The 72089-nt window shown below is 41.9% G+C and overlaps 2 protein-coding genes across 2 annotated transcripts; both read right to left on the bottom strand.

Annotated features, from left to right (window-relative positions):
- Positions 1–940: 940 nt before the first annotated feature.
- TMC1 (transmembrane channel like 1) lies at positions 941–58051 on the bottom strand. Its single transcript, XM_033164640.1, is given in 21 exon segments — positions 941–1573; positions 3024–3138; positions 3248–3326; positions 4486–4611; positions 8782–9021; positions 11080–11147; positions 14260–14388; positions 16075–16227; positions 17887–18066; positions 28202–28396; positions 29369–29513; positions 33016–33158; positions 41978–42076; positions 42694–42800; positions 43190–43271; positions 45286–45376; positions 52734–52871; positions 55613–55646; positions 55649–55831; positions 55834–55917; positions 57900–58051. Coding segments are annotated over 21 exon segments (2736 nt in total). The 5' UTR covers positions 58000–58051; the 3' UTR covers positions 941–1328.
- On the bottom strand, positions 24290–25429 carry LOC117055222. Its single transcript, XM_033164639.1, has 2 exons — positions 25053–25429; positions 24290–25016 (listed from the first exon to the last, which is right to left on the bottom strand). The coding sequence occupies exons 1-2, from the start codon at positions 25408–25410 to the stop codon at positions 24685–24687; spliced, it is 690 nt and encodes a 229-aa protein (XP_033020530.1). The 5' UTR covers positions 25411–25429; the 3' UTR covers positions 24290–24684.
- Positions 58052–72089: the final 14038 nt, after the last annotated feature.

Genomic DNA, 72089 nt, shown 5'->3' on the forward strand with positions numbered 1-72089 from the left:
AATAAAATTATTGTTATTATTATTATTATTATTATTATTATTATTAGTTCGACCATGTCAACAAGGTATCAACGAATAAAAATGGAGCAGTGAGCTTAGCCAAGCCAAGTTGAGATCTGCCCTCTGGTGGTTCTGTGGTTTCACTACATACAGAAATGAAGGCACATTTAAAAAAACAACAACCAGTGGGCTGTTCATAACAAGTCATTTTTGTATAAAGCAGTGTTTCCTCCAAAGGTTTTTGGACTACAACTCCCATCGTTCCTAGCTAGCAGGACCAGTGGTCACACTGGTATCAAGGGAACTTTTTCTACCCACTCCTTTTCATCTCTAAAACTTACGATCTAAATAAAAAAAAAAATTAAAATTAAAAACCATTGAAGTACACATAAAAATATATTTGTATTTTTTAAAAAGAAAACATACTGCAGCCTTCAATATTTACAGAGAGTACAGTTTGTAATATTCTCCAAATTACATCCCAATTCAGTTAACAAAACTTGGAAACTTAATTCGCCAATATGTTCCCCTGCATAAGGTCCACGGTTCTACAGCGCTCCAATACCTTCACACGAGCTTGTGCAGGAGAACTTCCCATTGCATTTTATCCAAGGCGTTGGGTAAAATGCATTGCCATCTGCAAGCACTCAAATTAGAAGTCAGCATTCCTTCTCTACATCTCACTTCAAAGTAACATTGGCTTGGATTCCTTCACTCCCCCACCCCATTCCTGAGGAAGGGGGAGACTCTCTGGAACAGTAGGAAGAAGTCCGCCCCAAATGAGGAGAGCTTTTCACACATGCAACACCACCTTTGGACTCAAGCCATCGGGAAATAATGGGAAGGCGTTAATTTTTTTAATATGTAGAGTTGATTCACATATATTTCAAAGTAAATTTTGCACACACTATCTAGATTTGAAAGTCACTAAAGTATTCAGGTTTGTTTGTGGTTTTAGACAATGCTAGCTCTTCTACAGAAATATTTTCAAAGCAACAGCACACTGACTACATTTTCTTTACATTCTAATGGCATAAGTTACATAGCCACTTGACTTTCAGACTTCTAGCTCTGTACTAATGTGTATTTGCACCTGGCTTGACCTGCTACTGCCAGCCAGTCAATGACACAGGCCCCCATTCTCTCCTGGGCTTGAATCCTGGCCACCGTGGCTCATGAAGCTAGGTCCCAGCCATATCACCTCTGATATTCCTGCTTGTTCTAACCCCTGCATCTTTCTGTGAGGGTGAAAAATCTTATTGAATACTTCCCTTTACTACAAGTACATGAAGTCTAATGTTGTTTAATGAGTTGGAACACTTTGCTTATCAGTAATTTGGAGGTGGTCCTGGCATCCTTGGCGGCAGGCCTGCAAAGTGTGGGTTTCTGGGAGTGTATCCATTCATGCCACTGACCCTTGGAACCATTGGCCGGGTCACTGCTATCTGTGGGGGAGGCGCAGGGCCACCTCGACCTCTGCCACAGGGAGGCTGGCTTCCATTTGCAATACCTGGTTTTTCTTCCTTCTGTTCACCTGGCTTTTTCTTGGTCTCATTCGCTCCTTTTTCTTTATCTGAAAACATTGTTGGAGGGAAAACAGGACTTACTTTTTGAACCCAAAGCCAGAATGCAAATTCTGGACTGAAACATGGCACATGTAAGATATGCTTCTGTGGTTGGCGCCTAGTGGTCAAAGGTTGGAACTGAGCATGCTCTAGGCCTGTGGTCTTGGGAAGGGTTCCAATATGGGGGCAGAATAAAAACTGCGTAACAGAAACGAAGAAATGAAACTAGTTATTGTTTCAGCCTACCTACGTTATAGCACCCTTCACAAATATTTGCCAAAAGGGTTAGGCTGCAAAGGAGCGACAAGAGTATCAGTAGTTTCTTATCAGGCCTCTGCTTCAAACAAAACAATCTTTAATGTTTTGACTGAGCTGAGGGAAGGCAATCGCAAAAATAGTTTGAAACCAGCTAGGAGGTCTTGGTACAGTATGTAAGGCATAAGACACTGGACTTTGTGCAATTCTCCTCATCCTGATAGGGAACTGCAACTTCCATCAGACCCAGCTAGATTCCCAAGAATCAGGAATAATCGGAGTCCAAAATATCTGTAGGGTGCAGGACTGGAAAAGACTGCATTAGCATCCTTCATTCATGCATAACATGAAAGAATGTCACATATGTTTTTTGGTTGAGAGACGGCTAATCCCACCCACCAAGGTCTTGCGGCCCCTGCCCACTATGCCCCCTGCCCACAGCAGGCAAGTACATTTGTAAAGGGAAGCCTCTTAAGAATGGACTTCTATGCACATAGATTCCAGAATGGGGGGAAGCATAATTGCATTGGTTTTCCTTTGCAGACCCAAATGCCTGGTGCATGAGCATTTGGGGTGCTTCTGCATAGCCCCACAGCCCCATTCTACACCCCCTCTATCTGTCCACCCCCCTACCAAGGCTCCCCAAAAGACCTAGCTGAAGACTTGGGAAAATATCCTGAACACCACCACCCCTCAACTGTCCCGACAAAACCGGGAGGTCCTTTTACTTCACACGAGAGCACAGCAGACATTTTAGGTGCCATGATCTCACCCCACCACCAAAAAGCACTTTGGGGGGGCAGCAATCTTGCATGAGTCATGTGACTCGTGCAGGAGGGTGGCCCCAGAAGACGGCACCCTGGTTTTTTGCCTTGAAATGTTAGAGGGTATGTGAACAATGGGACAAAGCTGAGTTTCTGGAGGGTTGTCCAAAACTAAGCTGATCTTCACCTGGTTTTCAACAATCCTCCTACCCATCCCACATCTGCAAAGGCTTTTCAAGGGGCAGAGGTGCAGGGGAGAAAAAAGAACGTTTTCTTTCGTGAATTCCCTTCCATTCACTTCTCTTAATATCCAAGTCAATATCATCTCCTGCAGTTTGTAAACTACAAGTCCCAGAATCCCTGGCAGGAAATGATGTTCTGTGCATCACTGACAGCTGAGGAGACAGCTTGCTGAAATGGCTTTCAAACTGTTCCTCACCTTGACCCTCTTTTGGATTGCTTGGTTTGGGCACTGTCTCAAAGGGGTTTTCTTCAGCCTCCCCCCGGGCTTGCTGTGCCTTTAGTTTGTTCCTCCTCTTGTTTTCCTCAGCTTGCTAATGTGAAGAACAAAAGTGAACATCCCAGAATTAGTTTCACGAATAATCACCATCCAATGACAAACAAACAAAAAAACCCATCAACAATCTTTTGCAGCATCCTTACATTTTGCAATTTCTTCTTGAGCTCGAGATTCATATCTTGGTACCCCTTTGATATAGCGTTGAGGTAGTAGATACTCAGGCTAAATGGAGGGAAAACCACATATGCTATGTATGTCACATAATTATTACAACCATTAAAAACCATTTTTAAAATAGAAATAGGGAGAAATTTCATTCAGTTCGCATTTTGAACCAAAACAGTTATTTTTCTATTATTTATTTTATTTCTTATCTGCACTTCACCATAAGGTCCAAGGGTTGTTTACAACAAATATAATATTAAAATAAGCTAAAACTAATTACTATCAAGGGAATAGGGTGGATCTTAAAATAAATATCTCATGTGCCAAAGTCCAGGGTAAAGAGGTTAGCTTTTGAAATTCACACTTCTCTGAATATTTTGATACAGTTCTCTAATGACAATGTGGCTATTAGGGGGAAGTGTTAATAAAACTGCATATATCAATGAAAATAACATACAAAATGCAATATATAAGAAGAAATTTCTTTCACTTGAGAGAATTCAAAATTGACATCTCTATTTTAAGCAGAGTGATATAACAACCATCTTCCTTACCAGAAGCTGATGCAAGTGAATTGGACCCTAGACAAAAACTATGGTTTGATGTTTCTAGAGTCCTGTGTCAAGTACTACTTTTACACAATCACATCCTTTAGTTGCTCCTTCTCCCTTGCCCCCCAGCCCTGTTTGGCTGCTTTAAAGGAACTCTGAGGTGAAGCTGCTGTCAACAATAATCTCAGAATTCTGGCAGGGATGGCCTAAGACGTGGTCTTGCCTGAGGCCAAAGGCAATATGGCACCCTCTCGCCTGCTCCTGCTATTGGCAGAAGCAAGTGGCCTGAAAGATGAATTGTGCTTCTAACACTGGCAGTGGAATAGCATCTTCCACCACACCTGAGTGTAACAAGCAAGTTTAGGGAGCGTATGACAGGCCTGAGGCACACAAAGCTGAGGAAGGGAATAGCTGGTGGGATCAGGAAGAAAGGGGGGGTGTTGCTGTGCCCCCTGCCAGCTTCTGCTCCCCAAGGCAATTATCTCAATCTGCCTAACAATAGAGCCAGCTTTGAATTCAGAGGCCATTAAAAGAGAAGTCCACCTTCCGTCCCTTTACCCCTCCTGCCTCCATTGGGGAGTGAATACATTCTATGTATGTCTAAATAAAAAATAAAAAATGGGGATGTATTTATTTTTAAGCATATAAATGTGTGCTGTACATACACCATCAGAAGTATGAAGGGCAGGATCACACCAGGGTTTGAGAGAAGTCTGAAAACCTTCCGAAACCAGGAAGGGAAATCGTGCTCCAGAGTTTCTCCAATGACCTCAAACATTCTGGTTTTCCCACTGTTAGTGCAAAGACACACAGAGATAAAGGGTGGGAATGTAAATACTGTTTTTGTTAAAGTAATACTAATAACAAATACAAATATTATTTATTTGTGTAAGCAATTACAAAAAAACACAAATAATTCACATCCATACTTAGTAATGTCAGAATATAACCCAATCAGCCTTTATTGTTACCAGATATATTAAACCACTCAAGGAATTGTAGCTTTTGGAGGTGAACAGGGGTCTCCCAACAACTCTCAGCACCCTTAACTAATTACATTTCCTAAGATTGTTTTTTTTGGGGGGGCAATGACTATAAAAATGGTATAACAGTGCTTTAAATGTATACGTAGAGCAAATGTGGCAGTTCACATGACTGAATGCTTGTTCGTCTTTTCAAAAAGGGTGGTGGGCTCCTCCATCCCAAAATACCCCCCACGAGGAAAATTAGAGTTCACAGAGGAAGATTGTAGCCTAGCCTTTTCACTGATATGTTAATTTTCTATATGTTGGAATGAGGCGTGCATGAGCTTGCACCAAAAGTCAAGGCATTCTCTCTAATCAAGTGATACACACAACAGTGGTTTCTCCACTGGGCTGAAGGTGCACCTGGCACACCTTCCTTCCTATAGCCCAGGGCAAGTTACTAGGCAGCAGCTCACAGGAGGGAGAAGAGCGGGGACTTGCTCACTTCCATCCTGCTCACTGACGTTCAAGCAGGGGCACTCGCGTTTGCAAGCAACTCAGCTGAACCCCGAGAACCTCTGGAGAAGAATTTCATACTGCTGACACTCTTGCATTAAAAGAGCCCTGGAGGGCATTACACATTTATTTGCTATGGGGTTTTCCATGTGTTGTTTCATGTGCACTTTTTACAAAATAGTGCAAGAGTGCAAGCAGTTAATGAGACAGTAGGGTTGTTATATCCTTGCACAAGTTCTGGGGCTGCACATATACAGATCCACCTCTAGATGTCACACATGGCCTTCCATAATTATAAATGAAAACTAGCATTCCTCAGCATCCCCTGTTTTGTAGCTATTGACTTTCTTGGGGTCTTTTCCAGGTTTTGAAACAAAGGAGCATGTTAATGAATCTGGGCCTTATGTTGAGTTTGAGAGCAAAGGACCTGGGTTTCCACACAGATCAGCAATAATTACCGGCATTGTTGTTTACACCAGTGGCCCTTTGCTGAATAAGAAAAGCATGAACTTGTGAGATATTGCCAAGACCCAGCGCCACATGGCACCACTGTGCAACCCAGGTGAGGGATGTTTTGGTGGGACGGCGGTGGCAGGGCAGGGTGGTACTTCCTGTTTCACCTCAGGTGGCAAAGAGGGATGCACTGCCTCTAACTGGAAGGGAAAGTGATAGGTAGGTAGCATTCTAAGTATTTTGGGAAGCAGTCCAGGCCAGCGCTGGGGTACTAGATCTAGCCAGCAGGCCAGGACCTGAAGGTTGTGGACCTGCCCCAGTTTACTCTGCATCCAGTGCACTCCCACTGCTGGTTTGAGAAGCGGTGCACACACAATGTTTGCCACAATCCATATCTATCTATCCTTATCTTTCCAATGTAAATATCCCTCATCTAGCCAATCCCAGGAGAGCTTGCTCTCTGCCAGCCCAGTTTACAAAGAAACAATCAGGAACTCACTTGAAGTTGTTAATTGTTCCTTTGTAGCCATGTCCTTATCTGCCCCACAGTTAATGTCACATATCACATCAGATATTGGGCAGGTGGGTATGATTTGAGAAAAACAGTCTCTCGGGCCAAACAGACCTGTGCCAAGCATGCACAGTTGTTGAAGGAAGCAGAAAGACACAGAGCAGCAGCATTTTACTATTTATACCCCACCCACCTGATTGGGTTGGCCCAGCCACTCTGGGCATAAACTTTCCTACACAGAACTTCCTTCAGATGGCTCAGGAGTCACATAACTCCATAACCTCCAATATTTCTCTGACGAAAATAGGGACGTCCTAAGGAAAAGCGGGACAGTCCGGCATCAAATCAGAAACCGGGACAGCTTCTGTAAATCCAGGACTGTCCCTGGAAAATAGGGACACTTGGAGGATCTGGGCAAATAATGACAAAACTCCAAAGAGATTTAAAAGGTAAAGACAAATAGCTTGTTCTGGAAATGCAAAGGGGATGGGAAGTCGGTGTAAGAGTTGAGGACAATGTGACCAGCTAAATTCACAAACACTCTTCATTTAAATAAAGCAACAGGCCATATTCTCTTTTTTAAAATGCCATAGATCTGTGTGGATATGATTTGTCTTGGCAAGCAAAATATTTTCAATGACTTCTGGAAATTGAAACAAGGCATGAGTAATAGGCCCTTCAGAGACGTAGAAATTTAAAAATCAGGAACAATCCCACATTAACATCTAGTTCAATCTGACTTGTACTTTCCCCTCCTACATTATTTTCCCCCACAGTTATAGTTTGCGTGTTCAGACCCAGAAACCTCCCCCCTAAAGAATTCATACATGACTCAAATATTTGGTTTGGTTTTTGGCAGAATTTAGGCCACAACTTTATTGATTACAGAAAGTGAGTGGTTGCATAGGCTCTGGTTCAACTAGCTCCCTGCCATGCAGGTAGCGCTGACCCAGAGTGCAATTGTAGGTCAGCCAAGGGTGAACAGCTGGATAAGCGGAAAGCCGTGAGCAGGCTATCTCTGCCACCCAAATGTCCTCCTGGACTCAGGCATGGGCACAACCACCTCTCAGCATTCTCCCATCCCTATCACCTGAACCAGAGCTTATCCGCAACCTTACAAGTTGTGACGATTTGCTACGCGGCAGGCGAAACCCAAATGGCAAAAGCAAATCAGCCAAATGGGGAAAATTCCTGCCGTGCCCCTGTCCCAACGACAGACGACACATGACGGCATAGCAAGGTCAAGCGCACAAGCCTGAAAGGTAGGGAGAGGTGGGCAGGTATTCCAAATGCACACACCGAAAGTGGAAGCTCTGGGTCACATGCATGGGTATAAATAGGTCCCTCAATCTGTTTTGACTGCGCCCCATTGGTCTGATTGAACCCAGCATCCAGGGACCTACCAATCGGGTGTTGTGGCTGACCAATCATACCCACCCACAACACAGGGTGTCGGTTTCCAGGTCTCACCGCACTTCGTGCCCTCTTTGAGGGAAGACCCGACATCCCACTTATATATATTTGTTCCTGACTTTTCTCTCCATTCAACATAATAAAGGCTACATGCAGAGTGCAGATCTGAAGCGCAACTGAGACTTCCTTATCCAGGTACCCTGTGTAGCAGCATCTTTTACATGGTTACTCAGAAGTATATCTTAATAAGTTCAAAGGGACTAACTCCCAGGTAAGAATGCACAGAATACTTGAGATCCATTTATTTTGATGTGGTTTAGGCTACATACACAATACTTACTTACTTTGCCAAACCTTTATTAGGCATTAAAAATATAGGCCATCATAAAAACTTCCATATATGAAATTTTAAAATTTATACAAAAACAGACCTGTAAAATATGTTTCTTCTATGCAGTTTCTTCCTGCTAAATAGTGCCATTCACCACTCTAAGAGATGCTATTGACAAAAACTCAGCCACCCTTCCAGTTACTTTCGGGTTAATGTCAGACAGATAGAATCTGATATTTTCACTGTGCCATGATGTTAACTACCCCAAATGGGGGGCAGCACATGTTTGCGTAGCTGGTTGTACAATGGCCAGTAGAAAGGAATATGTTCTACAGAGTCTGGCACATTCAAAGAACATCTGCAATGTTTCTGGGGATGTTTAAATATCTGTCCTTGACAAAAGCTGAGGGGGAAATGTTTACTCAGGCTAACATAAAGGCCCTGCATTGGACTGGAATTATTAATTTTTAAATATGTGACCCTGTTATCTGTTGACATACACAAAATACCTTTAGAGCCCATTTGCAGCCCATTCCCCCCTTCTAAGAATTCTGGGCACTGTAGTATACTTGTTGTAGAGTTCAAATTTCCAGCAATACTGAACAAACTACAGTGCCCAGAATTCTTTGAAGGGGGGAATGGGCTTCAAAGGTGTAGTATGTATACAGTCTTTGTCACACCTATCTTTCATGAGACTGCATCCAATGTTATAGTTATTTATTCAGTAATCCTACATCTGACTTTGAAGAAATGGATATAAAATGCAGTAAACCTGAATGGACCACAATCAAAGGATGGAGGGACGGAAACAACTGTGTAGACAACCGGCAGCGTGGAGAGGAAGAGAATAAACAGCAGCATGGCCATGTAGAAGTTGTTGGATCGTGAGGCTTTGAAGACTCTCTCATGGGGAACATTGCAGCACATCACAGCCCAACACTGCAGGTACATGGACGTGTGGAGGCGGATGACGTTGATCGCCGGCAGGCATGGTGCATAAAACGAGCCCATCCTATGAACATTCAAGAAGCCATTTTCTCATAAAAATCTACAAAGGGGGTTCTATGGCAGTAACTCTTTAGCTTTTATATCCCTTTGCTTTCCCAGCCACAAACCCTTGTGGATTTGTCCCTCCCAACACTCTGCTAGTCCATATTGGTTCGTATTTGGAGATAGGTGCTTTCAAAACAGCCATGTTTATAAAGATTAAGTTAATATGGTTCTTCTTCTCTTATCACAGATACACAATAATAAACATGATAAGCCCCCCTGGGAAAATGCACACACACACACACACAACACAGTTCATCCTCCTCTGCTACTCTATTCCCCCAACCTGGTTGGATTGATCTATTACAGTATTATCATTTGTTACAGTTGCCAGATTGTTCGCATTGTTTCCTGAATCAAAGTGTATTTCATTTTGTCACAGTGTGATTGTTTAGCAATCCCTACAGGTAGTGCTTACTGGTATTTGCAAAAGCGTGAGATTAAACTATAGGGAGCTCATGTAGTTTTTCTCTGCTCTTGTTTTCTCTTCTGCCTGGTATAGAATGGTTTAAACTGAATTGGGATCTAGCAAAGATAAATGGAATTACACCAAACAAAAGAGAAGAAACATTATGACAATGTATGACCTTAATTTTGAGGTAACTAACATTTTTTTCCTAACATTTTATGCAAATTTCAGTTTGCATTGAAAGCTGATGTCATCAGTTTCTGGGAATGCATATGAAATCTGATGTTGGGGGGGGCACCTGTCCCCAAACTAATATTTGAATGAAATGGGGTGGGTAATATATTTGAAAAAATAATTTCTGGTATTTCATTATTCTCTGCCTTAATGTAATAGTTCAATATCATAGCTGGAAGGTCAAAACTACCGCATGTGTAAGATGCTGATGTGGAGCTATTCTGGGCAAACGTTGGGGCACAGAATTCTGCATTAGCTGCAATTTCAAAATCAACCTCAAGGGCAGCACACATAGAACACACTGCAGTAGTCCAGTCTAGAGGCTGCCAAGACCTGCACCATCGCTGTAGGTGGTGTACCAGTGGAAACTGGAAGAGAGCCCTCCTGGCCACTACAAACATCTACACCTCCAGTGACATGGATGGATCTAGGAGGAACTCTCTCAAGCATGTCTCTCCCATGTATCGGTCTCTACAGCCACAACAGGTGCTGTAACCTTCCAATAGTTTGACTTCACCCCCAAAGGCACATTCTTCCATTGTCTCCTGAGACAGGGATGCCAACCAACCACTCTCAAGCTGTGTTCCTGCTTCTTTATAATAGTTTATTTTATTCATAATTGAATTGTTGTTGTTGTTCAGTCGTTCAGTCATGTCCGACTCTTCGTGACCCCATGGACCAGAGCACTAATTGAATAGTTTATTAATTGAATAATTGAACTAATTGAATAGTTTATTCCTAAATTAATAACCGAATGCTGTAGCTGAAGGGTCAAACTGAATTTATTACAGCACAAATGTAGAAACATGTCTATCGTATAGCATTGAGCTCAGAGGGATTCACAGCACTGCTTGCCAATGGTGGAGTGTGAAGGCATGGATCTTTCTTGAAAGGTAAACACCAACTCCCACAGTCATGATTTGCCATGATATTTATATTTATAGCCTCCTGTGTTTTTGTCACATTGGAGGAGCCAAATGTAGGCGTAAGGAAGCAACACTGAATAAGAAACTAATAATGATTGCCCTGTATGTGCCCTGTATACTCCAAAAATCTGACAACAATAGCTGAATTTGTCACACCTGAATCCAACATGACTACCCATATGTCTTCAGAGAAGGACTCTTGATTGAGTCACTATTTGTTACTCTCAATTTATAACAGTTTATTTCACAGCGTCCAGGCATGATTTCAGTGAAGTCACACCACAGTAAAGCTGGTACAATGAAGTGGAGAATCAAGACCAGAGGTGACAAGTGTGATTTTCCACATTTATATCAGAGATTTGACAAGCAAAGCAGAATAATTCAGTCACATTGGCAAACCTTAACCTTAAGTAAAGCCACTTCCACAAGATCTCTTGTGCAGTACACTTACCAGATCATGCCTTGATTGAAGATCAGGCCCAACACATTTCCACTAATATCAAATTCTGAATATGAAGGCTGAAGGGAAAGCATAATTAATTCTCTTAGAGTTGCTACAATGCTTTAAAACAATGTGTAAAGTTTGCATATTGATCATTTTGCGTTAGGAAAGTTTTTCCTCAAGCAAATGAAGAAATCTGCAGAACCGGGGCAATAATATAATCTGAAACACATATGGAAAATAATATTTAAATGACACCTGACTGTAGAGTTTTTAATATAGAGTTCTAGGCCTGCATGGCACTATAACAGATGTAATAGAATCTAACATGTTGATTTTTAAACAATAAAATGAGTTTTAGGTTTTTTTTTAAAGTACAAAACAAGTAATAACCAGTGTTTCTTTCTGTTTCGGGTCATAGACATAGCTGTCAACTTTTCCCTTTTTTTTAAGGGAAATTCCCTTATTCCAAATAGGATTCCTCGCAAGAAAAGGGGAAAGTTGACAGCTATGGTCATAGATGTTGTCAGAAAGTTCAAGATCAGTCACAGAACTGTTCTCCCCCTTCTGCCTCTGAACCCCACACTAAACTGTACAAAAATAAAAGTTGAACTTCGTTGTGTATGCTTTGTTTCACTGAACCAAAATATGTAGCATAGGAAACAGTTTCTCTATTCTTCCCCAACCAGGTGCCTTCCAGGTGCCCTGGTGGACTACAACTCCCATGATCTCTCACCATTGGCTCTGCTGGCTGGGGCTGATGGAAGTTGTAGTCCAAAAGATCCACAGAAAACAAATTACATATGTGCCTCTAATTTAGGTTGAGATTTTATCTGTACAGTGGTACCTCGGGTTACAGCATAGCTGTCAACTTTCCCCCTTTTTTAAGGGAAATTCCCTTATTCCAAATAGGATTCCTCGCAAGAAAAGGGAAAAGTTGACAGCTATGGGTTACAGACGCTTCAGGTTACAGACTCCGCTAACTCAGAAATAGTACCTCGGGTTAAGAACTTTGCTTCGGGATGAGAATAGGAATCGTGCGGCGGCAGCGGGAGGCCCCATTAGCTAAAGTGGTGCTTCAGGTTAAGAACAGTTTCAGGTTAAGAACAGACCTCCAGAACAAATTAATTTCTTAACCCAAGGTACCACTGTATTCACAATGTGGGGCATTGTTATGGGGGCAGAAAGTGGGGCACAGCCTCCACATTATGGTCTGGACTCAACTAAGTACAGTGGTACCTTGGGTTATGAACAGCCTAGTTAATGAACATTTTGGATTATGACCACTTCAAACCCAGAAATGAGTGTTCCGGGTCGCGGGGTTTTTGATTTTTTTTTTATACGAACGGATGTTCGGGGGTGCACTTCCGTTTTGTCGGCACAGCCTTCTGTCACTCAGCCTCCCTTCCCAGTTGAGAGATCCCTGCCCCCTCCTGCTTGCACGCAGCCAGGCTGAATAGTTGCTGGGCTCGGGGAAGGTGGAGGCAGCCTGGAAGCTGCGTCTTAGAGCCCCCGCACCACCAGAAGGCAGCCAGGTGCTCCCCAGCAAACCAACTGGAAATGAATCAAAATCACAAGAAAACATAAAACAACACTGACCCTGACCCTAACCCTAACTCTAATCCTTAACCTAACCCTAACCCAGTCCTAAAATTAACCCTAACCCTAACCCTAACCCAGAAATTGTCTTGTTAGATATTAAAATTCATGTGAAATTGCTGTTTTAGGGGTTGCTTTTCATCGTCTGGAACGGATTAATCTGTTTTCCATTACTTTATGCGGGGAAGCACGCCTTGGTTTAAGTACGCTTTGGTTTAAGAACGGACTTCTGGAACAGATTAAGTTTGTAAACCAAGGTACCACTGTAGTCCTGCAAGCAGAAAACGTCCGCTAGCACTATAGTGCTTTCTGCCCTCCCTCCTTCCCCCGATGCACCCCCAATTGGTTTGGGGGGTGTCAGAAGAGCTTCTAGAAGAGCACCAGGCAGAGGAGAGGGCAGATCATTCTCCCAGGAAAGCAGAAGTTCTGGCTCTGGTGGAGTGAGCTGCTTAGCACTACACTGAATTCCTCCCTTTAAAAACTTAAAGTTAAAATTAAAGAAGTGTGAGCCCTCCTTAATTTAGTTATAAACTTTTTGCTGGCACCGACTTCTATGTCTTTAACAGCTGCACTTAAAGCAGTTTTTTTTTAATTAACCAATGGACATTTTCCTGGCTTGCAGATGAGGTGCTGGGGGGGGGGGGACTCCATATGCTGAATCCCTGCTTGCCACACAGCTGTTGAAAACACAAGAGCCCAGCCAAAAAAGTGATTGTCTACATTATAAACCTAAAACGTCTGGCTGGCCTCAGATGCTCTGTGTTGGCAAACCAGCACAAAGCCCATCAGAATCCCCTGATACAAAACGCTCCCTTAATGGCAAGGTTAGAAAACTGGACAAGTCACAGTAATTAAATCTCAAATAAGACATCAATCAAACAATCAATGGTGCCAAATGGTTCATTTGGCACTATTAAAGAACAAATGCTTTGCTGCCAGGGGGGTGGGTGAGGGGGCCGGGCCTGCATGCCTCTGCCCCATCCTCACTTTGTGCCATTTTCTGCTCAGACCAAATGCCTAAAGAGAACTGTGTGGATACTTGCATTTTGAAGACCTGGCCATAGCTTGTTCCCTATCTTGTGACATTTTGGCTGGACTAGTAGTGGTACTACCCTATCATGTAATATTTTGTCCGCGGCATTCTTTTTAGATTTCAGACATATCCAAAATGTTTGCTGTTGTCACCACAGAATCCTGGACTTGGTGAACCTCAGTCTCATTCAGAATGACATCCCCCGAGGTCCTTTTCCTTATGAAAAATAAATCCAATGCAAAATCTTTCTTGGGAGTGGACCCTGTGCATGGAGCTCTTCAGGCAAAGATAAGATTGGCAAGGCGTTATCTGCATTACTTTTCTAATGATAGTTTATGGTAGTTTGTTCAAGCAGGCATATCCCATATATTCTCCATAAATTCAACAGTACAGTGTAGGACTGCTAGTATAGTATAGTATAACACAGCATAGTACAGTGGTCAAGTACAGGAACATTTACATTATATTATTATTATTATTATTATTATTAATTATTATTATTATTATTTCAGAAAGAATTCATTTTATAAAGGAGGAGCAAGAAGTCAAATACTTACAAAGCCATATTCCAAGTCCCAGCACCAGCAGTAATTGAAAAACCTGACAAAGACAGCTTTTAGGAAATCACCAATTAAAATTGTGATGTAGGTCGTCACAGTGTCAGAGACCGTCAGACGCACAAATTCCTGCAGAAACAATGTTTTCTTTTTTAGAAGCAAAGGGTTGGGTTGTTCTTTACTGGGAGCGTTTGGCAAACGCCAAGGAAGCAGCGCTGCTTATCCTCCTGCCATTCACTCCTGTTGTTTGAAACGGGCCATTGAAATAGTTTACAAGAAACTTAGCAGGACTCTTACATTGTGCACGCATGCTAAATGGGGAGCAGGATGCTGTCCTAAAGAGTTTTGTCAGCAGAATCATCTTGCCCATTGCCTCCCAGACACCTTTTGCCTCTCTGTAAAATTTCAGAACTACAGTGTTCAGAGCATTCCCTGGGTTCTTTGCCCACTTTTTCCAGAGGGGAAAGGATTTATTAAATGAATAGTCATGTGCAGGAAAAGAATTTCCAGGGGGGCAGCTGTGTTAGTCTGTTGCAGCAAAAACAACAGGCTTGTGCACTTTAACGGTGCCACAAAGCTCTTGGTTGCTTAGGCAGAAAGTGCAATCCATGGTTAGATAGAGACTGATTACACACTATACATTTTAATGCACATTTACATCATATTTCTCTCCCCCCATTGAATCCTGGGAACTGTAGCTTACACTCTCACAGAGCTACAATTCCCAGCACCCTTGACGAACCACAATTCCCAGTATTCCTTGGAACAAGCTTTAAATGTATGATGCATATTCCCACCTGTTTGCTTGTGATTGTTTGTTTATTTTTATTTTTTAATTACTAGCCACACTTTGCAAAAAGAATAATAATCCCTGGGTGGGGTACAGTAAGAATAACAATACAATAATAATTTTAAAAATTGAAAAATATAAAATACCAAATTCTGATACAGAAGCAAAAATGCACAGTCAGCCATCCTTGGCTAATTTTACTGTGTGAATATATCCAAATATGCTACCTAGCTCAGGCACACTATTAAATGGAATCCCTTTCATCATAGTGAAGACTTAAGTGGATGTTCCCAGTCATTCATTCTCAATCTGCTCTAAACAACTAGGAAAGAGGTACAGGTTTTGTTTCTCATATATTCATATCATATATTTCATGGTAAAAAGAGATTGATGCGTCCTGGGAGATGGCCCAGGCTGTGATATCATGGCTTGTTTAAGACCATGCAGTAAAGGTTGAGACGGAATTATAGACTAGACCTTCTCTGGCCAAACCCAATAATCCATCCATAGCAGGGCATGTCCCCATATACTGGGTTTCCCTTAAGTTTGTGGTTAGTGTTGCTGCCCCCTGACATTACTTCAATCACAGCTAAGGTAGATCAGGGATTTGGATGGAGGAGAATGCTTGTAACTCAAGTCAGGAAGACTTTCATGAGTCAGGGACTTAGAAATGCTGCCAAAACACTAGAGCAGTCTCGTTGCAGACCCCAAATTTCGAACCATAGAGCCCCTCCATTAGAGTGAGCTGTGATTTCCACACACACACACCCCAGGAGGAGGCTGATGCTCCCAGAAATATGGGTTCATCCACATCTATTTCTTGGGGCTGGGCTTGGAAAACAAAGCAACAAGATATCCTTCCTCCTTCTCTTGACATTTGTAAAGATTCCAGGCTGAAAGTTAAGTCTGTGAGGCCCAATTACTCCAGACAGAATGCATTAAGAATGAATAATCCTATGAGTATCAGCAAACAAGCATCGTTCAAAAAGCTTTGGGTGTTGTTGTTTCTTCCCAAATTGCTTTACCTGACCAACCATTGTTTCCCAGCATGGGCCTCTGGGGACATCCGCAAGGCTAACATGCGGAGGAGGGCCGGTGACGTTCTCAGGGAGGGTCCCGTTGTACAAGTTGGTTAGCCAAATTGTCATGTTCTGCCTCACAATCTTCTCTTCTTCCAGCTGGGAAAAGGGAGATGTTTTTCAATAGCACAAATCAAATTACACAGAGGCTGCAGCGAGGGGTAGGGGGGAATGCGGTAGCTACAGGCCTGGCTAGAAACCAGAGAGTCCAATGTTTAGATCATTATTAAAAAATTATAACACTTAATATGATAAAAATCTCTATGTGGTCTGCATAAAGACAATAAAAATATAACAACAGACAATAATATTTCATAAAAGTGAAATAAAATGGAACACAACTGTATATTGAAACAGTGTATAAAATATAATTAAAAACTAAGAGTCAGATTCCAGGAATGGCTGGGTAAACACAGAGGTCTTTAAGAAGTATTTCAAAGTCATTGCTGACGCCGCCTCACAAATCACCTAAGGGAGGGCATTCCTGGGAAGAACCACTTCCATGCTGTTGCCAGGAACAGCCAGGGCAATTCACTGGTTCTGGAATGACCAACTAGATCTCCTTGGAAGGCATTAAAGATTGGCTTGGTCTTGACCGGAGGAGACAAACAGCTAGATATCCTGGTCCCATGTCGTTTAGGGCCTTCGGCTCAGTAGCTAATTAGTATCAATCATTAGGGGTCATTTCTCCAATGAACCCAGTAGGAGGCCTTAAGCAAGCCACTTTTGCTTAGACTGACTTATGACTGAAATAACAGTATTCACCACAACCAATGTAAGAACCAATGAAATAATGTGCGTGAAGCATCAACACCAAGGTGGTCCAGCCCGCAATACCATTTTTGGCATCCCTAGGCCAAATACTTTAGAGGAAGGTGCGGAGGTGATTTTCACCAACTGAGCCTTGCCTGTCCTGCTCCCAGTTCCCTGAAAACGGTGGGAGACCCTCCAGGACAGTGGGGGCAGGTGAACCAGCAAAACCCACCACTCCTTTCCTCCCGTGAGTTTTGGCCCCTTAAACTACACCAGAAGCAGTTTAGTCATGCTGGCCACATGACCCGGAAAGCTGTCTGCAGACAAATGCCAGCTTCCTCAGCCCAAAAAGCAAGATGAGCACCACACCCCATAGTTGCCTTTGTCTGGAGTTAACTGTCCAGTGGTCCTTTACCTTTACTGGCAGAAGGGATGCTCTGAATCAAACTCCATGTCCCCAAGCCAGCTAAAGTTAGGTAAAGGTAAAGGGACCCCTGATCATTAGGTCCAGTCGCGGATGACTCTGGGGTTGCGGCGCTCATCTCGCTTTACTGGCCGAGGGAACAGGCATACAGCTACTGGGTCATGTGGCCAGCTGACTAAGCCGCTTCTGGCAAACCAGAGCAGCACACGGAAACTCCATTTACCTTCCTGCCGGAGCAGTACCTATTTATCTACTTGCACTTTGATGTCCTTTCGTACTGCTAGGTTGGCAGGAGCTGGGACTGAGGAACAGGAGCTCATCCCGTCATGGGGATTTGAACCGCCAACCTTCCGATCGGCAAGCCCTAGGCTCAGTGGTTTAGACCACAGCGCCATTAGTCATGGTTAATTCCAAGAGAAGCTCACTTGTTCTCTTGGTTTCCATTGAACTTATTTGTAACTAACTTAGCTGGACTGGAAAACAGAAGTATATCTTTGTAACCTTCTGGAGCTCAAGACTTCAAACTTGAACCTTCTAGAAAACTGCAAATAAACAGGACATGTAAAAATTAGTCAACTCGCCTTGAGATTGATTTCATCCATGAGAGCAATAATAAATGTGTACAGGTTGCCCAGGAAGAGAGCAAAGATGCGCCCCAGCTGCCACCGGAGGGCTATTCGAGGGTGATAGTTTTCCAGAGCACTGATGACATCAAATACAGTGGGACAGAACATTCCCAGGAGGGACATAACCATGTTTACCTGGAGAGGGAGGGGAGAAATAAGTTTAAAAGGTTTGCCCATGCTCTAGTAGTAGCAGTTTTAGTACATAGGCAGCCAACATGGGGCCCTTCAGCACTGATGTTTTGCATCAGTTCTCCAACTCCCATCAGCTGCAGCCAGCAGAGTCCATGGGCAGACATGATGGGAGCTCCAGTCCACAACCGGAGAGGCATCGCTTTAGTACACCTAGTATACAAAGAAAGTGGATCACCAAACCTTGTTTTTGTTTTAAAGTAGATTTAAAAGCTTCTTACATCATTTCCCATTTTTTGCGATGTAATTCTCCATACAAACAATGTTTACAAAGATGCATAACATCAGAGCAAAATGTGCATAAAAATGAACATATTAGTGGAAATAACATACAAAAATGCACTAAGAGAAATTCTTTGCAAAAATCTGTACATTAGTCAAAACCACATATTCAGTGAAATTTGCAGTAAAAAAAAAAAATTCATGATGATTAAAAAATCTGCAAATGCTGCAGTAGATTACAGAATTGAATTTAAGACGGGAGAATGAGAAACTGAGCAAATTGAAATTGACAGATCCTGGCATCCTTGGTCTGCACAGAACAAGAAATGGGACAGTATGTGTGTCCACATACTTCTATTCTTTTCAGCACCGGCTAAAGACCTTTTATTTTCCAAGGCTTTTTAGATGTGCACTCACTGATTTTTGGAATTTTAGATCTGCTGTTAGTAATACTGTGTGCCTGCTGCCACACACATACACATATAATTTGCTTTTTTATTGATTTATTGATAGTTATTATATTTTTATGTCTTGTTGTTGTAAGTGCCCCAGAGTGGTATAAAAACAGTGTAAGTAAATAAAAGAATCTGATTGTGTAGCAGTGAAACAATAAATTAATAAATGCATTCATTCCATTCATCAGACCTCTAGTTCCTAGTAGCAACAAACTAGTAACAAGAAAATGCAGCTGAGATAATGATTAACTGCCATCAAAGAGTGGCATCAAACTGCTTTTGCCATCAAAGAGTGGCATCAAACTGTTTTTGAATTTGCCATCAAAGAGTGGCATCAAACTGCTTTTGAATTATGGTGCTGGAGGAGACTCTTGAGAGTCCCATGGACTGCAAGAAGATCAAACCTATCCATTCTCAAGGAAATCGGCCCTGAGTGCTCACTAGAAGGACAGATCCTGAAGTTGAGGCTCCAGTACTTTGGCCACCTCATGAGAAGAGAAGACTCCTTAGAAAAGACCCTGATGTTGGGAAAGATTGAGGGCACAAGGAGAAGGGGACGACAGAGGATGAGATGGTTGGACAGTGTTCTCGAAGCTACTAACATGAGTTTGGCCAAACTGCGAGAGGCAGTGAAGGATAGGCGTGCCTGGCGTGCTCTGGTCCATGGGGTCACGAAGAGTCGGACACGACTGAACGACTGAACAACAACAAAGAGTAACCTTTAGCACCAGATTGTGAAGCCTGCAAAATTACTGTCTATAAAGCAGCTGCCCTTCCCTAGCTTCTGTGCAGTATTATGATTTTCAGCAAACAAGGCTGAGATTACAGCCAAATCTAAACTCTAGTGTTGAGCATTCCCTGGCATGACAGCGCCATAAAGAATATTTAATCTTGACTGCTTGCCATTAAAATTATACTTTCATTAAGAATTAACAGTTTAGTGCATATAAATCATGGTTTGGCTACCCATTGTTTGTGGCATGATGGCAGTCTAACATCTTCGCTGCAGAGAGCAACAATAAAAGTTTTCTTTCATGGAAACATATTTTCGTTTTTATATAATTAGCTGAACAATCAGATGAATGGGCTATTTTGTTATTTATTGCACTTGCAAAATTTACTATTGAGTTCAAAATGATGTTGCTGAATAACTCAGGATGTCAGCTATACATTTCGTAACAAATTGAAAAATCCTGCCGCATTATCTGAATTTGCTGCAATTTTATTTTTTTATTGTTATTTTTAAGCATTTACATCCTATGTTAAATTTTTAAATAAACCATGGCAGCTTACAATAAAACACCTAATACAAACAATACCCTTAATTTTTAAAAAAATTGCTAAAATTAGAAGATGGGGATTTCAACTGAACATTAGGAAGAGCATCCTGATGGTATAAGCTGTTTAGCAGTGGGGCAGATTTCATTGGGAGACAATGGACTGTCCTTCGTTAGAAGTTTCAATCAGAGGCTGGATAACCACCTATCAGGGAGCTGTAGCAGTCAAATTTCCTGAATTGGCAGGGTGTTGGGAGTTGGGCCACATGACCTTTGGCGTCACTTCCAATTCTTTTTTTTTAAGTTAAATAAATCTTTATTGAGAATTGTAACATTCATACATTAAAAACAATACACAACAAAACAAACATCACACACACATAATACATCAAAAAGAAATTTAAACAAAACAAATCATACATATTCATTCATTCAATCATGCTATCTATTAATAAAATATCAAAATTCACTACTTAAATAAATAAATCATAACCGATCCGAGTTAATCATAAATCATAATACCTAGTTGTAAACTTGACTTAGGCTTCTGCCTGCCCTCCTCCCGGGTTGCTTAATTTACTCGTTACTGTGTTTTCCAATCATTTAACCAAAATTCATATGAATTTATCGACTTTTTGTCTTTCCTTCCCTTTTTTACCAATACAGAATGTTAGAAATGGATCCAAGTTTTTATATTCGGGCACTGGTTTTTCATATATATTCCAAATTTCTCCCATCTTTGATTAAATTTTTGATTACTACCACCTCTTATCACTTCTGTTAATTTTGCCAAATCCAGGAAGCTAAATAATTTTTCTTGCCATTCCTGTATACTAGGTACTTCTTGTGTCTTCCAGTAAGATGCAGTCAAAATTCTTGCAGCCGCTACTGCATACAGAAACAAATTTCCATCTTCCTTTTTTACTCCATCATCTAATATACCTATTAAAAAGGCTTCCGGATTTCTTTTAATGTTATATTTCAAAATCTTCTTAATTTCCTCAAAAAATTGTGTCCAATTTTTTTTAATTTTACCACAGTGCCACCACATATGAATGAACGTCCCTGTTTCTTTCCTACATCTCCAACATAAATTATCTTTGGTTTTATACATCTTATGGATTTTAACAGGTGTAAGGTACCATTTATAAAACATCTTGATCATGTTTTCTTTTATTCCCTCTGAAGCTGTGAACCTCCACCCTTCCTTCCAGAGTTTTTCCCACGATTTTAACTGTATGGTCTTCCCTAAATCCATTGCCCAATTAATCATTGTCTCTTTTACCATTTCGTCTTTGACTTCCCACTCGAGCAGAACATTATACATTTTAGAGATTATTTTATTATCGCTTTTTAGTAGGTGTGTTTCCAATAAAGAGGGTTCGTTTAAAAAGCCTTTTTGCCTCATATCCTTATTAAACTTACTATGTACCTGATGGTACTGTATCCATCCTGTTAGATTATGTTTAATATCTTCATATTTCTTCAGTTTAAGTATCCCTTCTCTCTCTTCCAATAAATCATTATATTTCCCCCAGCTTCTTTCCATATTTACCTTCTTTACGGTGATAATTTCAATAGGCGACAGCCATTTAGGTGTTTTTGGCTCTAAGAGGTTCTTATGTTTATCCCAGACCCTCAACAGAGATCTTTTAATAATGTGTGCATTAAATCCTTTATGGGCTTTTGATTTGTCTTCCACCATGTAAGCATGCCATCCAAATTTATTTTCGATTCCCTCCAGGTCTAATAATTCTAAATTTTCTAAAGTAATCCAATCTTTTAACCATAAAAAACAGACCGCATCATAATATAGATTTAAATCCGGTAAGGCTAATCCTCCCCTATTTTTTATGTCAATTAATAATTTGTATTTAATCCTAGCTGGTTTACTATTCCAAATAAATTTCGTTAAATCCTTCCTCCATTGTTTAAATTGTTCTGACCCTGTTGACAAAATTGGTAACATCCGGAATAAATATAACATTTTTGGGAGTATATTCATTTTGATGGCTGCTATTTTCCCCAATAATGATAGATTTAATCTATGCCAGATATCCAAATCCTTCTTAACCTCCTCCCATTTACTTATATAGTTATCTTTGAATAGATTATTGGTATTATTGGAGATCCAAATACCTAGGTATTGGCTTTTTAAACTACTTCTAATCCCACCTTTTCCTGTAATTTCTCAATTTCCTCTCCTGTTAAATTTTTGGTTAACATATTTGTTTTATTCCTGTTCAAGTCTAATCCCGCCAATTTTCCAAATTCCATAATTCTGGTTAGAGCTAGAGGGATACTTTCTAATGGTTTCTCCACAGTTATTATGATATCATCGGCGAAAGCTTTGGTTTTATATATATTTTTACCGATTTTAATTCCTTTAATATCATCATCTTTTCTTAGATTTTCCAATAGAAATTCAAGTACCAAAATAAATAGAAGGGGGGATAACGGGCATCCCTGTCTGGTGCCCCTTTGAATTTTTAACTCCTCAGAAATTTCACCATTAATTATCAGTTTTGCTCTTTGCGTTTTATAAATTGAATCTATTCCATTATATATTTTCTTCCCAAATCCCAATACTGTTAGACTTTCTTTAAGAAAGGCCCAAGACACTTTGTCGAACGCTTTCTCTGCGTCAAGTAAGAGAAACGCCACTTTTTTATCAATTTTCATATTCAAATATTCTAAGATGTTTATCACGTTTCTTATATTGCTATGGATGTGTCTGTTTGGTAAAAATCCTGCCTGGTCTTTATTTATTAATTTCCCCAGCACCCCTTTCAGCCTACTGGCTATAATCCCCGCAAACAGTTTATAATCACTATTTAGCAGAGAGATTGGTCTAAAATTTTGGACTTGGCAATTATCTGTGCCTTGCTTGGGGATCATTGAAATGTAAGCCTCCTCCCATGATTTAGGGATGGTCCCTCCATCACCAATTTTATTCATTAATAACTTTAGAGGCTCTGCTAATAATTTTCTAAACTTTTTATAATAAATAGCAGGCAGCCCATCCGTGCCAGGTGATTTCCCTATTTTGGCTTTTTTAATCGCTCCTTGTATTTCCATTAATGTAATCGGCTCTTCGAGTCGCTTTTTACTTTCCTCATCGATCTTCAATAGATTCGTCTTTTTTAGGTAATTTCCTATATCCAATTTGCTATAACTTTCTGATGTATATAGTTTGGCATAAAATTTCACAAAGGAATTGGAGATTTCTTTAGGATCACCAATTACTTTACCATTCTCTATTAGTTTATCAATAACTCTCTCTCTCTCTTTTTTTTTAACTGCCAGGCTAAATACTTTCCTGCCTTATTTGAATATTCAAAACTTTTTTGTCGTAGGTACCTTATTTTATTTTCAATTTCATTATCAATAATACTTGAGATTTGGGTTTGTAATAATTTTATATTCTTCTTCAATTCCTCCTTCTTTTGCATTTTGGCTTTCCCTAATTCAATTTCTAATTTCCTTACCTCCTTAAGAAGGTTATCTAATTTTTTCGCCTTTTCTTTTTTATTCCAGCTATTTTGGCTTATAAAGAAACCCCTAATCACCACTTTCCCAGCGTCCCACACCGTTTCTATATTTGTTTCCTGATTTAAATTGTTTTCAAAATATTCTTTCAATACCTGTTCTGCTTTGTTTACTACCCTCTCATCCTCTAATAAAATCTCATTTAGTTTCCATCTTTTGATTCCACTCTTTTTACCTACTAATTCCATCATAACTGGGCTATGGTCAGAGATAATTTTAGGTAATATTTCTGTTTTTTACACCTTAGTAGTAACTCTTTAGATGTCCAAATCGAATCAATCCTGCTTTCAGAATCTTTTGCATGTGAATAAAATGTATATTGTTTTTGGGAGGGGTGTCTACATCTCCAGACATCTTGTAAGTCAAATTTATCTGCTAATTGAAAGAAGGCTTTGGGTAGCCTTCCTTCATTAGATCCTGCTTTATTACTGTTTTTATCCAAATCTGGTGAAATTATTCCATTCATATCCCCCAATAAAATAATTTTTTGATCACAAAATTCTAATAATACTTTTTCCAATTTCTGGTAAAATTCAGCCTTTTTTCCATTTGGGGCATAAATTCCCACTATAATAATATTTTCCATTTTCCCCTGGATTTTAATTGCTATAATTCTGCCTTCATTGTCTTTGTAAATTTGTTCCGATTTTAATTTAGGATTCGCATATATCACCACCCCTCTTTTTTTTACGGAGTCTGAAGATATAAACTCCTCTCCCAGTCTTTTATTAACCAATAATCTGCGATGCTTTCTTGTAACGTGTGTCTCTTGGAGACAAATAATATCCATTCTTTTCTTTCTCAACACATGCTCTACCCTGTTTCTTTTGGTCTTATTATTTAATCCATTAATATTCCAAGTGATGATTTTCAGATCCATTTTGCTCTAATCTTATCAAATTTATTTTTCAATCTTTAATTCCCCCAACAAGGGCAGATATCATAACAAGTATTACAACAATGAAAAATATAACTCAAATTAACACAGTTAAAAACACTTATCTCCTATTAAGGCATTAGTTGGCAGGTGAACTAGTTGAAAGAAAGGATTTTGATTTTAATTATGTTCCTTTCTCACTTTCCTCAGCGTCTGACTCTTCTTTATCCCCTTTTTTTCCTAGGACACTCCCCCCCAAATGCTTTTCATACTTCCTCCAAAATTTCTCTATCTCAAATTCCGATGTCAATTTCTTCCTGCTTTGTTTGTAAGTAAATGAAATCCCTTCTGGGAACTCCCATTTAAAGAGGATATTATTTCTTTTAAGGACTTCAGTCAATGGTTTATATTTGGACCTCTTTCTCAACAAACGCGGAGGAACCTCTCTCATTATAATGATTTCCTTGCCCTCAATTCGAGGTTTTTCTTGCTTCTTATGTTGCATAATTTTATCTCTTAGGATTCTTGAATTAAGGAATAGCAGACAGTCTCCAGGCCAACTGCCATTTCTTGCTTGTTTAGATCTTAGTCTAAAGGCTCTGTCTATGCATATTGAGACGTCTTCTTCTTTTAATTGCATCCATTCTGCTATTCCTTTGATTAACGTGATTTCTACGTTTTCGTCCTGGTACTCCTTAAGACCCCTGACTCTCAAGGTCAGATCATTCTGCCTTAACTCTTGCATTGCCAGAGAATCCCAGATAGCTTCCTGGGTCTCCCTGATTTTCATCATCTCCTCCTTCGTACTTTCATAGTTTTTCTTATAGTCCTTACAGTCCTCCACATGTTTTTTCAAAGTTTCTTCCTGCTTGTTTAATCTAGATGTCATAGTTTGGGATTCCTTCTCCATTTCCTTATTCTTCCCAGATAGTTCTGTAAATTCTTATGACAATGAAATATTTTCTAGAACATCACTCCTGTGATGCAGGCTGAGCTGTGGATGCCTCATACCATTCATATTGGTTGGAGGAGAGCTTGCTAAAATGCAGGAACTGCATCCAGTGTCATAGTGACCCTCTGAGAAGCAGCAGAGATTACCCTGAGAAGCAGCTAAGAGGAGAAGAAACCCACCTGAATCTGCAAGGGTGGTCATCCCAAACTGGAGCCTTTTGGTTCCTCTAACTGAGACCTCTAGAGAAAAACCCCCCACGCAGATACTTCTGAGGGACCAGCCCTTTCTATACCAGGGGTATGTCCACTTGTCAGTGAACATGAGACACAAAACTGGAGCTGTCTTGGTTCCAGATGAGTACAGGCCTGAATTAAAGCTGCCCACCTGTGGGTTCCCTCTGTGGTCAGGACAGGGGCCCCAAGAGTCATGAACTTCCCTAAGTTGTGCATGCAGGCAACATTTGGGGCAGCGCAGCACTTCAAAAGTCCATCAGGGCTTTTCCACAGCTGCCTTTTAGTGTCCAGGACAAAAGGGCAGCACTTTAAACCACATAGAAAAACATACTGTTTTTCAGTAATGGTAACAGAAATCCCAAAACTAAGTAGATGTTTTGGCTCAGCTGTTAGGGCATCTTATTGCCCTTTTATATTCCTAATGCAACCGATCAATGATATACAGATTTCCACAGACTTGTAACTGGGAATACATTTTCTCGCAAAGCAAGAGTCTGTTGTTTCAAAAGCAATCCCTAGCACCACCCTATGAAGCAAAATGATTTGCCATAGCCTCAGTGTGTCTGCAATCAGAATTCAATATTTGGCTGGCATCCATCGTGTCTTTCTGTTGTTCAAACTGAAACACCTCCTGCTGAAAACCAGCAAACAAATAATACTGCTAAGTAATTATGGAGATTTCTCCCCCTTAGATGTGCTGAGAACTTTGGCATCAACATCATTGCTAATGATATTTTAAACCTGATTTTCCATCTCAACTTCACTGCGTGAACTGTTTGGTAACACCAATAAAATCAATGTCATCACATCATTGCAAAACCTTTCTATGTAGTCTGATAGAGATCATTATGGGTCTCTTTCAAATGAAATGGCAGCTTTATTTTTTATATACAATATATTAGATTGTACCTGATTATGTCATACTCAGAGTATGCCTACTGAAATCAGTGGACTTCAGTTAGTCAACTAGCTCAAGCCCATTGATTGCAATGAGTCAATTCTGAGTATGAGCTAGTCAGGTATAGCTCTTTATGTCTTAACATAGAATCCATTCTGCAAGTCTTATTTCATTTTCTGATTTATTTCAAAAGAACGTGATTTACAATATTTTTTTAAACTTGTCAGCTATTTTATGACGTGCAACCTAGGCTTTCATGACCATTTTGATACAAGAAGCAATATGTATCTTAATCTTTTTTATTTGCTATCATATATCCACTTTAAGAAAGCTATGCACTGTTAGTATCCTTGTGGACTTTGTCAGGCTTCTTGTTCAGCTGTATGGGCATTTCAAGCTACATCAACTACGTAATGCAGTTCCTTAAGGCTGAATCTGCAGTCCCCTTGTCCTCTATTCAGACAAGCTGACTGTGTTTCCTGTTACACTACAGGAATGATGTCAGACTAATATACAAAGTAAAACATGTAACAATGGGAAACGGAGAAGCGAAGAGGAAGAGAACGTAAGTCTAACACTGTAAGGAAATCCGACTGAATGGAAGCTATCAGACCAAAAGTGATATACTGTAGTCGGAAATCGTTTCTTCTTCTTATTTGCAAGGTAAGAAGAACAAAAGAGCGTCAACCGTTTTAATCCTAGCAGATGTTGCTCTGGTGCTGTAATGATGGCAGGCCAGTTAAAGAGTGAGTAGATGCAATACTGGCCAGGATCCAAAAGGGCTTGCATTTGCCCATTAAGTGAATAGGATGTTTTTGTAAAGAGCAAACCCTATGTGATGCCACATCATAAACTCCCTCAAGATTTAAGATTCTGTTTTTTATGTGTGTTTTTATTTATTGCATAGCTCAAGTTTTTATTTTTATGTTCATGTGTTTCTATTAGGTACCACCTGTACTTGGTTGCCTTATTCATAAATCTGAATATTTCACAATCACATAAACTGCTTTTGCCATCCATTATGGGAGGGAGGGAGATAGAAAGCACAATGCAATTTCCGTACAAAGTGAGAGAGAAGAGGGTAGGAGATGGGGGAGAGAAAGAGATAGCAGAAAAGGGGAGGAGGAAGAAAAGGCGGTGACAGCCAGCCCGATCATTAGGCAGAGTGAGGCGACTGTCTGAAGCAGCAGATGCTGTGAGACGCAAAGTGATGGCAAGATACTGGAGGACAGAGTTGGATTTGCTCTGCACACCAAAGCCAGTTTGCTGCTTTATAGTGGAGGAGAATATGCTGTCTGGTGTTGACACAAGGTTCAACTGCCAGTATGGCTACTTTTTGAATGTGGAAGTGGGAGCGGCTTTCATCTTGTACTCCTCCTCAAGCAGCAAAATGGTGGTGCTGAGTGATAGAAGAGAGAGAGAAAAAAGCCTCCCTAACCACTGTTGTGGCCCACCACTAGCATGCAGCCCAGAGTCCAGATGACTCCTGAGGGAATGTGGCTCCCAACAAGGGGGGCAGGCTCCCTCACCCCTGCCCTACGTCACCCTGCTCAGTAAAGACAACCCAGGCCTTCTAATACATCTGTTTTACAAAAAAACAAAACATGCTGATACGAACTTCATTCCTCTCCCACCAGCCATAGTTTTCAAGGCCTTCCAAAGCAAATTGTTGGGATCGCCTCACAACAAAGTAGATGAGGTAGCCACTCCCAGCTAGTGTGCAAAAGGCAAAGAAATTAGCGAGAACCCTCAGGAATCGGGTCAAGTGGACATTCTCTTCCTTCCGGCTCTCTTGCTCCTCCACAATCGCTTCCTGTATTTATTAGAAACAAACAAGAAAAACATTCATCAGTATTCATGATACCAAGAAATATAATAGCATTCACCTAAATTAGCCATCGCCGACCTGGTGCCTGGACTAAACTCTCATCAACCCCAGCCAGCAGAACTGTTCAAACCATCTGGAGGTCAACAGGTTGTCCATGAATGCAGACTATTTGAAGATCCATCTCTGCCAGTATAAACCTGACCACTCACTCCATTCATAAGGGTCATGGCCTTCCTCCGTGTCCTTTATCCTTCAGAGGCTGGCTGGCAACAGGGAGTCATGGCTGGGGTAGGAAAGATAGGGATAAATCTCCCCTCCAAGATTGCTGCAATCCACATAGTAATTGGTGTCTCACACGGCTAAAATTATTTTTTTTAAAAAAAACAAGAGATGTGGCCACTTTACACATTATGCATAACATGTTGTTTGACCCTGATGTGTGGCTAACAGCAGCAAGGTGTTTAATGAGATATGTAAGCAAAGAAACTTGCAACCAACTATATTGTGGCACAACTAAAGTGGGCTGAAAGCCAAGCAGCTCAGGCGTCTGTGTTTGCTAGTTCAGTGGTCAGCTTCCACAGCTGCAGGAATATGCCAGGTCTTCTTTTTCCAGGACTCTTCCTGCAGAATCAGTGTGTAGTAAGAATCCAAGAACCACCTTTGTTTACAGGCTGTTGACAAGGATCTTCTCGTTCAACAGGCCTCATAGACTTGTTCCAAGGCCTTTCCGTCTCTTTTCCCTCCTTTTTTTCAGGAAGCCAACCTCCCTCCCTAGGTCAGAGATGCAGCAATCTACCCCAGTATTGTCTACACTGACAGCAGCTCTCCCAGGTTTCAGGCAGGAGACATTTCCAGCCCTATCTGGAGATGCCAGGGATTGAAAGTGGTTCTTTCTGAGTGCAAAGACTATATGAACCTCAGTGACATTCATAACTGAGATCAGACTTTATACATTACCTTAAAGCTAGTTGTTATTGATGCAAATTTGTTATCTGCTGTTTCAGGATTGCCAATCAAGTAATCCCAGCTCGTGAACATTTTCCAGCTGAAGTTAAAACTGTTATCATCTCCACCACCATCGTCATGGGCATTCTTTGCCATTCTGAAAGGGGGGGGGAGTATTTTTTAACATGCTAAAAATGTAATGGGTTGGGCCTAGAGTTGCTCCTCCCCCATCACCAATGGGTCTGGGATTCAGCAAAGTCATTCCAATGGAAGAAACCCCCCACTCCCAGCGCCAGTGCTACCTCCCACACTGTTCAGGAAGATGCTGAGCCCCCCACCAGAGTGGCGTTTCAGAGGGCTGCAAGGGAAAGGAGAGCTCCGTGAGAATAGTGCCTCATGGTTCACAATATACAGGTGCTCCTTTAAGAAACTGAGGAAGTATAATTTACAATTTTACAAACATACATCACAACATTAAAAAGAAGTTTAAATTGCATAATCTGCAGGTTAAACAATTATTAGTTGCAATCCAATGCTCATTTTCTGGAGAGTGATCCACACTGAATAAAGTGGGACCTACTTCTCTATTAAGGAACTTAGGAATCTGATTTACATCAGAGTGAGCACTGGCAAAGGTCTTTCTCATCACCTGCTACCTGATCCACTTAACTGGAGTTGCAAGGGCTGTGGGACTTTTTGCATGCAAAGCAGAGTCTCTTCCACTGAACTATGGTCCCTCTGGGATTCACTAGACCGAACAGCATGGCTTGTGGCCCTTCTCTGTGTTTGTTTGCAACAGCAAGCAGCGTTATTGTTCAGACATCATTGAAATTCACTGAAATGGTGGAGGAGGAAATGGTCCTCCCACATGTGACATGTTGCTTTGCCATAGTGAGGGGTCCTCCAGACGGGTGTATTTTTCTGGGTGTATTCTGCAACATGTTCTTATTAGTTGTTCTGCCATGCTTCCCCAATGCTATAGCACACTGCTGCTGTCCAGAGGGGAAATAGCACAACAAAAGTGGGACAGAAAACAAAACAAACCTGAGAGCATTTATGAAAAGTTAATTTTAGCAGGAGGTTACTGGATATGTGCTGACTCAGAGTGAAGCTGTATGGCCCCCCATGGATGGAATTGAAAGCATATGACTGCCCACAGAGCACCATGAACACAAATAATCAATAATGCACAATAAAAAGGATGACTGAGGGGCCCTTAAGACCAGCAGGTAACTCGGTCAAAGAGCTAAAAAATGGACTGGTGGGAATGTTGATGGCTGACTTGTACTTTGATGGTTTATGTAAATGTCATACCAATTTCATTCTCCCTTTTCTCTCCTCAGTTGTTATGTCTTTCCAGGTACTACCAGAAAAAAGAGCCAAGCAAACAAAAAGCTCACAGTTACAGTTGGATTTTGCACTTATCATATTGTTTTCTGTGAAATCATCAACAAACCAAAGAATATAAGAGGATTTGCTCTTAAGGTTACCTAAATATAGATCAAGATTATCTCGTGGCCAGATGGAAATTTAACACATGCAGTGCATGTTCACCCCAGGGTGTTCCTTTTGTTTTGCCTCCAGGGATTGTGCTGCAAGGATTTTTGGGTGGTGGGGAGAACCCCACTGGGTGGCTGGCAGCTACTCAGCTGTAATTCCCTGAGAGGATTCAGTAGGGAGATTTTTCACAAATACAGTATCAAAGAAATATTTTTAATGGCTCCCTCTTAACTGGGTTAAAACAAATGGTAACTTTTGAAGTGAAATCTTTTGTACCTTAATCAAGCACACTCTGGAAGTGAAGAGACTAAAATAAATGCTTTTTTCACAGGGTTTAGAACAGGGGGTGGGCAACATTTTTCAGTCCAAAGGCAGCATTCTCTTGTGGGAAGCTTCCGCAAGCGCAGACTAGTGGTAGTTGGGTTAGAGACAAAGGAGAATGGAGTAACTGGTCTGATTCTCACATTGCACAGTGGGCTGTATCCTGGCCATGGAGACCATGGAACAAAGAGGAATCTGCCAAAAGGCAGATTTAGGACAGCACAACTGGTTCTGCTGCACTGCTCAGTCTCAGTGACATCCTTTAATAATTACCAATCAGCTACACTGACTGACCTTCCCTCGCCCTACCAGGAGGTGCCAGGACCCTTAGCATGCAAAAGATGGGCTCCTTTGTTATATCTCTTCTTCTTACCATCCCTGAAGTGAACATGGAAACCTGCACCTGCAGCTTTATATCATTACAGCTGATATATTTAAACATTCAGGGAAGGTGTCCTAGCCTGGGGCACTGAGTGCAGCAGGAGGCTGGTGCAAAGAAAGGAGAGGGCCAGCCAACCCAAGGCGTTTTGCTGCCTGAGGCAAAGGGCAAGATGGCACCCTGCCCCTATTCCATATACAAAAGCTAACCAGATAGGTATTAGAGTCTTAGTTTAACACTGGTAAAGGAATGATATCTTATCAAAGGGCTTGAGAGCAGCTGGCTAATTTAGGGAATGCAGGGCAGTCTGCATGGCACACAGCAAAGTCCCCTCCCTGTCCCTCAGCATCACCTATGGTTGGGCTGGCTCTGAAACAGGAAGGCAATGGTGGAGCCAAGCTCTGTGTGCGATTCTCAAAGAGAAAGCACCAGCAAAGATAAGGCTTTCAAGGCATTTTTATGCCCGTTGCTACTGACTGTGCACAGTTAGTAACAATGGCCACAAAAACCTTTTACAATTTATTATGAACAACCATTTACAATTCACAGAGGCATTCCTAACCGTTTGTTCCTGTTCTCTTCTCCCCATCTCAAGCCGCAAGGCCAGATAAGGAAGAATGATGGTGATTTCTGGATGTTACTTAGCACTATGCTAGATGGAACACTTTACCAAAAAAAGAGAGAAAAGTTGGCTACTCCCTTTGTTACACATTTGTTTCACACATCTTAGCTGTACAGAAAATGTGATGCTATTTTAGTTTAGGACACCTCTGCCAGACTGTGTAATTTGTTCCAAAGTGAGTAATAAAATAAACATGTGCTGTAAAATGTTAAATAACAGAGAAGTAGTTCAGGATTTCCTGCTCACCTTCTGCCCGCACCCCAAACCCTACATTCATCAATCCTACTGTTGAAGGTGCTGCACCAGGGATTCAATACAATGAAATTCAAGAGAAACATCCTTTCCCTCCCCACACCCCAACCTTCCATTTTAGATTGCCATACAGCAACTAGACTTAAGCTGATAATGGGAAATGGATTAATTTGAATTTGAATTTTTAGAGATTTGGTGGGATCTGTACTAAGAGGGGGGCAGGATGGAAAGGGCAGGATGATTTTGTGCATTTAGCTTTTCAGTAAGTGCTAAATGCCAAGAGCAGCAAGAGAGACAAGAAGGACAGCGTCTGAGTGGTTAGTGTATGGGACTAGGGGTTGGAGAGTCTCTGCTCAAATCTCCACTCAACTATGCAGATTATGGGCAGCCTTGAAACTAGTCCCAATTTCCCAAGCTAACCTACCTCACAAGGTTTTGTGAAACAAGGTAAGGACAATCAGCAGCTGTCTTGAGCATCTTGGAAGACAAGCAGGTATGAATTGCAATAAATACTAAATAGAAATACGGATCAGTCTGTGGAATATATATCCCATCCTTTATTTCATATACGTCAGAAAAACTTACGTGCGGATGACAACCATGAAACTGTAACCGATGGAGCCAACTCCCACCAAAAAGTAGGAGAGAGGCAACCGAAACTTCAACCACCCGATTGTTCTCTGGTTATTGTAATAGCCATAGAAGAGGACAGAATACTGTGCAAGACCCTGAAATGTCAATGACAAAGAACAATTTAGATATCTGCTCTAACTTCAAGCAACAACAAATGCAATGTAAGCACGGGGATACTTTTAAACTCAACTAATTTGACTCATGCATTGAGTTGGGGTCCAAGAGGCTGATACAGAAGAGGAGGGAGGAAAGAAACATGGGAAAGGGGTTGGCGTGTAGAGCTAGTGACTAGATGGCAGCCACCTTCTGCCCAAACCCCAAACACAACTTCTAGCTGACTCCTGAGGTTGCCATCAAAAGAGATTTTTTTTGGGGGGGGGGGAGATTCAAAACACACAAGAAATGGTCTCACCTCAGAAAGGATATAACAGAGTTCAGAAAAGGGCAAGCAGAATAATGAAGGGGGCGAAGCAACTCCCCTATGAGCAGTTTAGGGAAAAGGTAAGAGGTGACATGGATGAAGTCTCAAAGATTATGCCTGGCATGGAGAAAGTAGACAAAGAAAGGCTTTTCTCTCCTCTCATAACACTAGAACTCGGGGCACCAAATGAAGCTGAATGTTGGAAGATTAAAAAGTTCTTCGTGCAGAGCAGAGTTTAAACGATGGAACTTGCTCCCACAGGACGCAGCAATGGCCAACCAACATGGATGGCTTTAAAGAATTAGGCAGATCCATGGAGAATAAGTGACTGTACTGGCCATGCTGGCTATGCTCTGCCTCTGTGGTCAGAGGCCATCATGCTTCTGAATACCACTTGCTGGGAAATGCAGGAGGGTTGAGTGCTCAGGTGCTCAGGTTCTGCTTGTGGCTTTCCCACAAGCATCTTGTTGGCCTCTGTGAGAACAGGATGCTGGACTAGACAAGCCATTGGCCTGATCCAATCTTAATGTCCTTAAGATGGAGCAGGTTGTACAGCATATTGAACACAGCACAAATGTTTTTTTCTCATCATCCATCCAGGCGCTTGTGTAAGAAATACACACAACATTTCATATGTGACAGGCAGCAGATGTGGTATTTCCTAAGTGGAGATTAACCTCTGTATTAGAAACCAACATATGCCCGGGAGTTCATTATATGAATCAGTCACTAGATTTTATTCATGCAAGGGATATAACAGATCAACCCCCTTTGAGATGAGGGTATTATTGAGTCATCTGAAATATTGTGATGGAACTTAAGTGGGGATGCAGCCTGTGAAATAGTATGGACAAGGCATGCAGGGATTTGTAAATCAAAACCAGGGCTTTGTGTTGTGTTGGAAAAGCAATACCTAAATCTAATAAATGATATACCTCTAGGAAAGATTCTGATTTGCTAAATGAAATTACTATTGCTTTCCCCAATTTTTTCTAAAAAAAGTATTTTTTTTATTCAAGGTGTCTTTCCAGTGTTATTGCTTTCCAAAATTAGTAATAGGTGCACATGTTGGTGATGGATGACAAGAAGTAGTGATACAACTGGACAAGGGTTTCTTTTAGACAAGTCTTTTAGTTACAACAAACATCTGTCTCTACTGGAGACTGCTTCTTGAGGTGGGCCAGTGTTTTCAGCCAGATAGCCGTAAAGCTTGCAATGTGGTCATATGAATTCAAATCAGACCAACAAGAGTTCAGCGTGTGCCCTTGTAATCTGCCAAGGGCCTGCAGATCAATGGAAGGGTTTTAATGACTGTGGTAATGTGGAGAGGCTTAGGCCTCATGCATATATTTCCCTTCCCTTCTGCTGTTTTGCTTCTGGTAATTTCTAAAAGTAAACCATTAGATAGATTAAAATGTCAATAGGCTAACATCCTTCTGTTTCATTTAATCGCAAGCCATGCATTTGATGTATGTGATGGTCGGGCTGCCCTGAGACGAGTCCAGACTCTGCCTGCTAAGCCTCATTTGCAATCTTGGCTGTGGTGAAAATGACAATATTAACACATGGACAAGTAATATGTCTATATTTGTGGTATGACTATCAATCCATTTCCTCAGTTTCCTTAGAGCTGACATTGTCTCTGCTGGGGAATTATGGGGCTCTTGCATGGTTCAATTATTGTAGAACATTGTGGTGTGTGAAAGACGTACAATGGTTGCCCAGTATCCTTTGTTGTTTCTCTGTACCCTTTCCTAAATCATTATTACCCTGGACTCAAAGGCACACAAAGTTTCTGCTTATCCGTCTCAATCTTTCCCCTCGTTCTCTTTTGACTGAGCAGGGAACCAATGTTACCCCTTACATTCAAACTTACAGGTTTTGAAAAATGCAACTAGCAGGTATGATAATCTGGAACATCCCACGAAGACATGGAGGGGGGGGGGATTTCACCTTTTAGTGCTTCCCAGCTGTGATCCTAAGGAAAATCCCTCCTTTGAGGATTTTCACTGACACCAAGGAGGGAAATCTCTATTGACTCCCAATGCAAACAGTAGCTTCAGAGAAGAGTTTTCAGCAGGGCTGTGATAATGGAATAAAGGGTTGCATTTATGCCTTGTGTGACGAGGGATGGATGAATCTTCTATCAATTTCACTCTCCCAGTTTCTCATTTCCCCGTTTTAAATTCAGTTCCCCACATATCTGCACTGGTTGTAATTTAAAAAAAATCTTTATAAACATTGGTCCAGCAAAGTTGTTCATCTTAAAATTTAAAATAATATTGGTTATTACAGGGTGTTTTTCTGAAAGTGCAGACTTGTTTTTAGTTTGGGGGTATTTAAAATTATGAAAATTGCCATTATTCTACTAGATTTCAGTGAAAATTTTTCATTCATCATCCAAGATGAGGTACAAGGGTACCATTGGACTTCTGAATCTTGTACTTTGCATCCCGTGGTTTTGTATTATAAAAGTCCTGACGGAGAAAATATCACCTCACCCCATTGCATTATTTCTGAATATGGTATACAAAACTCAAGAAATAGCTTTGAAATATATAAAATAAAATTTTCCTCACATCAAACAGATACACTACTTTAGTGACGGCTGTGCAGCACAATACAAAAATAAGTTCAACTTCCTAAATCTCTGTCATCATCAGGAAGATTTCCAAATAAACGCACAGTGGTCTTTCTTTGCCACTAGTCATGGCAAGTGAGAATGTGATGGTATTGGTGGAACTACAAAATGTCTGGCTAGGAAAGAGAGTCTTTAGAGACCCCTTGACAAGCAGATTACTACTCCAAAAACATTTATTATTTTTTCTGTGAGATTTTTTTTTGAAAAGGTCAAATTCCATTATATTGCAAGGGAAGACATAGACATAATCCGCTCTTCCTTTGAAACCCGTTTCAGAGACGTGCACACAGTCCTTGGAACTCGCAGTTTCCACAACTTTGAACCACTCAATTCTAAAGGCACAACTGAAGCAAGAAGAATGAGCATTGATTTAAAAAAAAACCCTCCCTCACTTTCAACCTCAGGAGCCTCCCCAAAATTCCTGTGAATGCTGATTATCTGTATCCTGGATGTTTTGTTGCTTGGAAGTATGATCATTTGTGGTACAATGGTACCTCAGTTTACGAACTTAATCCGTTCCTGAAGTCCGTTCTTAAACCAAATCCATTCTTATAATAATTTTTTATTCATTTTCAATAAAAATCAACCAATTATTAACAAATCAAATCAAATCATATCAAATCACAATACAGCCAATACAGCCAATTATATATTCCAAATTCAAAAAATTCAAAAGGGGGACTTCCCATGTTCTGGATTTCAATAGATAACGTCTTGCATTCATTTTCTGCTCTCTTCGTTGTTGTTTTCCCATTTTCTAATTCTGATCTTAACCATCCTCATCTTCTCAGTCAGTCAGTCACTGGTATGTGACTCTCTATCTTGTTTAACAAATCCATATTTGTATATCCACGTAGGAGGCAAATTTTATTCCATATTGTTCTCTATTGTATTATTTTTAAAACACAATCCTCTATCGGCCCCATGACGCCATGTTCTCTCTGATCTCTCTTAATGAGCTTATGTTTCAAATGTGTATTTCCAGTAAACACCATGGGGTGTACTTCAATAAGTTATATAAATGTTGTTTCCGGTTTCTCTAAAATCCACGCCAGCTCTCCTGGTCCGTAGGAAAGCTGGCAGGAATCCAGCATTCATCGTCACTCTCTTATCAAACCATGTATGAAAATAGTCCGTGCAAGCAAATGCATTTTTGTGTGAAAAACACCCCTTTTGTAGTCCAAATAAAGAGAATCTCCAGCCTCCCACAGGTAAAGGAGGCTTTCTTCTTCTTTTTCTTGCTACCGTTTTTTCCTCCTCACCGTGAGCCACTTTCGACTCTGATCTTATTTTGCCAGTTTTAATTGGGGCTCTCTGCCGAGGGCTGTGCAGCCATGCACCCAGTTAATTTTTACATCTCTTGCGTTTCCTTTAAATAATTTATTCTTTCTTGGTGAGGTTTGCCAAATCATGAAATAACAGATATAATGAATACAGTAGAACGGCAGCTGCTCACTTCATTAATCAAAACACCAAGATTCAAGTCTCTCTGAAGTCCGAAGCTTGAACTCCAGAACAGGCATGTTCTGGACAGAAGGAGATATCTCCTTCTGTCCAGAACATGCCTGTTTTTAGTCCAAATCTTATTAATTTTTTTTAAAAAAACAGGGATCCCCTGCGTGTGAGCCTGACTCTGGAGAGTTCCCAGTTGATGCTGTGGTCATCACCCAGTGTCCCTGCCCTCACATCTTGTTGCAGAAGGCAGATAACGGATGGTCTGCAGGTGGCTTAGCCCCCCTTACCCTGGGAGGGTCAGCAGGGCTAATTACCCTCATATTAACCCTGAATTACTGGCACGACTGGGGGTCCGATCTCGTGGGAAGCAGCCATTTCCCACAGAAGGGAACCAGAAGTCTGAAACCAAATCCGTTTTTAAACCAAGATGCGCTTTCCCGCCACCAGTGCCCTTGCACCATTCAGCTTCCGTAAAGTTCACAAACCAGGACACTACTTCCAGTTATGCGGAGTCGTAAACTGAATAGTTCGTAAACAGGGCTGTTCGTAAACTGAGGTACCACTGTACTTTGGAATGATATTGAAGATTAATCAAGATGAGGGAGGTCCTTTCGTAAAATTTCTTCACCCAAATGGACGTTCACCTTCATTCTGCTGGCCTAGTCATGATGATTCTTGCCCAATATCAGGGAGAGCGGTTGCCCAGTATCATGGGGACTACAGGTTTATCTGGTAAATATTTTTAAAGGTCCACTTAGAGGCCCACTTCCTTATGCTGAGAAAGCACCCTGCCCTCATCACAAAGGGTGCTTTATTTTTTTTTATTTTTTTTTAAATAAATTTTATTGTTCTTTAAAAATATTCTTACATATCTCACATATGTGAGTGAATATACAAAAAAAGGAAAACACAGTCCAAAACATATGTCTACATTCACTATCCAAAGAAGAAGAAAAAAGAGAGAGAAAAAGGAGAAGAAGAAAAAAAACACAAGTGAAAGAAAAAAAAGAAAGAAAAAAGAAAAGGAGAGAAAAAAAGAAAGAAGTCAGAGGGGAGTAAAGAAACTCCAGCTGACATACATGGTTAAGCTTCACACATAAAAAGAACTTCCACTGCTTTAACAACGCTTCATATTTTAAATAAATTACCTTATTCTATCTGTCATTTGTACATATTTCACAAATTTTATAGATCTTCCACACATCGCTTTACTAACTTTACAAACTTTAATTCCTTTCATTATTCTAGACACAGCCAATATCTTCTATTCTTGTCTTGTTTCCCCAAATATTCATTTATATATTTCCATTGATTTTTAATTGTTTCTTTAGAAGCACCTCTGATGTAGTTCGTCAGCTTCGCTAGCTCCAGATATTCTACAATTTTGCTGACCCATTCGTCTTTTGATGGTAACTGATCCCCTTTCCAATATTTGGCCACGAGCGTTCTTGCGGCGGTTGTCACGTATAGAAAAATATTTATTCTATCTCTTGGTATTTCATTGGTAATTATTCCCAATAAGTATAGCTCTGGTCTTTTAGTATACGATATTTTGATCAGCTTTTGGACCTCTTCGTGGATCATCATCCAAAATTCTTTAATTTTGGGGCAAGTCCACCAGATATGGAACAACGTCCCAATCTGGTCTCTACATCTCCAGCACTTATTGTTCCTGGAGTTACTTATCTTGGCTGTTCTTTCTGGTGTTAGATACCATCTATGGTGTACCTTCATGAGGTTTTCTTTTATTTGGTAAGAGGCTGTAAATTTAATGTTTTTCGTCCAGAATTGCTTCCATTTGTCATATTCAATTTCATGCCCAAAATCTTTTTCCCATTTTATCATGTTGCTATTTTTTGTATCTGAGGTCTGCTGTTCACTTTTTATTAATCTATATACTTTAGATAACATTTTTTGTTTGCAAACAATTATTTCATCTATTCTTGTTTCTTTATTTTCAAACCCTTTGTTTTTTAAATCCTGTTGAAATATCGCTCTCAATTGAAGATACTCTAGCCAGCTTATGCCAGTAGATCTCAAGTCTGCATAATTTCTTAATTTTGGGTTTTCTTTCTGCTCTTCCACTAATTCCTTATAGATAGGCCATCTCCTTTGGTCGTGTTCTTAAAAGTTGAGGTGGCCTCCACCGGTGAGATACACCAGGGTGTTTTTTTTCACTATTTTTGTTTTAATTCTTTCCCAAATTTCAATCAGCGCTTTCCTTACCAAATGATTACTGAATCTTCTGTGCATTTTTAATTTCTCATAAAAAAGGTACCCGTGCCAGCCGTAGAGCTTGTCCCAGCCTTCCAGTTCTAATATTTCTTTATTTTCTAATGTGATCCAATCTTTGATCCAGATCCACCCTGCTGCATCATAATAGGTTAATAAATCCGGAACTCCGAAGCCACCTACTTCCTTCTCGCTTAACATAATTTCTTGTTTTATTCTCGCTTTTTTCCCCTGCCAAATAAAGTCCGCCAGATCTTTTTGGCAATTCTTTAGGTACCTCGTCCCCACGATTACCGGTGCTTTAAACTCTCATTGATTTTAAGAAGCAGCATGAAATACAGTATGCAGGAGCCACTATTGTCGGGGGGGGGTGGGAGATAAATAAAATAATGTATGCATAGATCTTCCCATCACAGATTTTATCCTAAACCATGGTTCTCTGCCCATATGGTGTTCTTGCTGGTGTGTGTCTTCAATTAATATCTGCTTAATGTGCAATTAGGTGCCAATTTTGATGAAACATTTTTACTCCACAGAGGAACAGATGTGACCGAGATTACAACAGAATGTGAATTTTACATGGCAGATCTGTAAACAGATTATTACATTCCTGCCAGCTCCTGCTCCCAGATCTCTCCTGCAATATGGATTTTTCATTTTGACACAACATTTTTCAGGTATATGCTTCCCTCCACTAAAGGAAAACACTATATGGAAGAAAATTGGCTGTCAAGACTTCGGCTGTTTCCTGGGCATTATAGCTAAGTTTAACATTTGAAGAAGTGTGCAATGCACACGAAAGCTCATACCAAGAACAAACTTAGTTGGTCTCTAAGATGCTAGTGGAAGGAATTATTTTTATTTTTTTTTTGTTTCCATATTTGTAATCATGAAGAATAGATGAGAGAATTTCCCTCCATGTTATGATCTGTTCTTTCCCTCCCTTTTTTTCTCCTTGTGTTTCTTTCCTCCTGAATTGGTTCAGTGAAGAAAACGTCTACAGGTTGCTTTCACTGGGTATTGCCTAAGCCAGTGTTTTTCAACCTTTTTTGGGCAAAGGCACACTTGTTTCATGAAAAAAATCACGAGGCACACCACCATTAGAAAATGTTAAAAAATTTAACTCTGTGCCTATATTGACTATACATAAAGTAATTTTCCCACGGCACACCAGGCAACATCTCGCGGCACACTAGTGTGCCGCGGAACAGTGGTTGAAAAACACTGGCCTAAGCATGACTAAGACTAGATCCTTCACACTGTGTGGTTTTACATGGTGCTGCTGTGAACAAAACCAAAGGGGCCTGCATTCTCTTCATCTGCCAACAAAGGCAAACACCAAGGAACCAACTGGGTAGTTTTCCCCACCCTTCAGTTAAGGCAGATTGCAGCAAGTATTTACTGTAGTATTTACTGGAATTGCAACTGCCTGTGTCCCATAGGAAACGGCTCCCCCACAGCACTTTAAACTACTGCAAGAGGTTCCAGCGGTAATTTACGGTAACATGCACTATCAAGTCACTCACTGTAAATCCAACAGTAGTTTTGCTGCAAACAATATCTTTGATCCCAAAGGGTAGAAAAGGCAGTGAAACACATGACTAGGAGCTCATTTCTTCAATGTCTTCATTTATCTTTTTTTAACTACCGGTATCTTGCCGTTGCCTGTTTGCATGTTTCTTATTTCATCTAAGCACAAAAGGCCAAATGAATCCCACAGGGCAGTGCCACTGAAGCAAATCCACCTATAGTAATTTTATACCTCATGAAATTGGCCAGCGATGCCTCAACATGGTGGCCTTTGGGGATCTATTATATATGGCATGTAAACTTAATAAATATAAAGCAAAATGACAGTTTTTCAGCTGCACGTTGAGCTATTCTTCATCTTGCTCACTTTTAACTTGCTGTACATGTCAGAAATCCCAGTGGGAAGTCAATGTAAGAGCTTATTTCATGACATCAGAAAGTCCCACTGGATCTTGGGTGCCACATTTGATCCCATTTCCCAAAAACAATTTGAATTTATATCTTTTCATTTTTACCTACTTAAATTACATATCCCAAATGGGTAGTCTTGCTCAATGAAGTGCTGGCAGAAAACAACATTTCACACAATCAAAACACAAAGCCTAGGGAACGGTTTTTGCAAAGTGCACACTTACACTGAAATCCCACAGAGTGGCAAAGTTCATTGCCGTCGCTTCCTCTGCTCTGGGCACAGTTTTTCTAGGTAAAGTTCCATATGGTTTCCCCATCAATGCCTGTTTTCACACGTAGGTCAGCCAGAGTGTGGAAATTGTAAACACAACCAAAACAAAGAAAGAAATCAGCATGAAAAAAAACATTGGGGAGCTCACTTTCGAAGCTATTTCTTGTTTTCCCACCGCTAATTTTAATATTAATTTTAATGTTTAAATCGTTTTTGTGAAATTACAGCAGGCAAGGGGAGGAGGAGGAACAGGTGAAGGACTGGTGGTTAGTGCTGGTGAATGAGTGATACCTTTTTCATAAAGCATCTCCTCTCAAGGCAGGGACCAAATAGAGAAAGTGATTCACCAGGGAACCATCTCTAGTAAATACAGACAGAAAACAGGAACCATCTCTGGTAAATATGAACAGTGCATATGCTGTATGAATTAACAAGATAAAGAATGTCTGGAGGACAACAAAAGATCTCTAACAAAATTTGAATCCTACTGAATTGCAAATGTCAGTCTAGCTCTGATCTTCCTGACAGTGGAATTTTATCCAAAATGCCCAGTCCCCTGTTGTTTGCTTTGGTCTAACATCTATTACTTTAACCCATTTTCCTGTGTGACATTTAAGCCTAAAGAGAAAAAGCAAAACAGGCTGGGCATATTAATTTAGTTATCCCCACCTCAGGCACCATGACAAGACCAAAAGTCAGTCCAAATAGGATTATATTTATTCCATACATCCATCGCAAAAATATGAAGTAGGAGGCAACAGAAGAGCCAAAATGACCTACAAGACATGAAGCAAGATAAAAGGGCAAATGAATCATTCTTCACATTTTTTGTCCTTTCAAATAGGATATAAACCGGTATATTTATGCTTGCTTAACACACCACAAATCAGTGGCTGCCACTTTCCTCTCCTAAAACTTAACCACATATTACTGACTATTGATGTGATCTGGTAAAACCATAGTAAATTATCACTTATGTTGGTATATGGGTGATTCGTATGCAAATATATGTTACAAATTCCAGCAATCCTTGATATGCTATGTATTTGTTGCTGTTTAAAAGCTACAGAATGAAAGGAGCAATGGTATGCAACAGTGGAGGGGAACTCCAGCCCTGTTTCCCAGCAACATGAAAATTACTGAATTCTTCTTCTCTCACACTTACTTTCAATTTCTTTTATTTTCATTTCCCAGGGTATGCAGGCTGTCCGAAAATTCTCAAAATCACGTTGAAATTTCATCCATTTCTGAAATAAATATTACAAAAGCAAAATAGGACATTAGTGTCAGGATGCTTCTCCCGTGTTGCTGTCATGGGGTTCTTATCATATGACGGTGTATGTTTTCATTCCACGTTGTGGGAAGTGACAGAGACAGGATGTTTTTATTACTGTGTTTCTGTGATGTAGGACATTTGTCTTTTGTTCTCTCTTTGCTGTCTGATGCTGAAGAGGAAGGAGCTGAGTTACGATGCTCCAAGTGTGTATATGTAAATAAACATAGGTACAGTTAAAGGTACCTCTGACCATTAGGTCCAGTCGCGGATGACTCTGGTGTTGCGGCCAAGGGAGCCGGCGTAAAGGTCAAGTGGCCAGCATGACTAAGCCACTTCTGGCGAACCAGAGCAGCGCACGGAAATGCTGTTTACCTTCCCGCTGGAGCGGTACCTATTTATCTACTTGCACTTTGACATGCTTTGGAACTGCTAGGTGGGCAGGAGCTGGGACCGAGCAATGGGAGCTCATCCTGTCACAGGGATTTGAACTGCCGACCTTCTGATTGGCAAGCCCTAGGCTCAGTGGTTTAGACCACAGTGTCACCCACATAGTTAAGCCAAATTGCTGCACTACTGAGTCTGAACGCTGACTGCCTATACTCTGCTGATTCAGAAGTGTGCTGATGCCTCTAGGTATCAGTCGCTGTGATGTTTGGGCTGGAGAAAGTCTTTGAGTCTCCCAAACGAATGACCAAGAGGGAGAGAACATGCCAGTCAGGCATGTGTCTCTACCAGACTCCTACTCATGTGTAGCACCTCCTGACAATTAGGACAATACGAAAAGAATGAACACTTTCAACTAAAAATCTGTCTGATGAGCTTAAACCTCTGTGCTTCCAAAATCTGTGTGCACGCTAGGTTGTTAGAGTGGCCTTGGCAGCAATGTTTCTGTTGAAGGCACAGGAAATGCAAATGTGTTTCCTGTCCTACACTTTTCTTTCTTCCATATCTCTCTGCAGATATGCTAGTGTCCCCATCTTCCTATCCAAGGACTGCTTCTCACTGTGTGAACAAGCAGGGACCCTGCATTTGTCATATGAAACTCTCCTCCACATACCCCTTCCAAGGCGGATGCAGAGGGTGTTGACATGAGAAAAAGGTATTTTACTCTTAACTTGGAGGGTAGTCAAGTATGCCTTTGGCTTCTTTTTGTGCTCATCCTTTTGAGGAGGGGGGGTGCGTTTTGTATGTTTATAAATATTTTTAATGAGCATTTTGCCTTCCTGCTTTGGTTGGTTTAAATGTTTCTTGCTATTTCTATTTTTACATTGTAAGTCGCTTTGAGACACAGTCATGTAAAAAGCAATCAACAAGTACAAAAAGCAACAACACCAAGGGAAATCTGAAAATCTACATTATATTAAATGGAGGAGACATGAAACAGAAGGTTCTTCAGCCTCCTTCCATATTCCACATTTATTTCTCTCCATCATTTCAGCTGCACTTCAGCTCCATCCAAGTGCCAGAATGATATACGAATCTTAATTCCAGAGGTTCACTGAGATTTGTTAAGCGTTTATTAATTAACTTACATATAATATTTCTAGTCTCCACATTTCTTGAAGGTTTACTTGGGTCTGCAGCACTAAGTCACACTGAAGCATTGGTTTTAATATGATTTCAGCCTGTCTGTATTTCTTTAGATTACTTACAGTATCCTTTCCCTAAGCATCATCTGATTTTGATACCTTCATTTATTTTTTGTGAATGTTCACCTATGCTCCACTGACTGTGATACATACCTGATTGCTCAGAATCTTTTTGATTACTATGATTTGAGGGCACAAATGTGTTTGAGGGATGAATAGAGAACATTAGCAGTTTTGCAGCATTTACAGAACTAAGATACCCAGAAAACTCTTCTTTCTTTTTATAGCTGAAAGTAAATGCAATCCAAAAGGAGAGTGAAACCATTAATTCTGGAAGAGATATTTGAAAAAGGCTGAGTGAGCAAATTCAAAGCCATAATGAGAGACGGTCCTTACTTTCATCATCATCACTTTATATGCATAAAATTTCTTCCCTTTGCCTTTGCCAAGGGCTCCCTCAAATTTTTCCACAAACTGCTGAGCATCTCTGAAAAATAAAAATAAAGAAGTGCTTGTGGATTTATCTGAAATCATCTTTCCTCTGACTGTCTCTTCTGCTGAAACATTGAGACAACTTGACATTACTGAACACCCCAATGACATGTTATGCCAAACACTTTTTCTTCCACTAAACATGGGAACCACGTTCCTTATTTCCTCTTCCCCTCAAGCACAGTTTGCCCATGTCCTGGCATTATGACACGCCACATTTGCCCACCCACTCAGGGGCGTACCCAGGATCAAAACTAGGGGGGGGGGAGCCATGGTCGCTCAGGCTGCGACATTTCAGCACCGAAAAGGTGAATGAAACCAAAATTTTAAGAAAATTATATATAATTATAGCAGTGCTTTATTACGATAGTTATTACAATGATTTGCTTGGAAATTTTTTTTTTATTCTAGTTACATGTCTTATACTAATATCATTTTTCTTGGGTTTGAAAAAAACTTGTTCAAAACTTTCGTTTCAATCCAGTCCTGAGGGTAAAATCCCAACTTTACACAGTATAGAAGCATTTAAATTGGTTTATTCCTACAGCCTTGACCGTAAAGCATGCTTAAATTCAAGTGTGCCAATTTACATAGAATATTTCTCCTTTATATAGAATTGCATTCTTCTATTTATACTGATCCAACCCCAGTGGATCAACCCCAAAATCTGATTACAAGTGACTTTAAGCCATGTGAAGGGGGGGGGAAGAGATGTAAACAACATTAAGGATAGCATTGTGGCGGGTTGGACTAGATGACCCTTGGGGGTCCCTTTCAACTCTATGATTACATTCCTTCAGTCTCTGCACTTTAAAGCCTATCTGCTACCCTTCTCCTTTCAACTTACTTTAGAAACAGGAGTTGTCTCCTTCAGAGAAATTCTTTACATGCAAAGTGGAGATCTCTCTTCTCTCAAATAGCAAATTTAAAAACTGGAAGGTATGACGACATGGCTGTGATGTGAGCAGCCAGCTGCTCTCAGGACAGCATGAAATAAGAAAAAAAAAGTGTGCGAGGATCAATTATACGAGAGAATCTCCTAAATGGAAAGGTGGCGGCTTGCAGTGTTGGGGGTGGGGAGATTCCTTGCCGGCCTCGCAGTGTTAAGGAAGCGGTTTGAAAAATAAAGGCGGGAGAGGTGGGCACTGATTTTGACACCGAAGAGGACTCTTTAAAAATATTTTTAAAAATAGGGAGGGAGGGGACGCAGTTCAACTGGGGTGGGGAAGCCTGTGCCTGTGCCTGCAAAACGGGGAGCCCCATGGCAAGGACTTGGGGGGTGTCGAGGACAAAAAGGCGCTGGGGGAAGGGTCCCCCCCCCCGGTTGCGGCAGCCGGCATGGCCAGGAAGCCAGCGCGGGGGGGGGGCCTTCTTCCCCCAAGGCTGAGGCGAGCGGGTGAGACCTCCAGCAGCAGCAGGTCTGCCGCTCTCCACCGACTCTGGTGGGGCTGAGGACTCCCTGCGCCCCCCAGTGGCAGCTTCAGGAACTGCAGGGCTATTTCCTAGCTCTGTTCAGCTGTCAGCTCTACCCTGGAGTCCTGGTCTACTCCAAACGGACGCCGATCATTTTTGCTTCTGGGGGAGGTAGCTTGCTTCTAGGGGGGGCATCTGCCCCCCTGCCCCCCTTGGGTACGCCCATGCACCCACTGCCCAATAGCCAATGATGTAGAGCCAGATAAGGACACATAGAATATCAAGGCATCAAGAAAATTACTACTAGATGTCACGGATCAAGAAACTAGACACAGACATGTCATTTCACAATAAAATGTTTCATTTGCAATATTCCTGCCTTTCTTGTGCACTATCTTGGATTATTCTAAATTCATTAGGTTTCTCTGTAGCAACAATGGGGGGCTTATGGGCCTCCAGATGTTGTTGCATTCCAGCTCCCATCAGCTGCAGCCAGCACGGCCAATGGGCAGCGATGAGGGAAGGGATCGTTCAGCAACATCTGGAGACCACAGGATCCCCTAGAGAACTGTAAGCTTCATCCACAAGCAAAACAATTCTATATTTGTTTACATGGTCATTTATAGTGGGATTGTGATGGGTGCTGCGGGCCATGGCCAGCAGATGTAGCCCTGTTTCTGTAGGATTTGTGAATAACCCTAATGTGAAGATGCCATCCCAGGAAGAGTAGTAGTAGGAAACGAAACAAAAAAGGATGCCAGCACTTGTATTCTACCCACATGCGCAAAAAATAAATAAATAAAACAATACAAAAATACGACAGTCATTTTACTGGCCCTCGTCAAGTACCTGTATTCTCCAGCAACTGACATCTGTTCCACTCATGGAATATTTACATGATTAATTCAAATAGCTTATTTTACAGGCACTTCAGCACACATCTCAATAAGGCTTTGGTTTTAGGAAGTATTCCCAGTGGATCTTTCTTAAAAACAAAACATATGGAAAGCAACTCTGCTGCTTGAGTATCAGAAGATAGTCAGTGGGTAATGATTCAAAGAAAGCGTGTTCTCCTTCATGGAGAGCATGTGTTGCGGTGGGGTCTAGCAAGTTGGTTTAGATGGCCACGACAGTGATTGGGCTCTTCTGGGTTGTTGGGGAGATTTTGATGTTGCCAATTTTTGATGGACAGCCCAGAGGCTATACTTTCCCTGCATGCAGCGTTGAGCTTCCTCTTTTCGCTGCGTGCATCGGATCACCCACCCACCCTCTCTATAATTAGGGCTTTTGCGTTTGACCTTGCTACGCCTGTCATGGGGTCGTCCGCTTTTGGGGCAGGGGCCTGGTAGGAATTTTGTCCATTTGGCTGATTGGCTGGTGCCATTTGGTTTTTGCCTACTGCGTAGCAAAGCAAATCATCACAACTTTTAAGGTTGCGGTTAGGCATTGATTTAAAAATTGGTTGGTGGGGGGGGTATGGATTGGCTGTGCCTGCCCCTCCAATGTTGCTGCTGCAAGAGAATTCCATTAAAGGAATCCAGGGGCTTGCTTTTGTCCGTACCCCTGGCAAGGGGCTAGGGCCGCGCAAGAGCCCCTGGGAGCATTAGGGGAAAGGCGGGGGCCTGGCGCCCAGCTCCATTCTCTCCCCAGAAATGTTTTCCCTTACTGACTTCCACAGGTTTGCGGATGTCAGTTCTGTCCCTGGGCGGGGACAGATAGTCTCAACCAATGCCTAAGCAACCACTCACATTTTGTATTTTAATACAAGTTGTGGCCAAAATTATGCCAAAAACCTTAAACAAAATATTCTGTGTCAAGTGTGATTTATTAGGGGGTGGCTTGGGGACCTCAACGCGCAACACAAAAAACTATTATGTTCAACGAGCTAATTAAAACAAAGCTTTCTGTGCTGCTGCAGCCATCCATCCTTTGTTCAGCTCAACTTTCCTACCTTAGATATAGTCAGTCAGAAACATAAGGAGTGCAGCCCTGGCATTTCTTTCACAGAAAGAACAACTTCATTTGCAGATGTGCTGTAGTGTAATTTGATGGGTGGACCTAGCACATGCTCCATGTGTTCAGTAGTCGGGGCTTGGGCTGCCTCAAAGTCAACCACCAAGTGAACTTCATGGCTGATCAAGGATGTGAACCCAGGTTTCCTCAGCCAAGTCCAACATGCTACACCACGCTTCCAAGCTCACTGTTCACAAGTACTTAAAGATTGCTTCATCAAATATCAACCATCTACAGCAGAGGTAGGGAATCTCTAGCCTGTGGGCTAACATTGGCTTGCCAAGGGGTTGAATTTGGCCTGCAAAGCTTTTTTTTAAAGTCATATCCACCTCCCAATCAGCTGAGATCACTCCAATGGTGGTGACATCACCTGATGAGCCAGGGTTAAATCCTGCTCTGTTTAGTTGCACACACTCCCATGATCATAGTTGTCAACTTTTGGATGTGAAAATAAGGGATCAGCAGCCTCACCTGACAGTCACATGGCAGTGGTGGGCGGAGCCAGAAGCAAAAGTGGGCGGAGCAGCTAGAACGCGCTTCGGCCGTCGCTTTTGTGTGGCAGGCTGGCGCTCCAGCGTCGGCGCTGCGCCCGCCCCGTCTGCTCGCCGCTCCCTCGCCCGGCTGGCTCAGCGGAATGCTCAAAGCGCCGCCCGCCCGCCCCGTTGCGCCCTGCACTGGGCTGGGCTTGTGGCGGCCGCCGCTAACGGCCAGCCAACTCACTGACTGCCCCTCAAGCCAATCCCTACCCCGCCACGGAACTTTCCTCCCAGCTGCCTCAGCGACGTGGCTTTTCCCGGACCTGTCCAGGGTTACCTCACGCGCTCTCCGTCTCCGGACGGCCGAGCGAGCGCCTCGATTCCTCCGTCCAGACATGTCGCATTTGAGGGGAAATTAAAACATTGGGGGGGGGGTGAGAAAGCCGGCTGCGGCCACCCCTCCCGGCTGCGCTTTTATTTTTTTATGGAGGCTTTTATTGGGTGTTGCTTAGGGAAACGGGATACGCGGTGAACTTTTGATAAAAGAGGCTGGGGCCGGAGTGGCTTGACCACCAAATCTCAGGAGCCAGTCCGGAAGGCCCCGAGGGTCAGGGCAGGCAGCTAGCAGCCCCGCGCCTCCAGGCTCAAACCGGAACCAGAGGATAGCTCACTTGGTGCCGATGCTCTTTCTCTCCACCCTGCCGAGCAGGGCGGGCAGGCAGGCAGGCAGGCAAGCAAGCAGTCCCTCCGGCGAGCAGAGGAGGGCGAAGCAGGTCAGCCAGGGAGGAGAGAGAGAGAGCGCTTGGCCGGGCTGCCGATGGAGCGCTCCCCCTAGCGGCTTCTCGCTCGCTCTCCTGGCTCTCCTGCTCCGCTTGCAGCTGAGGGAAGCGCCGACAGCTTGTCTCTCCTCCCCCCGGGCATTCCCGGCCCTCCTCCACCTCCACACAACCTGGGAAAATACGGGTTTTTGAGGGCTCCGGGAGAGGGGCGGGAAACACGTGTAAAAACGGGAGAATCCCGGCCAATACGGGATACTTGACAGCTATGCCCATGATGCACTTTGAAGTCCCAACAGCTGGGGCTTCAAAGCACAACATTGTCATAGGTAGGGAGATAAGAATTTGGCCCACTGGGCAGAAAAGATCTGCCACCCCTGATCAAGGGCCTCAAAGTCAGCAAGGTCAAAACACTGAAACTAACTGATAAACCCCTCAATGAAACAGAAGCATTCTGGGGGGGGTGTGTTCTGGCCTTTTCACTCTGGGTATAAAAGTTGGAGAAAAGTACAAAAATACCATCAGCTTTGGGATCTTGTTAACTGACCTGTTTGTAAGCTTTATGCTCACTAAATTTTCTAAATTATTTAAAATGAGCTGTTCATTGTTGAATTGTTTGTGTTATGTTGTACAGATATTGTAATTTTTATTATGTATTATGGTTATTGTACTACTGCATTTTTACTGTTTTTTTTCTCCTGTCAACTGCTTTGAGAATAAATGTGTACAGAAAACACATATAAATTGATTATGACTTTAAACATGAGGTCCTTAATTTGCCAGATATGACAAGAGAGTGAAATCTGTTTGTCTTATGTTTTGAAAATACATCACCACAAGACCAGTGAAAGCATTTTAGTTTATGAAAGATATCTGGTAACTGCCCAGTCACCTGCTGGAGGAAGCAAAGGACCTCACTTTCAAACTTCACCAGGCACTCCCTGTGTGTTCTTATAAAGCATGTTTGAACATCAGAAACAAATCTTGCACATCTGTACTCAAAGATGCAAAAGTGTCAAAACACAGGTAAGTGGATTGTGTGCTATATGTAAATTATCGATAATACAAGATAGACCAAAATGTACTCTCTTAGCTAACCCATTGAAAGCTTTATTAAATTCAAAGAAACATTAATCTAATTACCAACACAAGGGGCATGAATATTTCATGAGCACAGGTATTATTGTCCTTAAATGGCCTAGCTTAATAATTCATGGGAGGTGTGGGGTTGCAGCTTTCAAAGTGCGAGGTATACTGTACTTGGGCTGTTTCAAGGTTGCAAACTTAAGAGGTGGCTTCTGAAGAGGAGGATTCAAGTGGATTGCTCAACTTTTCAGTAACAGGTCAAGATGGTTTCAGGCACCAGCTCAAATTTCATTAAAGAGAAATGCAGCGTTGCTCCAGGGTAACTCTTTAAAAAGATTAATTTTATTTAAAAAAACAAGGCCAGAATTTCAAGGTGATATATTCAGTTGTGGTGCAACAACCTCTGATTGCCCAACCAGGATTGACATTTCCACCTCTTCCCCCTTGCAGTTCCCTGTTCACACAGAAAATCTGCTCCAGAAGCTCAGGGAACTCTTTAGAGCAGATTGTGGTGCTGCAAAGGAAGGGGAATTCCACCACTTGTGACAGGAGTATAATCCGGGCAGGATATAAATAATTTCTTAATTAAACCACAGGTCCACATGTGGCCCCTGGTCTCATTTAATGCCATCCTCAAGAATTCTGTTGGTTTTCCACCTCATGTTCCTTCTCCTTTCTTACCGCTCTAGATTCGCTTTATATAGCGCATTAATGTCAGGAATGAGTTACTTTTCATTGTTTTCCAGAACAGTGACTGCATTGAACTGTTGCACTGATAAATAAATGTCTTTATAGTTATTTGAGGGTGATCCCATCAAACCAAGTGGGGCATAATTCTGAATAAACATCATTAAAAATTGGGACTTCTAGCCTGCTGTAGCTCTGGTGAACACTGAAGAGGGTGGTCTTTATTCCAGATCCAGAATCCCCTGACAGATTAACCCTGAGGAAATGTGGTCACCCATGCAAAAAGCTTGCCCACCCCCAACTGAAATAAAGCTGTGGCCTTGCTTCAACATTAATTACCTCTGCACTACATCACAGATGATCAGAAATCCCACCTTTGTTCCTATTTCAGGACCTATTGTGTCTTTCTAGTCATAGTTCTGGGAACTAAAGATTTTTATTCAATGAATTATAGTGGCTCATGCATGGAGTTACATCACTAGATCACATCTGACAGCTGCATGTGTGAACTGACTTCATTTTTAATGGGAAAAAGTCAACAAACTTGTGACACGTTAAAGATCCACCTGTTTATTGAGCTTTCATAGTCCACAGCCTTCTCCACCAAACATGCTGCAAAAAATGGTGGCTTGATTGTATGCATGACTACAAATGTCACTGATAGAATTTTATATTACCTCTAACCCAATGGGCTTGTTCCAGTGTAAGTCATATCTAGGTCACACTGCAATCAAGGGGGCTTAAGTAAGTCATGGCTGACTTGGTCTGGATCCAGCCCAATGCTTCTCTGTGGCACCAGTTCACACATTCACCTGTGAGTGATCAAATGCTGAGTAATCAAGCAGTCACAACTAAAACATGTGCGAACATGCCCTACAAGTGACCATATACAATATCATACTTCAAGACTTCCAGTTTCTTTTTCATATTCCAGGGCTTGTTTCTCAATGTGGCAATTAGCTTCTTTTTCTCTTCTACTGCTTCCTTCAGCTTGGCTATTTCCTCCTCTGTAAGCTCCTCTTCAGAACTTGAATCAGAGCTTTAAAAAAGAGAGAGAGGTGAAAAGAGGGGCGGCTTCACTGGTAGGCTTGTGGGCAGCTGCTCCACCCACCCCTGCCCCACAGAAGCATTTCCTATCAGACGAAGGGCAAGTACCGCCACCACTGCCCCAATGGGACACAGCACACACGCCCTCCGCTGTCCTGGGAGAATGCTCTCAGAAAATGCTCTTCTTTTTTTACAGTATTGTTATTTTTGTTTTGAAGAAACAGAAAACATATTAGCAACCACCATTCCCACCCCCCGAATGCTCCAAACATTGTGCTTCTGCCTCCCTTTCCCATGCACAATATCTCAGAATGATGCCGGTGCAGCACATTGTGGAGGATACAAAATAGGGGCCAAGTTGCCAACATAGTTCCTCCTCCTCCTCTTCTTCCTCCTGACATGTGGACAAAGGCCTTAGAAAAGGGGAAACAAGGACACTGCCAGAGGTGAGGTTCCTCCCTGAGAAAGTGTTGGGAAATTTATCTTCCGACTGGACAAGCTCAGCATAAATTGTCCTATCAATTCCTCTGGCCATAAATAGGGATAATAACTCTGAGATGCCACTTTGAACGTATCACTAAAGCTTAGACCTTCAGCAGTAAGGTATGTCATTTTAGGGGGGTGAAACTTATTTTTTGCAAGTGAGGGGTCTTTAAAATATGTTTTGGGGTGTGAGGAACTCAAATCTGCTATTATTATTTTGGTTGGACAACATTTAGCTTGGTAAGTCAACGTTTGATGAAGAAACACATAACATGCTTTCAGAATTTTAATTTTTACCTTCTGAATTTTAATTTTACCTTCTGAAAAGATCAGGTAATGCAAGATAATAATAAACATTAATAATATTAATATATTATATAACTTGGCAGTCATTTTTCATTATTTCTATGCGATTTTAAACATATTTTACTTACAAAGCAAAACTAAATTATATTTATTTAACCAAAATATATTTTGAATTCCCAAATCATGTCACAACTTTTTAGCATTCCTCATATTTTGGAATTTGAAAGTTGAAAAATTCAACATACCCTACTGCAGTAGGTTCCTGTGAACATTAATCATAGAAATCTTTAAAAAGAACGAGTGATGTAAAACATTTTCCATGGTGGAAAGCCCCTTCCATTCCAGCCCTGATATGGTGGTGTTTCATCATGTTTTTAATATTCTGTTGTGAGCCGCCCAGAGTGGCTGGGGCAACCCAGTCAGATGTGTGGCATAATAATAATAATAAATAATAATAATAATAATAAATAATATATCTCACAGTTGGCACATTCCCACCACGTATGAGTTATTGTCTCATTATTTCTACTGTGTTTCAGGAACAGACTAAATGTGATGATGACTTTCTGATATCAAGATTGCTTCGGATTCCTGAATGTATATGGGATATTTTGGTGGGAGCACCAACAGCAGTCATCACTGAAAATACGTAGTTGCGGCCAGATATTGAAGCTAAATAGACCCATTTGCTTCTGCAACGTCTTCATGCCTGATTAATTTTAACACTAATACCGTACATGGGTTTGGGGAAGGATGCGGAGAACACAGGGAACTAGGAAGACATGCAAAGGTCAAAACTTTCAAAAGCAGCTCTGAGTAGGGTGGGGGGGGGCTATAGCACAGCAGTAGAGCTTTGCATGCAGAAGGTCCAGGTTGAATCCCCAGCATCTCCAGGTTGGACTGGGAGAGACCATATGAAATCCCAGAGAATACACACACTATGCTGCATTCCTATTCTAGCTCCAGTCGCTTGCAATGGCTATTTAGTTAGAAAACTAATTATAGGCACATAGCAACAAACTACATGACAAACACCATGCCTAATTTGGCTCTTTCTCCTTTGGGTATTGAGGTCTCAGAATCTTACAGACATTGCGCATACAGCTTTGAACAGAAGTGGCCAGTTATGCATTGCCAAATAGGACATCAATTTGCAGAATATGTGCATGTGGTGATTTATATGCATAGATGCAAATTTAAGCTGTACTGTATCTCAGCACAGTGTGGAAGGCACCCAGGTGGCATGTGTGTGCTCAAATAGAAGATGCTTTCAAACAGAGAATGCCGCCCCCTGACAACCTTCAGTGTAGTGGACTGCACTCTGTTGAGCACAACACACGGTCACTCAAAAGTGTCTGGCCAAAATTAAACTGCAGAGCTCTTTTGGAAATACTCAGGTTTTATGAGAACTGAGTATGTGTAGATCTGGCTCCTTGAGCTGAGGGAGTATCTCAGAAGGTGATGTTCTCTCCTTCATTGGAGGCTTTTAAACATACAGGTTGGGTGACCATGTGTCAGGGATTCTTTCCCTGTGATTCCTGCCTTGCAGAGGGTTGAAGAAGAAGAGAAGAAGAGTTTGGATTTGATATCCCGCTTTATCACTACCCAAAGGAGTCTCAAAGCGGCTAACATTCTCCTTTCCCTTCCTCCCCCACAACAAACACTCTGCGAGGTGAGTGGGGCTGAGAGACTTCAGAGAAGTGTGACTAGCCCAAGGTCACCCAGCAGCTGCATGTGGAGGAGCGGAGACGCGGACCCGGTTCACCAGATTACGAGTCTACCGCTCTTAACCACTACACCACTGGCTCTCACACTGGTTGGACCAGGTGACCCTTGATAGCCCTCCCCTCTCTATAGTTCTAGGAGTACTGCAGATTGCTGCAGTATGCCTAACACAACCATCATTGACTTTACATTCAAGAGATCATCATAATAAGGCATTACCCTGATCCTTTCTTCTTTTTGTCTTCTTTTTTTTCTTTTTCCCCTTTTTCTTGTCCTTGCGTTTTTTATCCCCATCTTCTTCATCACCATCCTTGGTCATCTGGTTGGCTCTGTTCTTCCTGCTTTTACAGCCTTCTCCATCTGATTCGCTGATGTCTAATCCACCATCTTTCATCCTCCGCCTTTTGTATTTTCGCCTACGATCTGCAGCAGTCTTTCATCCTCATCCTCGCCCTCTTCATCCTCTTCATTTTTCTCTCTGGTTTTTTTACTTGACGCTCCCTTTCTCTGAACAGATTCTTGCTCTTATTGTCAAGAACAGAGAACAAAAATACATTCCCTCTGGATATCAGCCACCTTCCCCCCCTCCTCCTCCACACATAAACCTACACACACACCCCACAACATTGTTTTCTGATGTCATTGTTTCAAGCCAGGTAAAAGCAGTGAATGATCCCTGGGCCAGTCACAGTGCAGTGAGAAACCACAGTCTCAGTTCTCAGTCATTATGGACCATATTCAGTAGCCTTGCCTTAGTCATGCAGCCTCACATACCTCACAGGTAGGTTGGACAGATGCACACGTGACCAGGGCTCCTCCTGCACCTTTAATAGCTACTGGTATGCAGAAGGGTGAATGTCAACAGGTATGGCGTGTCTGAACCACTACTAATTCCACATAATTGTGAAAAGGGCAGAAGTCCAGCCTGGCCAGACATTTCCCAGGACTATTATGAGGCAATGCACCTCTCTGGGCTCTTCAGAAGGATCAGATACAAAAGTAGCAAAACAAAAATGGAAAAGTGAGTAAATTTTGTGACAATCTTGGTGGTCAGTTAAAGTCTGCAGTGCCTCACTTGCCTACCCCATTTCAGAGTATAGTACCTTAATGGGATATTAAGAGACCAGTACAATTGCAGCCATTTATAAATAGCATTGGAATGACATAGAACAAAGTTTTTCCTAGATGGTGTACACAATTCCAGGACAGTGTTCAGCTCTGACAAAGAATGCAAACAATGCTGTGCCAATGCATTGGAGCTGTGTTGGAAATCCAGGGCAGGGCATTAGGAAAATTTTGGCCCCAATCCAAGGAATGCTAAGCACAGCAAAAGCAAACAAACCACACACTTCACTAAAAGCTAGGAGTGCATTATCACCTATTAGGTATAAAGGGAGCCCTTGGGTTGAGTCCAGTCCTTCCCATTCCCTGCTCCCACCCTGCTACAGGTGTTTGGAACTATCAGAAATGGCCATAGATGAAATCTTAGCCGTGTTTCAAACTGCTCACTAACTCTAAGGTGCTGAATGCTATTGCTCTATTCTCCATATCAGCCTCTTATAGTAGAGATTAGATGTGGACTTTTTACGACACAGAGATTGGCTTTGTCTAGATTGAGGACATCACCACAATGTGATGTCAACAGATTGCATTCCATCATTACCACTGTTTAGCCTGTGTACTCTTATTTTAGCCATATAGGTGGAACTACAGTGGTGCCTCGCAAGACGAAATTAATTCGTTCCGCGAGTCGTTTCGTATTGCGGAAATTTCGTCTTGCGAAGCACAGTTTCCCATAGGAATACATTGAAACGTTTTCGTCTTGTGAAGCACGGCCATAGAAAAATTCGTCTTGCGAGTCACCTAAAAAAATCGCAAAACCCTTCGTCTAGCAAGTTTTCTGTTGCGCGAGGCATTTGTCTTGCGAGGTACCACTGTATATGTATCAGTCAGGTCCACCACCTTATGGGAGTTTTTCAAAAGCATAAAGCAGCCAGGCCAAAATTTGCTGTGGAAGATCAATGCATATATGTTGGCTTTTCTGTTAAAAACTGCCTTCCTAGTTGCATTTTCCACACAGAGGAAAAATAGGGAAATGTATGGAATGATCCTAAGATCACAGATAAAACTCATACTCCATAAATACAAGCAGAATGTTAGGAACAGAGTGTATGCCCTGAAAATGGGAAAACTTCCATTTAACACATGGTTGCCATTTTAATACTGTTAATTGAAATAATCGTGACATGGTTGCTGTCATGTTTGTTAAGTACCATATCAACAAGAGGACATTATTCATGAATTTCTACCACCATTTGTAGGTGATGACATCTTGGTTCTTTTGCAGTGTGAACCATTGTGTATGAGGAATTGGCCTGTAGGTCCTGCCCAGCTTGTTGAAGCAGAGATCTATAGAACCTTTTTACACACATGCTCTCTCTCTCTCTCTCTCTCTCTCTCTCTCTCTTTCATTCACTCACTCACACTCTGTTTTGGGCATTCTTACCTTCTTCACTTTCAGCAGCGCTGCCTTCGTTATTGTCAACCTCTATTCTCACTGTGGAGTAAAAGTAAAAACTCTTTGTTTTCTGTGTCCTTAAGTCCATTTAGCGGCTCTTTAATTCCCAGATCCTTAATGCATCTGCTGATTGTTCCCATCTCTGCATAGTCATTTAAAGACCAATTCTAGCATTCAAATCATAAAGACAATAGGCATGACCAGAAGTGCATCCACCTGCAGACATCTTGGTCTCATTTAAAATAATTTGAGCTGTGCTACTGCTAATGGCCCACTCCTGATAAATGGTTGGAGAATTTATCCTTCTCCTGGAAGAGGTCTGAAATGGTACACTGCATTCTGAGCACAACAGGAAATGCTTGTTTGCTCATAGAGCATCTGCTTAACAACAGAGAGCCCGGCCTGCATCCATTGGTTCTGGCCTATACAAGTCATACAAACATCAGTTACAATTGCTGAAGAGGTACAAGTAATGGCGGAAGAGCTGTAGCATCTGATGTCTATGTAGAAGATCGCAGGTTCAGTCTGGGCATCTCAAGATAAGATGCGTTACACACCTGTATGGAATTCTTGAGATCTACTGCCAGTCAGAGTAGACAATACTGTGCAAGATGCACCAATAGTATAAAGCAGTTTCCTATGTTCCCATGAAGTAGTAATGTTGTACATTAACAAATTACAGTGGTACCTCAGGTTAAGAACTTAATTCGTTCTGGAAGTCTGTTCTTAACCTGAAACTGTTCTTAACCTGAAGCACCGCTTTAGCTAATGGGGCCTCCCACTGCCGCTGCGCCGCCAGAGCACAATTTCTGTTCTTATCCTGAAGCAAAGTTCTTAACCTGAAGTGTTATTTCTGCGTTAGCGGAGTCTGTAACCTGCGTTGTAACATGAAGCGTATGTAACCTGAGGTACCACTGTAATACAGTAGCTGCAGTTTTCATATGCAGCACAACCTTATTTATCCAAATAAACTGATAACAAATTGTTAACCATCAAGAAAATCAAAACATGACTTCTGACTGCTGGCTATATGCTTTTTTTCTGGTGGGTGGGATGCAGGGGTACACATACCCCTAAACATTTTGTGAATTTTGTACTTTTGTCCATTTACTGAATTTATTTTCCCCAATTTGAACTATAAAATGGTGGTTTCTTGAGTCAAAATGAGAGTACACCAAACAATTTTTTTAGAAAAAAAGTGCTGGCTTTATGTATGCTTATGAAAGGTGTTACATATGGAACAAATGGTCAGTTTAGGTCATTTAGTTTTATAGTAAAAAGAGGCAAGAGATTTATCATGACAGAAAGAAAGGAACAAGTTCCAAGTGGAAAAAAATGAAGGAGAATCATGAGAAAGGGAGGAGGTGCTTATTTCTATTCCTGCTATTAATCTGAGCAGGAAGTTGGATTTTATGTTAAGATCACTGGAGATGAGGATACACATCACAAAAAATACTCATCTTTGAAAGATTAATGCACCAATGAGTTGCACAAAATGGATATCCAGGGGTTCCCCCCCCCCTTCATGGGCCTTGTTATCCTAACTCCAGTTCTCCCTTTCCCCAGTGCTGCAGCCCTCGTCCAGTTTCACAACCCATCTCACAGCTACATTAAAGTATTTTTCTTTTAAAGTGGGGTGGGGGCAAAGTGACCCAATCACAGATCTCCCATGTCACACCATTTTGTCCTTCAGATTGTTCTAATTCCATAGCGGCAGGTTCACCACTGGTGAGCTTTTTGTGACTTTTCCACATTCCCTCAGTCACATTGTTCCCTATTTTCACTTATCATCTGAAGGAACCTACCCGAATCTTTTTTCAAAACAATGGCGTACATGTTAATTTACTGAGTGAAAACTCCATTGAACAAAATGAGTACTGCTTTGATAAAGTGGGAGATTAAAGAATGGCAAAATATGTGATGCTGAGAAAAGAACAGCATTATTGTTTTCTCACTGGCAAGAGTTATTCAGAAGTTGGGCAGGCTGGTTTTTTTTTAAAGGATCATACATATGCAAGAAGCAGAAATTCCTTCCAAAAAGCCAATAATATGTTCTGTCATTTCAATTTCCACCAACATCTGCATAATCTCCCCCCACTCCCAAATTATGCAAAAAATGTTATTCAATATCAAGAGTGGAACGCAAAAATGAGTGTTCTTTGTTTGGTCTGAATCTATGCTTTTGCCTGGAGGCAGCAAATGGATCCACATTATACAAAGATCATTACAATTGCCATGAAGTCCTTGCAGTGATGAAGACAAAACACTTTTGAAAAGATGCTCTGCATGCTGTATTAGGACACCTTGTTTTATTTGTAAGGAGTCCCTTCAGTGATCTACTTTCAGCCAAAGAAAAAATTCCCATGGAAGCCTTCTAAAGATATGGGATTGGCTTCACAGAGGATCCTGATGAAAGCATGCAGTGAGGGAGCAGCTGGAGGCTTACGGATATGCATTGGAATGTCCATTAAAGCAGGGAGTATATATTCTGCAGAAACCAACCATGCTGATATCTATATCATAAAAAGGCACTGCTCATAACTGGGGCTTAAACACATCATCAATGTAATTGATTGAATTTAATTAAGCACAGTGGCACAGAATAAATAACAAGCAAAAGAGAATCCAACGGGCAGAGTAATGTGTTGATGTGAAGAAGCCGGTTGCTTATCCGCCTGGTGAATAATGCCTTGGGGAAGGGCTGTGCATTGGTAGTGCATTGACCTCACATGCAGAAGGTCCCAGGTTCAATACCTGTATCTCTGGGAGAGACCACTGCCGGAACCCTGTTGCCACTAGACACTGTGGATGATACTGAGCTAAAGGAACCAATGGTCTGGCTTGGCTTCCAATTCTCCTTAGTCCTATTCCTGAACTCTAAGCACTTTTCGGGGAGTGACAGTGAATCAATGAGAAACTTTAACTAAAAAGGTAACTATAGTAAAGTTTAACTGAGGAAATGAAATATAACAAAACATTCCAGCATCCATTTACTCTGTTTCTGCAATGCCTTTCTCTATCCCACTCCTTCCTTCCTTCCTTCCTTCCCTTCTTTCTTAAGCTGCAGAGATGCACATATCCGGAAGCAAGTCACTCTGAATTGAGTGGGAATCATTTCTGAATAAGCATATGTGGGACCGTGGGACGATATAAAATATCTGCCCCTGGACATAGCCAGGATTTATGTTGGGGGTGGGGATCAGGACATCCTCTGTCTGGCTCTGTCTAGCAGATACGGAATGAAATAGTATTTTTTTTCATTTATTTGATTTAGGAGGGCAGCTGCCCCCCCATCCCCTAGCTACACCCATATATCTGTCTCTCTTAGTCAAAAGTAGTTCCGGAGCATTTATTTGGTGACAGGAAGGTCCCAGCAGAGTCGCAGAGCAGCCTCTCTCAGTGCTTGGCCTGCCCAACCAGCTCTACCTCTTGCCACAGGTCTTTCCGATACTTTGAAAGGAACAATAGGGCTGGGTGGGGCTGGGTGCAATTGTCTCTTAGAAGGATCCCTAGAACTGATGCCTACCTCTGAATAAAATATGCTTGCAGTTGCACTCAGTTAGTATCATAGACATACAGAGTGGCTGGAGAAACCCAGCCGGATGGGCTGGGTATAAATAAATTATTATTATTATTATTATTATTATTATTATTATTATTATATTATTATTATTTCATGAATCAACAGAGGCATTCTGAATTTAACAAGTATTGCCATAACTCCTTCACTGAAAGATACTGAAGACAACCCCATGTGATCCTTTGAAACCATCCCTTTTATGCTGAAAATGAAAAGCCAAGATTGTGTATTTTAAAATGTTAACAAAAAGTCATTTGAGGACTGAGAATGGTATCTCAAACAGCTTGTTTATTAGACTGAAATGGCCCTTTCAAACAACACTGCAGGATGGTCAATAACAATGAAAATCAAAACCCAGCACCAAAGAATATCTTTGGTAAGAATGCCTGCCCCTAAAACCACAATGTCAGCTGAACTGAAACTCCAAATGAATGGGGTCACCTTATTACTACTGTAAATTCAGTAAAAGATCTGAAACGTACTTTTGGAATTGATTTCATAACAACCACATGAAACTGATTAAGACAAGAAATTAAGACAAATAAATGAAAAAAACCGCATTTCTGAATTCATATGAGTCATTTTAACCATGCCCTACACAGAACGCCACATAATAAAAAGGTTTGATAGCTCCTACTGGTTCCAAGAGAACTATAGACTATTTTTCCTGTAAATATTCTTTTCATAGATGGTAAAATCTGGACAGTTTTCATGACTATTTCAGATGTGAATTCCATGACTTCTATATACAAATACATATTTAGGTCCATATTTTAAAGTGAATATTTATCCATATGGTAGTTATATATGGGTTTATTGTTGATATTGTTATTGCTAATAGCTTCAGGATGATTTATAGGATGATAATAAAAATAACAATGATAATAAAGTCGTTGTTTTTAATGGGAGTCAGTGTCCCCAGGCAGTGTTCACAAAACTGCAGAGGAGGCCAGTTCCTTAAAAGTCTCTGAAAGCACCTGGTACCTTCCCAATATTCCAGAATGGAAATCTTTGAAAACATGGCTCAGAACAATGGTTTGTGGTGCCAGCAGCAATATCTCGGGGAAACTGTTATAGTTTTCTCCTCAAGACTGACAATTCAAGTCACATACAGAAATATAGATATTGTATTCAAGTCCTATAAGTGGAAAAGTAGGCATCTGCATCAACTGAGCCAAAATTTTGTTTCTTTCTATTATTCTTTCTCTTTCTTAGTTGTGGTTCAAAAACAGAGAGTGCCAGCACAGAGTTTTGATTTACAAGTTAGTAGAAAGTTAATAGGCTGCCGAAACGAAAGGGAGAAGCTAAGAGCAAATGAAATGAGAGCAAATTTCAGAGACAATGCAAAAGTCCCCCCCCCCCCGCGCGCACACACACACACCCAAACTGGTGTTGGGAGGGAGTTTCAGCTATAAACACTAGAATTATGCACCTAAAGGATGCTGGAATAAGATGTATAATTAAAATTGTCATTACCATTCTTGGTGAGGCAGTGGCTTTTCACATCTAGGCATCCTGGCTGTATTTCACAGAGCTGTTGGAGCTGCTGCCTGCCTAGGCAATTACCAGGATAAGATAAAGTATCCAGCACATCAACATACTTTTGTCTGTCGGCGAAAGGGTGCCGGTGCCGTTCATTCTCTGAAACATAAGAAGGTACTAATTTCCTGAGTCATTCATTTTTCATGAATGTTGGTTTGCCATTTAGGGGTAGCGTAGAAGAGTCAATTGGTTTGGAGGTTTGTCTTGCCCTGTTCCCCCAACCTTTCTAGCGGAGTGGGAATAAAACTTCTTACAGAACCACAAATCTCACTGGAAGTTGGCACACAAGGCTGAACCATATTATATTGCTAAAGTGTTTATTTCTACAAGAGAGGTCTAGCCATTGACCGGGACAGAACACCGAGACACGTTAAAGTGGAAAGCTAGGAGTACACTTCACCCAAGGGTTGAGAGCCATTTGAGAATGGCTATTCCAGTGCAATGTCTCAAACCCAGGACAGGGAAGGGCAGAGCATCTGCTTAGAGAGAGACGGTCCTGGGTTCAATCTCCAGCCTCTCTAGGTGGCCTGACAATGTCCCCTTCCTGCAACCCTAGTCAGTGTAGACAACTAGGCTGATCTGGAAGGACCAACGGTCTGACTAGTGTAAGGCAGCTTTCTATGCTCCTAAATAGTAACAGAGGTAAGTGCTTAGGACTGGGGCTGGCAAGGAAGGGATCCTAGTTCAGTGATAGAGCACATAATATGGATATTTACAGGTGATTCAATACCTGCCATAGGAGCCAACAATTAAAAAGCTGATGGGTAGAAAAGGAAGAACAGGGCTTTGCTCCTTTAATAACTGTGCATAAGTCAGGAAATTTCAGCAGGTACAGATTTTCTCAGCCTTGCATAGCAATCTATGCAGGCCAAAATTCCCTCTTCTGTATAAATGTTCCCTGCCCTCCTTCCCTTGTGGTTCCCCTTGCTTTCACGGGAGGCTGCAGTACTCACACCAAGATGATGTGCAGGGACTGCCCCATTCATTGCTACAGTGTTAGACTATTGCAACTTGATATAGTACCACTCTGGTGTCTTCTGAAAACCAATCAGAAAAGGAGGCAGGATCCATACCCCCACTCCCATACAGATGATGCAATCAAAGTTTGTGTGGGTGTCTATGAAAGGAAACAAAGAGCATCAGTTTTTGAGCAAGACATACAGAAAGAGTCTGACATCTGACTTTGGGGATCTGCAAGATCTAGAAAGGGACCTTTCCACCACCCATCCAGGAGTGGGTGTGGGGCAATGAATTTTGGCTGTCCATTGGTGTATTTAAACTATCTGCCTACTCTTATGTGCAACCAGTATATTTGTAAATAAACTCAATTACAAAACAGAACACCATAAACCTCAGTGACTTACTTAGAAGATATAATACTTACTATTTATCAAGGTGCCGTGTCCCCTTTGAACCCAAAGTCCTACCCCCTCTCTTAAGACTGCAGTGGGGCTTGTGGGCTACTGGTGCCCCATGGAGCACACATTGGGAACCCCTGCGATACGGAATCTTAAAGGAAAGAGGGACTTCAAGAGGGGAGGGAATTTTGGTAAAAAGCAAAGTGGGGCACCCCTTACTTTCCATTTGTCAATACTATGTCTTATCAGAGGCTGCTTTTTTCAAACCTCCATTTTCCTCTTTGCTCCCCCCCCCATTTTTTTTTTTACTTATTTCCTCTTCCAGGTCCCAGCTTCCATGCCAGGTCTACTGGCACTGGGCAACATGCCCCCTGGTTTGCTCCTGCCTCCTGCCCCAATGTCATGCAAATTCAGCATTGTGTCACAGCATTACAAAACCTCCAATGAGAGATGTATGATGGCAGCCTTACATTTTAAAATAGGGAAATGTTCTCTCTTCCAAATAATCTGAGCTCATGGAATTTCACAGTTGTTGGAGAAGTGGGAACAGCATAACAATCAGTTATGCTTTCTTTCCTATCAAATATTGGACTTCATGCGCCAACAACTCCACATCTTTTCCTAATAATAAAATATTTTTAAATAACAATGATCCCTCAACCCTCTTCCTTTCTGCTATGGTGAATGTAAACAACAACAACAAATCTTTCTTTTTGAGGTTGTGGGGAGGAAAACACTTTTTTTTTGATCAATCCAGTCCTAAAACACAGTAATTTCATCTCATGTTACATCCTTTCAAATTCTTTCAAGAAGATTTCATCCCCTTTGGTCAAAAACTCTTATTGGTTCAGATCTGGTAACAGCAGCATTGAAGGAGCTGTTAGCTGTTTCTTAAAATGTGCTCACACACACACATGAGGTAACTGCTGGTTGACCAGCCAAACCCAAAAAGTACTCATCGGCGTCCTGGGGAAAAGTGACAAGTGGGACGCTGCAGGATTCTGTCCTGGCCCCGCTTTTGTTTAACATCTTTATAAACAACTTGGATTAATCAAATTTGCAGATGACACCAAACTGGGAGGGGTAGCTAATGCGGCAGAAGACAGTATTAGGATTCAACATGACCTTAACAGATTGGAGAACTGGGCCCAAGCTAACAAAATGAATTTCAATAGGAACAATTTAAGATTCTGCACTTAGGCAGGAAGAACCAAATGCACAAATATAAGATAGGGAACACCTGGATTACTAGCAGTACATGTGAAAAGGATCTAGGGTTTTGGTGGACCACAATCTTAACATGTGTCAACAGTGATGCAGCAGCAAAAAAAGCTAGCACTATTGTAGCCTCCATCAACAGAAGTATAGTGTCCAGATCAAGGTAGGTAGGACTCGAACCAGTAGCTTCAGATTACTAGAAAGGAGGTTCCTACTAAACATCAGGAAAACTTTTCTGACAGGAGCTGTTCGACAGTGGGTGTTGTGAACTCTCCTTCCTTGGAGGTTTTTAAGCAGAGGTTGGATGGGCATTTATGATGGATGATTTAGCAGAGATTCCTGCATTGCAGGGGGTTGGACTAGATGACCCTTGGGAATCCCTTCCAACTCTACAATTCTATGATTCTATTTAATAATGTCAAGCCTCTGTACCTGTGCACACTAACAGTTGAGTTGTAAACTTGTAGAGTTATTCACATGCAACATTTGACAGGCATGGAGTCTGTGTACCTACCGTGTTTCCCTGAAAATAAGACACTGTCTTATATTTTTCCCCTCAAGAAAACACACTATGGCTATTTTATGGGTATGTCTTATTTTCGGGAAAACACGGTACGTACACAGTAGTTGAGCTGTGCATAGACACATATTGTACCTGTTTTTGGTGTAACATGAACAAGTCTTGAGACTCAACTGAGAAACACACATGCTCTTAACACAAGGACTGCTGGGGGGGGGGGAAGATGTGTGTTAAATGGAGAGGAAAATTGCCTGCCAGCAGATCCTCAGCTGATCAGCTCCAATAATCAGCAGGGGGGGTAGTTTTGTTTCCAACTGTGAGGCCAAATTAGGGAGGAAGCAATGGGAGCATAATCTTGAAGAAGAGCTGCAGAAGAATGAGAGGAGAGGAGATCTGGTGTAGTCATGGATGGGGCCTGGGTGAAGGGGTGCGGCCTGGGAGAACGAAGGCCAGATTGGGTCTATCAACAGGAGATCCCCATGCCTGGCTGTCAGCTTAGTGAAATGTCACAAATAGGCTGCGAGTGTTCAGAGATTCCTTTGCACACATATGTACACTGAGCGCATGGTAGGTGTTGTAACATGGGGATCGTGATTCAGCCAGTGATTTCAGCTCTGACAGAGCAGGCAGGAGACAGCTTCTTCATGTAACACTCTTTATTCAGACAAACAAGACTGGGGAACTGAGGAGAGGGATGCTACATGGACAGTAGAGGATACATTTTGGAGGGAACAATCTCAAGCAATCACAAAGCTGCCTTTTGGTGGGAACCAATAAGACTGAGGATCCAAATACAGCAACTTGAATGAACCAATAGTAGCTGTTCCTTCTGGAACAGGAAGGCAGTTACTTTCCCCTAATGTGAATACAGACAATAGTAATCAGATATGATAACCCCTAAATCAATACACAACAGTAGGAGGCAACACCATTCCCAATGCCAATGTGCTCACTAGCCACATATACACCCCAGTGGAGCATAGGAATGAAAGAAACTGCCTTAGACCAAGTCACAGCACTGGCCTATCAGCTCAGTAATGTATGCACTGGCTGGCAGCAGCTCTTTAGGGTTCCAGAAAAGAGCCTTTTCTCAAGCCAACTTGGAGGTGCCAGGGATTGAACCCAGGACCTTCTGCCAGTGAGCTGTAGCCCTTTCTGGTGGCTGCTAAGAAAGGGCATAATGTGCATCTGGGTCACAGAAGGTCCTTCTTCATTCTGTATGCACAATCACCAGGACAGCAAGAAAAGCTGACATGTCATCTTCAGAAATGAGGCTAGCAGGCCACTCCCATTGCTCCCTCGTGCATCCAGTGGGGGGGGGGCAGAGGAGCTCTCCTACAGGTACACACACAAATCTCATTTGGGGGACAGACCAGCACAAGAACATGTCCTGCTCTGAATGCATCACTTGATCTCTTGTCATTTGATCACTCAGCACTTTGTGAGTCACAGCCAAATGTATCAACTGACTCATTTGGGCTTGAGGGAGAATGAAAGTTGTCTCTGAGACATTTGGTCTGTGGTGGCTTTTTCACACATGCAGATCCATTGCTTGATGCCACAGTTGTCAAAGGATGAGCATGGATGTGTCAGGTGTGAACCAGCTCTAAGCATGTCTCTCCCTGCATTTTCCTCACTACACGATACACATCAGGTCATTCATCAGCACCTGGAATTAGGGAAGAAGCTTTTCAGATGAGAGGGTGTGGCAAGGTGCTAGCCAACCACGTTATGAGTTTTTTAGTGAAGGTATGTTCAGCATACAGCACACCATGAATGCTTACTTGGTCCATTTGTTCCTTCATAGGATTTCTATTCCACTATTCTTTCAGTCCTCACAGTGGCTTTCAAATACAGTACAGGACAATAAAATGCTAGCAATAAAGCAGATAAAAATGATGAGAGCAGCAAAAGCAGTCAGCAACGGCTAAAAGCAGCACAAATAAACACATAAAGCAGTATAGATAGACAGCAGCAAGAAGCAAATCAATATTGTGATTAAGGACTGATGTAGAAATTGGGGTTTGGCCTTTGCTGTCCAACTCCACATGGGACTCTGAGTCCCCTAAGTCCATGACCAGTCAGAGAAGAATGGATGGAGGCAGGATCCAGTGGAAAGCAAGGCAAATACAGTGGTACCTCCAGATGCGGACAGGATCTGTTCTGGAGCTCCGGTCGGATCCCGAGGTTTCTGCAACCAGAGGGACCATTTCTGCGCATGCGCGTGGCGTGGTAGAGCGCTTCTGTGCATGTGCGTGCAGCAAAACCCAGAACAATACTTCCGGGTTTGCTGCGTTCACAGCCTGAAGGATACGCAACCAGAGGTGTGCTTATCCAGAGGTACCACTGTATTTATTTTTCTGTTGCAACAGAGTTTCCCTCCCTGACTTCCCAGAAGCGAGAGACCCAGAACAAAGGTGTGAAGGAACTTTTAAAGACTTTTGACATTGGCCAACCTCCTTAGCCAGAGACCACCCCAAAATCATCATACATACATCATAGGAGGCGGTCTACTGCAGAAATCATGTCTGCCAGAATACTGGTCACTGATTGCATTATCTGGGCAGCCTGGCCATTCTTTGGTGATGGATAATACTTTAGTTCCCGAATCCAGGTCACGGGCTCACCCTATTCATACTCAAATATGCCCCTAAAACAGGATTTGTAAGCAAAAAGACAAGGGGAGGCTTTTCCCATTTGCCTCCCTCCCTGCAGAGGAATATTTGAGTTCATTGGGAGAGTCAAAATGGCTTCATGATTGTTCTCCTGCACTATTTCAGACACATTGTTTATATATTTAGATAGTGTACATTATGAATATTTATTATATATTTGAGACCTTAAAATTCTTATAACAGGCCTCAGACTAAAAGAAAGTAGGGATGATGCCAGATGAATAATCCTGGTGTATCCAGAGTGATGCTGCAGAAAAGCTTCTCTACGCAATCTCTGGAGACCGGGGGCGGAGAGCAGGCGGGGGCAGGGGGACAGCCGCGATGGCACCCCACCGTGATCGCGCTGCTGGGGGCTGTGTGCTCCCCCTGCACTCCTCTTCCTCCACCAGGGACAGGGACAGGACTCAGTGAAGACCTTAGAGTAACCTCCTAATTTGCTGTTTACAAATGGAAGAAGGAAAGTGACCCTAAGCAAATATAAGATGGTTAATTTTTCCTTTAGGCCACTTGTTTTGCTGGTTGCAAAAGGAGTGACATGAGGAAAGGACCTTTGATACCTGCTAAACTGGTGGTGAAATAAATGATTAATATTAACACTCTTCTGGAAAAAGAAACAGAAACAACAGGTGGTCCCTCTGGGCCTCAGAACTGCTAAATGAATGTCATTTTTTCAGTTACAGGTGGTTGGGATATCCCCAAGTTGTCAATGTTCCTATGGATCTGTACCAGAAATTTCCAAGAATCGCTGTACAGCCCAATGAGGCGTGTGTGCCAGCCGATTGCAACAAGGCTCCTATTTCGTAAGAGGAATGTGCTTCACCTCCTGTGATCTCTGCTGATCAAACAGTTGGCATTGGATGGAGGAAGAGTGTAATGGGGTGCATGTTTCACTACTTCCAGCAGGTGGTGATAAATAGCATTCATTGCTCACAGTTCAGGATTAAAACAAACAAATATGTTTTATACTGTAATGCAATTTACTGCAACCTGATGTTTGCTGCGAATGCAACAAAACACTGACTTGGGGAAATACCAAGCGTGGCAGTGGCTAAGAAATACCCTCAATTTGTTAGTCATTTTAAGCAGAGCCGTAGGGGGGGGGGGTGTCTAGCCAGGGTTTCTGCCCCAGATGAAGCCCCCAAAGGGGCACCATTGAGGCTCCCAGGCTCCCAGCGCATCTGGGCTTCAGCTGGAGAAAAAGATTAAAAAGTGAATGGCAACCGATTTTTGTTTTTGTTTCAAAAATTATTATTATTATTATTATTATTATTATTATTATTATTATTATTTCTAAGAGAACCTACAAAAGAGAACCATAAAACAAATATAAAACAAATCAAAAACATGAGAAACAAAAGCAGTTATCGTAGCAACAGTAAAAATACAAAAGCAGTAGATATAAAATCAGCCCAGGATTTCCCCACCAAGCTAAAGAAGGCTCATTTACAACGCAATGCAGGGAGACTTGGAAAATCTGGAGAGACTGTGTGGCTCTCCCCAGTGAAGCAAGACAGGATCCCCTGTGGGCAGGGCCGTCTTTACCCGGGGTGCAAGGGGTGAGGGGACCCGGGTGGCAAATTGTGGGGGGCGCCCTAGACTTTGTGTGCTTTTACCAAAGACGTGCTGCGCCAGCGGCGGCGCTTGTCATTCACAACAGTGGCGCTTGTCAGACTCAACAACGGAGCTTGTCATTCACAAAGGCGCCGTGCACGCGAAATTAACTCTTACATCAAAATATTATGTTACGTATTGTATTGAGGTGCTATGCGGCAGCAGGATCAGAGGCACCTTTGAAACGACTGGTGTTTCTCCTAAGTAGGTGCCTAAACAATACTTGTAAGTTTAAGTGTGGTGGTGGTGTATACTTAAGTATAAGTGTATTGTACATAAATGAGCAAATTAAAAAGTTTGTTTCTTTTTCCTCCCTTCAACAAGAGATAAGGCGTAAGCGTTGTGTCTGACATAAGCATAATAAAAGTTAATTTGGGGGCTAAACTAAATTTGGGGGCGCTGGGCAGATCTTTGCACCCCGGCAACGCATATGCTAAAGACAGCCCTGCCTGTGGGTTATTGCTACTGTGTGAGAAAGAAATTATGGAGGGAAGCTGAGGAAGAGAATCAGTTGGACTAGATGATCCTTGGGATCCCAGTAAAGGTTTTCATGTTTGATTTTAAAAAAATACTATAATAATAATAATCGGGGCTTCTAATTTCTATGGAACTTCTCTCGGGATCACTGAATATTTTCATAGTATTTGTCTCCTACGCTTTGCTGATTCATCCTCCTCTTCTCTCCAGTGCTTCGCTGCTAATGCTTCAGGCACTGATGAGGTAACCCAGGAAGGTATCTGGCAATTGCGCGTCGAGGTCCTCAAGCCACCCCCCAAGAATTAAACACAGAGACATAAATTTTTGTTTGGGTTTTTGGCAAATAATTTAGGGCCACAACTTTATTAAAATACAAATTTGGTGAGTGGTTGCGTAGGCATTGGTTCAGACTATCTGTCCAAACGGGACAGCTGCTGACTTCAGTCAGCGTCGGGAGAATGCAGCTGGGGAGAGTTAAGGAGGCTGGGGACGAAACCTCCCCCTCACCAGCGGTCCCGGGGGCTCCGACTATGGCCCTAGCCCCAGACCTGGGGTTCGGACAAAGCATAAGAGCCGCCGGATTCCTTTAACGGAATTCCCTGTACCAACATAAACATGATTGCGGAGGTGGGGCCTACCATCATCGAGCAATCCAAAACATAACCAATGCCTAACCGCCAACCTTACAAGTTGTGACAAGTTGCTACTGCAGTAGGCGAAAACCATAAGGCAACCACTAATCAGCCAGATGGAAAAATTCCTACTGGGCCCCTGCTACAAAGCAGACGACCCCATGACAGGCAGTTGCAAGGTCAAAGCAGAGGCCTAAGAAAACAATGGGGGGGCGGGTGGGTGATCCGAAGCTCGAGCCAAGAGAGGGATCACCCTGCGTGCAGAGGATTATAAAGGACGCTGACCTGTCCATCACAAATTGCTACATCTCACTTTGCCCAGTAACTCTGCCTGACCAATCCTGACTAAGGCCAGCGTCCAGCCACTCCCTACAGGTATTTAGTGTCTTGCCAGGCCCCGACCGCAACACGTGCTCTTACGCAAGGTAGAACCCGATTACTCTGAAACAGAGCTGTGGCGCTAACTGCTGCTGTGGCAGTGGAATGAAACTCCAGTTTGTAGCACAGATGCCTTCCGGGTACAGCTGAGGGTTTCATTTCAAACTCAAGCACCCATCTGATTCCT

The sequence above is a fragment of the Lacerta agilis genome, chromosome 11 (assembly GCF_009819535.1).
Source record: "Lacerta agilis isolate rLacAgi1 chromosome 11, rLacAgi1.pri, whole genome shotgun sequence".
Taxonomy (NCBI): Eukaryota; Metazoa; Chordata; class Lepidosauria; order Squamata; family Lacertidae; genus Lacerta; species Lacerta agilis.

Excerpts from the sequence above, each read along its gene's own strand:
- LOC117055222 (XM_033164639.1), bottom strand. The coding sequence starts at position 25,410 with ATGGAGAAGGAATCCCAAACTATGACATCTAGATTAAACAAGCAGGAA. Across the intron at positions 25,017-25,052 it reads AAGAAATGGCAGTTGGCCTG|GAGATAAAATTATGCAACAT; the intron begins GAGACTGTCTGC and ends CAAGAATCCTAA.